The 52564-nt window shown below is 41.1% G+C and overlaps 1 protein-coding gene across 1 annotated transcript; it reads left to right on the top strand.

Moving 5' to 3' along the window:
* Positions 1-483: 483 nt before the first annotated feature.
* On the top strand, positions 484-42002 carry LGI1 (leucine rich glioma inactivated 1). The gene is made up of 8 exons (XM_059662878.1): positions 484-1058; positions 1447-1518; positions 21811-21882; positions 21983-22054; positions 32552-32623; positions 35133-35302; positions 35580-35744; positions 38346-42002. The coding sequence occupies exons 1-8, from the start codon at positions 592-594 to the stop codon at positions 39179-39181; spliced, it is 1926 nt and encodes a 641-aa protein (XP_059518861.1). The 5' UTR covers positions 484-591; the 3' UTR covers positions 39182-42002.
* Positions 42003-52564: the final 10562 nt, after the last annotated feature.

Consider the following 52564-nt stretch of genomic DNA (forward strand, 5'->3'; position numbering starts at 1 on the left):
TGCTACTGCTAAAGAAGAAGGAGTTCCAGAAGCAAGAAAGGTGGATTATGCACAGAGCCAGTCTCTGCTTCTATTTTCCTCCCTCATCATGGGAGGAGGGAATGGCTGGCACATTGGAGGTGGGGGTGGGGGACTATGAAAACCAATAATTCATGACAATTGATAAATGTCAGAAAAGTACTTACTCACATTCATTCCCTGAAAGTCTCATTCTCCGTGTGTTCTTATCTGTCTTTCAACGGTGGCATTAGTCAGGTGAATTCAGCAAGAAAGACCAACGTTTTAGCCAAATGCTGCGGAGAGAGGGAGTTTGATTTAACTTCATTTTTCCAGCCAGGGCTGGGTCCAAAGCCAGTTTTTCTGACTGGGTTGTTTGCCACACGAAAAGCAAATTCCCAGAGGTTTCTGAGCTCCGATGCAAGATGACTGCTGCCACCCACCCGCCCACCCACTCACTAATAAGACAGAACGCCGTCCTATTTTTGGTAACAATTACAGGGCCTCCCGGTGCAAGCAGAAAGCTGTTTATTTTCTGTTACATCACTTCACTTTGCCTTCGAAGGCTGGTCTGCGCTCAGTGTTTTCCTGGTGATGCAAGTCGGCTCTCTCCTCCGGCAGTTGGATCCCTCCCATCTCGCAGCACCTCACAGGTCTCTTCCCCGAGCAGTGCGTTGCTGGATCGAGGAGCAGCTCACGAATCAGCTGCAGGTCCCCGTTTTGAAAAGCAGAGATACAGAGGCAAAGGGAAAGGGTGGACTCCTATGTGACCTGATCTCAGAGCAAGACAATCACCAGCTGAATTCCAGAAGCCCTGTTCATGTTTGGGGAGATTTTTCCGACTGCGTGCAATCAGAGAGAAGCCAAAGGATGGGAAATGCCTGCATCCCCCTGAAAAGAATTGCTTATTTCCTATGTCTCTTATCTGCGCTCTTGCTGACTGAGGGGAAGAAACCAGCGAAGCCAAAATGCCCTGCCGTGTGTACTTGTACCAAAGATAATGCTTTATGTGAGAATGCCAGATCCATTCCACGCACCGTGCCTCCTGATGTTATCTCATTGTAAGGCCCGTAAGCATTTGCTATCTAATTTACGATTTAAAAATTCCAGCCAGTGTATTTGGGGCTTTGTATGTACTGGTAGAAGGGCATGGAGAGAGAGATTGCTCTCGCACACTTGGCCATTTGACAATGCTAACATTTTGCTGCATTTAGAGATTTTGATTTTGATTAGCTGCTACGGAACATGCTTAGATACCCCCCACCCTTGAACATTATTATGAGGAACCTGTAGCAGATTCGTTTCTCCTACTTCACCTGGGAAGGAACAGTATGGTACTTCATAAAATAGTGTCAAAATAGTGACTTGTTTTTGCTAAACTGGATTAACACAAGGTTTGTTCTGTGTGTGTGTCTCTTTGTGTGTGTCTGTCTGTTTGTTTTCTTTCAGATCCTTTGTGAGATCTGGTTTTACTGAAATCTCAGAAGGGAGTTTTTTATTCACACCATCGCTGCAGCTCTTGTGAGAAATATTTATATCATAACTATTTTTAATATAGCATATATTTGGATAAGCCCTCTAGTAAAACAATCTTGATATTAATTTTGTTGAATGTGATTATATTTCTGGAGAGAAAAAGATTATCAGTAAAGAGGTCCAGGGATTTGTTTGCAGCGTGACACCAACGGTGCAGGTTGATTCTTGCAATGGGAAATTTGCTAACCTGTAATGCTGTCTACTTTCATGGCTATGTATGAAGTTGTGGGAACGTTGCCACAATGATTCCAATTTCATTCCACTATTTTACTTTCATTTTTGACTTGGGAACTTTGGTTATTTTGCCCTGGAGTTTTTGAATTAGTCAATACAGAACCCAGCATAACATATGTGCTCAAGATGTTGTCTCCCAGGGATCTGGGGCAGGCTGCTACTCTGTGTGATTTACCATGGGGGTGGCGGGGGGCGGGGGGGGGAGGACTTGGTTCTTTCTAGGTAATTCTGTAAAAGATCCATTCTGGAAAGATTGTTTTCTAATCTTATCTAATTTATAATTAGTTCCCTTGCAAGAAGGGAAAGAAAATAATATAGGGTAGTGCAAAGGATTCATCTCTGCTGTTGTGTTTTGAGTTAGCCACGAGGGAACTACATATTCAGTCTATGTCTCAAAATAGTCAAAAAATAATATTTGACTCAGGTCTCCCCACAGGCATAATGTCACATGTACAATTTTTTTTCTAACGTGTAATGTTTGGCTATCGAAGTACTAGTTCTCAGAGTAGGACCATGTGGAAGTCAAAAGGTCCCCCGTGCTTAGATGTCAGGCAACAGATCGGGCTGTCATTAACATGCTTCAGGAGGGAATTGTCGATTAACTGAGTTTTGGTTATCTTAACTGCATGATTGAGGACCCAAGATTTTTTTTTTCTCTCACCTTAACTGGCCATTTTGGCTGTGTGAGGTTATACATAGAGAGGCAAACAGCATGGTTTTGAAATTAGAGAGATCTGTGTGTAAATTTTATCACCACTTACTAGAAACTAGATTTGTAATCTTGTGCAAATGACTAAATCTCTCTGAGCCTCAGTCTCCTCATCTGTAAAATGGAAGTGATAACACATTAAAATATTGTTATCAGAGATAAATAAGATTTTAGTAGATAAAATGTTTGGCATAGGGTCACATGGTTACACATTTTTAGAAAATCTTTATTGTTCAGATTATTTGGTTACACATTTTATAAATGGTAGGGTTTTAAATGTTTACAAAAAGCTAAAAAATCCCTTGATCTATTGTTTTGTCTATATGAAATGCCAAAACTGGTTTGATTACTTTATTAATTCACAGATATGATCAGGTGTTTTGATATTATGTAACCGTGTTGGTTAATGCCCTTCTACTAGCTAACGTCTTTAAATGATTAACAATTAGTAGAATATTCCTAAGGGATTTATGTGTTTGATTAATGGCTAGTGATATGATTAGGGGAAGTGTTAGCATATTGAACAAACCCCAAAAAGATAGTTTTTAGCACTTAAAGTATCAAAGTCTCCAATGCTGAGATCCTTCCATACAATAAGAATTGATTGTATCTGAGAAAGTGATAAATTGTGCTGTTGTTCATTTTTTAAATAAATAAATGGCTCATTTAAAAAGCATCCTTTTTGCCCAGCTGCGTGCGGCCCATTGGTTGAGTGTTGACCTTTGAACTAGGAGATCACAGTTCGATTCCAAGTCAGGGCACATGCCCAGATTGCAGGCTCAATCCCCAGTAGGGGATGTGCAGGAGGTAGCTGATCAATGATTCTCTCTCATTATTGATGTTTCCATCTCTCTCCCTTCCTCTCTGAAATCAATAAAAATATATTAAAATTAATAATTTTTTTAAGTAAAAAGCATCCTTTTGATGAGCTAGGGCACCTCTCCCCCCCATCCCTCCCACCTTCCTGGATAGTTAAATAGATAAGTCTTTAAAATTCAAGAGGTGTCAGTCAACACATACTCCTGATATTCCTACACTAGATGAACTTCAGCTCTGACACCGAAAGCCTGAATTCATCAACCTAATCAGTAAGCACATCTCCACTCTGCTTTTGCTGGGTGGACCAGCCTCGGCAAGCACAGATGCTGGACAATGTTATAGAAATAGTTCCCGGCTGCTGCAGGGTAATGTGATTACACGTATTTAGAATCGCAGAGGGAGGCCAAGGAACTGGTTTTTAAATAGCCCACACAGAGTGTGTGCCATGCCCCTGTGTCCCATGCTCCGAGTTCCTATGGAACATTCCAGCCCTTATTTCTGAAAGCAGTTCAGGTTTCAGACATAACAAAAGGGAGAGTAATTCCTACCCTGTAGGTCCTTACTTAACTCACATTGGCTAACTTCCACATGACAGATTTATGCTGGGGCTGATCTTATGCAGAATGGCCAGGGGTCAAAGTTTGTCTCTAATCGCCAGGACCCTTTTTTCTGAAAGATTTTGCTCCCATTCTTCCTGCCCGGCGTCCTCTGCTTCCTCTCATCTTTCCTGAGGAGATAGTAAGTTCATTTTCGCTGAAGAAATAAATGCTAAGGCTCCAAATGTGAACTGCGTCGTAATCATAGCAGTGGTGGATATGGATAGTTCACAGACAAAGAGCGTTCTTCTGTGACACAGAGCCATCTAGTGCTCTGAAAACCCGCTATGGGCTGCACCCCCCATTAGGACAAGATGACCAAGGGGCCCTAATTTGCCTTTGCATGACTTTTGCCATTGCTTGGAGTTTGCAATGAATTCTAATAGCATTTGTAACAGATTACCAAACTGGCTTGTCATATCCTGCAAAGTGATAAACCTCAGAATCAGTTGTGCTTGATTGACATACAAAGTCCATTGGTTTCTTGCCTGTTGTTGAGTAGGGAAATGGCCCATTCCCATCACCCACCCTAACAATCTGATAAATTCATTATGGCCCCAAATGCTTTTTCAGACCTTCTGTAGAGACATGATGAGAAGTACTTTTGGAAATGTCAGCCTTGGGTACTGAGGGAAACAGACATGGTTCCTCCTTAAATTACACACAGTGTCTGGGGAAAAGATCCTGATAGGCCGTGGCTGACAGTGTGTGTGGGAGAATAACAACAACAAAAAGCCAACACTTAGTAGAGAGAGGAGAGAAGGAATAAAATTATCCAATAAAAATTTATCAGATTAGTTGTATAAAACATATATTTTTTAAAATATCTAATTTATTATTTTAAACAACCTTTTCCAAGAAAATGCAATTTCATTGATGTTTTCCACAGGGCAGGTTGTGAAACATACCCAGTGAGAACAATTATTCATCCTAGTTTGCTTTTCATGATAGGGAGTGATGCTTGTAATGAATGCAATTTACAGAAATGAATGTGTTTTCACAATTACAGTCCTGTTCTTCTCAACTACAGACTGAAATCCCCAATGATACATACTCATTACAGAAGTAAAATTCAAATTTAAGAGTACAAAATGTGGCCAATTTGCCATTTGTTTATAACATTTTTAGTAACATAAATGCCTCCAACTCTTAAGAGAGTTCTAGCCCTAGCTGGTTTGGCTCAGTGGATAGAACATTGGTGTGTGGACTGAAGGGTTCTGGGTTCAATTCCAGTTAACCTGGGCATATGCGTGGGTTGCAGGCTCGATCCCCAGTAAGGGGCCTACAGGAGGCAGCCAATAAATGATTCTCTTTCATCATTGATATTTCTATCTCTCTCTCCCTCTCCCTTCTTCTCTGAAATCAATTAAAATACATACATACATATATATATATATATATATATATATATATATATATATATATATATATATAAATTTAATAAAAGAAACATTTTTTAAAAGAGAGTTCTATTTGCAGGAAGTAAATTACAGGGCTGGTGCTGGTAAGATGCTTAAAAAAAATCTGCACATAAAAATTTAGTGTGACCAGAAAAAAATTTCTATTTATTCTAATAAGATTTTATCTCATTTGAAACAATAGAACTGACCCCTCTGGGGATAAATTTTATTTATTTTCTTATTAATACACAATCAACGTAAGTTCATAGTCCATAAAATATCAAAACTGAAAATAAAAATGCTAACAACATGAACAAGATAAATAATAAATCCATCCTTACTAAAGTTTTATACTTTAGTCCTTCAAAATATAATTTGTCCAGGTAAAAATATCCATGGCCTATCTCACCTTTATAGGGATTAGCCTCTTTTTCTATTCATCTTTATATTACAAATATAAGAAAAATCTAGCACTCTTCAATGACTATTCAAGCCAGACCTATTGGCTAAGAGGGCTTCTAGAGGAATTATTAGCTTCTTATGGATGAGCATGCTTCAGTTTGTGCAGAGCTGATGCTCCCACAGACCAAAAAGTACAACGGACCAAGAAGTAAAAATTTTAATCATCTGGGCTGTTTTGTCTACAATCTTCCCAGTGACCCATAGCTTTGATTTTTAAATTTTTAAAAAATATATGTTTTACTGTTTTTTTAGAGGGGGAGAGAGAGAGAAACATCACTGTGAGAAAGAAACATTAATTGGTTGCCTCTCACATGTATCCTGACCAGGATCAAACCCACAACCTGGATATGTGCCCTGAACAAGAACTGAACTGGTGACCTTTCAGTGCATGAGACAACCCTCAACCAACTGAGCCATGCTGGCCAGGGCTGATTTTTAACTGTTTAATTAATTGTAACTGTGCAAACTAGCCCTGTACAACAGATGTTTTCTCTGAAAGTAATTCATTCTCTCAATTCTTCAGGCAAGAAACTTAGGAGTTACCTGTCCCTTCTCCCTAACTGCCCACTTCCAACTGGACAAGTCCCCTCTGGAACAGCAGGAGAATCTGTCACCTCCTCTGCACCTGAGGGCCATGGCCCTAACTGAGGCTGCACTCATTGTGTCACAGGCTGTTGTGGGAGCTTCTGCACTGGTCTTCCTACTTCCGGTTCCCATCCTACCCACTTCCTTAATGTTACCTTCCTGAAATACAGATCTCATCATGTCACCCCCATGCCTTGAAGCCTTTAATGGGTTCCTAGAAACAGAATGTCTGAACACCTGATTAGATATGAACAGAATTTGGCTTTGATATGAACAGAATTTGGCTATTTGTCCAGAATCCTCTCTGACAATATTGACACCACATACACACACACACACACACACACACACACACACACGCAGATCAAAACAGACTAAAGTACCTAATTCCCTGGCTTCAGTTTTCTCAAGTTCGATGGGCTTAGCTGATGTCTCTAGTACTTTCTAGGGCTTAGCTGATGTCTCTAGTACTTTCATTGTGGAGCTATTTGTGCCTTATCTGCCTGTGTCTCTCATGAAGGATTACCTAGAGCTAAGCTCCTAGACAAGAGCCTAGATATTGTAAGCCTAGACCTTGCTAACCACATACAAAATGTATAAACAGGTTAACAGCTGATAGCTCAATTTTGAAAATGAAATGTATTTTAATAAACATTGCCTTTGTAATTATTCAAAGTGGGGACATATTATACATTTTTGGGGACACATTGTATTTGTTGAATTCAATCCATGTTTCATAGATTTTATACTAAAGCTCCTGTTTTTCTATCAGTCGGTAGTCTTGGTTGTGTTCACACTCCTATGTTTGGTTTTTGCTCTTCTATTTCATAGAAACTATTAGTTTGGAGGTTGGACAGTGGTCTGAACCAAAAAAATGCGAGGAGATATTTGCTTATTACATTATGGCGTCAAACATCTTAGAGATTTCCAATGTGTCAGAACTTAGAAGGCAAGGTCCAGAGCCTGTCCTTAGACCCACTGGTGGAATCTTATTTTGTCCCACTCTGACTTCCTTTATGCTTGTGACATGTAAAAATATCATATTTAGGCTCTTAGGTTCTTTTTGTTAAAATTGAACTTACTGGCCAAAACCTGTTTGGCTCAGTGGATAGAGCGTCGGCCTGTGGACTGAAAGGTCCCAGGTTCGATTCCGGTCAAGGACATGTACCTGGGTTGTGGGCACATCCCCAGTGGGAGATGTGCAGGAGGCAGCTGATCGATGTTTCTAACTATCTCTCTCCCCTTCCTCTCTGTAAAAAATCAATAAAATATATTTTTAAAAAATTGAACTTACCGGGATAACTTTAGATAATACAATTATATAGGTTTCAAGTGTACAATTCTATAATACATCAGCTGTATATTGTATTGTGTGGTTAGCCTCTTATGTTCTTCATTTGATTTTGGAGGCTGACTAGTCTCTCCTATGAAGAGTAGAATTCCCCTCTCTCCAATCTGATAGGACATCCTACGGGAAATGCTGGTTAAGTAAGCATTATGAAGATGAAAAAAATTTCATTAACACAGGATAATTTCCTTTTTGACTTAATTATACTTGCTTAGATAAAACAAGTACTTATTCACTGTTTAGCTGCAAGCAGTAACAAAATGAAATCAAAAGCTTCTCATTTCATCAAACACATTTGGGGTTCCACTGTGCAACAAGTACAGCGCTGGGCTTTGTGAAGGACACAAAGATAAGTGGCATCTTTCCCTCCCACCTTGATATGACAGCTCTCAGCTGGCAGTGATCTCTAAAAGGCTAAATTATGTTCTGCCTGTATTGGAAAGTACTGTAAGGTAGTCTTGATAAGCTATCTTGTTTTGTTCAAAATGTTATTCAGTTGAATGGTGGTGATGGCAGTGCTTGCCAATTATTGATCCTGAGGCTGCAATAGGCTACAGAATGATTGCAAGGAAAGACAGCTGTGGTATCAAAATGACTAACCCTAGTGAGCCAGCAATGTGGCAAGTAGCAAAGAACACAGGTTTTTGTGGTCAGATAAACATGGGTTCAAATCCCCACTCTAGTTCTTGATTTTAGATGAGCTTAACCAAGTCCCATTATCTCTATCTACAATATGGGGAATAACCATAGTACCTACTACATAAGATTACGGTAAGAATTATATGAAAAAATACATGTAAAGTGCTTGGCACAGTTCCTATAACTTGATAAACATTCGCTTTCATTATAATATCTGAAGATCACTTTAATTTGAATGACCGTAACATCAAATTAGCACCTGATCATGTAGGCTGGGTTTGCTTACAATCCCAAATTGAAATTTTTGCTGTTCTACACGTAGGTATCCATCAGAACCTGCTAAGAAATCTTTCCTTCAACTACTTCTCATGGGAAAACATAAACTATTTACCTTTTGGGGGTAGAGGGAAAAGGGCTGAAATAAAACAACTGGCACCACATTTTGTAAAACAGATCAAATGTTGTTTACAAGATTAGCAATGGCCAGTCTTCAGATGAGTGGTTCTGTGGTAGGGTAGTAAAGGCCTGAACTAGAAATCATGAGAGATGGGTTTGAAATCCAGTCCAGCCACTAATGGGCTGTGTGACCATGGGTTGGTCACAAAATATTCCTGGGCCTCAGATGTTATATGTGTAAAATACCAGAGCTAGATTAAATTATGGTTCTCAAATACCAATGGGGATTGGGGTGATAAGGTAAATGAAGGAAACAGCTGGGTATAAGACAATAGAGAATGGTAGTGAATACAATAAGCCAGAGAAGACGTGTCTTATCTAAAAATGACATCTTAGCCCAGGCAAGTGGCTCAGTTGGTTGAGCATCATCCTGTGTACTACAAGGTTGCTTGTTCAATCCCCAGTAGGGGAAAGTACAGAAGGCAACCAATCAATTTTCTCTCTCTCTCTCTCTCTCTCTCTCTCTCTCTCTCTCTTTTTCTCTCCCTTCTTCTCTCTAAGCATGTCCTTAGTTGAGGATTAAATAAATAAATAATAATAATAAAAATGGCATCCTCAGGCCCCAAACGATTATTGCTGATGAGAATGTGGTACATGAACATGAAGCCATATTTTCCTAATTTTCAGGGGAAGGCAGAAATCTGGAAGCAGATTTTGAAACAGGATAAAGACAAAACAAAACATAAGTTGGCATCTGAGAGCTTCACATTTAATTAACTACGGTCTCTTCCTAGCTTAAAATTTTATTTCACAAACAATTACTATAATATAATATAGGAAAATGGTCTTGTTAAGGAAATGGACACAATTTATTGTATCAATTTTAACAAACCAGTAAATTAGATTGTTAATTGGAAATTTTTCATAATATGAAATTGGCTATTACGAAGTTATTATTATTTTTGAAATAGTTTTTATTGACTTCAGAGATAAAGGAAGAGGGAGAGAGAGATAGAAACATCAATGATGAGAGAGAATTACTGATCGGCTGCCTCCTACATGCCTCCCAATAGGGACCAAGCCCAAAACCTGGCATGTGCCCTCGACTGGAATCGAACCTGGGACCCTTCAGTCTGCAGGCTGATGCTCTACTACTGAGCCAAACTGGCTAGGGCACGAAGTTATTATTAAAATAATAATGTACTTCCCAATTTCCCAAGCATTGGGACTTTACCGGGACTTCTACATGGTGGTTGATGATAACACAATGTTTCAGTATCTCTCCCGCAGGGCAAGGGGTGGAAAGGAAATGTTGGGCCCATTTACATGGCAAGATGGTAGGTGTCTGCCTATGCACAATGTTATTAAAAAGCAATGAGACTTTAAAAAGCTAAACAGGTTAGAATTTATATGTACAAAGAACTCTTGACTTACAGAGAACTCCTTGTAGGAGGCCATAGATTCTTCCGTCTATACTTCTGTGGCTACCATTTCTAGATCCTTCCTTGAGAATTGTCTTCACTGCCAGTATACAAGCCATGTAATTTTTTAAAGCAGTGAAGTTTCATTAGAGGGCATTTCTCATTTTTATATTGCCTGATGCTAAGCACTTTATATATCTTGTCTTTTCTTTCTCCATCACAATAACCCTGTGACGGGGTTTGATTATCTCCATGTTGAAGGTAAAGTACTGAGTCCTAGACGAGTTAAGTAACCTCCTCAATGTTACACCCCTAATAACTGACAGAATGGGGCTTAAATCCACAACCTCAATTTAACCACTTCTATTTCCTCTTGAACATGAGTCACTGGGCTTGACTTTGCATAGTTTTGTCCCCAAAATCAATTTCCCTTTCAAAGGGTCAGCCTCTGCCACTAAGGAGGGTATTCAGGATAATGTGTCCTGATTCCTGCAGACAGTTACTGAAAAGGAGTTTCAAAAGCCCTTTCAAAGAGTTGGAGCGTTGCTGGCAAGAACATGTGGTTTCCCTAGGACTCAACTCTCATTTGTATGTGTAAGCTATGGTCCCAGGGGCGGGAGGTGGGAGGAAAGAGAGGTAGGGAGGGAGGGGGGATAGACAGAGAGAGAGGGAGAGACAGAGAGAGGGGAAGAGAGCAAAAGAAAAAGGACTCATTTACTTTAAAGTTACACCTTAGGCCAATGTTTTCTAACCTTGTGTCCCATCAAACAGGTGTCTTGAGAGAAAAGGGTTTTATGCTCACATAAATTTGGAAAACTGCACATTCTCTCCCTGCTTGGCTATGAACTTTGGCATGGAAAAGGATCTGGACTTATTTTATGTTGTTTCGCTTTTCTTAAAATCCCATATTGGTTCTGTGGACTACACTTAGGGAATCTATGCCTTTGGTAGTCATTTTATTTATTGGCTTAATGATTTATACTTCACCTGTTCTAGGAAGTCTTGCTAGCAGAGCTTAAGGCAGGTAGAAAGAAACCCATCCTAAAAGCTACCTTAAGCCATCTGTCTCCACACAAGGAGTAACTGGCACTTCGGTTAGTGCGGGTTCGTGAAGTGTGGTATCGGGAACTCAGGCCTCACCACCAGGCTGTCCACCTGGTTAAGCAGCTCGGCACACACCAATTCTTTGGGGACCTCCCAGTGGATGCTCCATCTTTAGATGGACGTAGACTCTCACTGGCAGCCTATTCATTAGGAAAAAGACCCCTGAGCTTAAATAGACAATCTCACTGTTTTTGTATAGGGTGGGTTCCATCACAGCTATTTCCCAGACAGCTAAACCAACATTTCCCTGGATGCATTCCATGGAATATTCGTTTTATGTAAAGCTCAAAGATAAAAGGGTCCCATTTTCCATAAGACTGGGAAACTGCATATTTAGTTTCCTTCTGAAGAGTCTCGTTTTACTTAAGGATAGAAAGATGCGAGTAAGTAAGAACCTCAATTAACTTCACTTTTCCCAAATTCATTCATTCATTCATTCATTCATGTCAAATCTTTCTACCCCAAAAGATCTTGCATTCCAGGGCATACACTCTGGGACTACTGGGCAAGGCTCTTCTAGGTTTGCAACGGGTGCGGGGCTGATCTGATGGGACTAAAAAGAGGAAGCACAGACTTGCCCAGGACTCTTACCAGCCACCCTGGGAAGAGCATGCCTGAGCATAGAGTCCCAGCTCAGCAGTAACAAGCTTCACACTCCCTTACCTCTCTCACCTCAGTGGAGAATATAAAACCTACAGTATAGGGTTCATTTGAGGCTTTGAATGAGAACTCAGATCCTCAGAGGTGGTAAGCTGCTAAGGATGAGGCATAGTACAGAACAGGTTCTAGATAAAATTGAAGTCCCTTCTTGGTGTTTCAGGACCAGGGTGATGCAGATTGAATTTTTACAACACTGGGAGATGGGCTGTTTGCTAGGAGTTATGCCAACTTCTAGAAAGGAAAAGTTTGACTGCCCTGGGATGAGAGGTAATAACTGAAAGCAAAGAGGTAGGGCCATACTCAGATCTTTACTGGTGGGCATGCCAAGAATAGTTGTAAGGGAATCTTTGCAAATCTAACACCTATATTCTCATCCTGGCCCTACTTCTGACATGGGTTAAGTCATTTAACTTCTTCAGGCCTCACTTTCCTCACCTAAAAAACGAGAAAATGAACTATATATCTCTCTGGGGTGCCCCCACCTCAGATTTATGTGGAGCTAAAAGTAAGATTATTTATTCCCCATCAACCCAGGTTGAAGAGGTGGTAGTAGACTTAAAGATCAGCTGAATTACACTGAAAATGTTTTTCAAGGATCAGAGTCAAAAAGAACTGTGAAGCAATGTGCTGCTGTGTGATGCTTTCCATTTTAATGCTTTCCTATCTTGAGAGCATATCTTTAAATATTTAAATGTAAATTATTCAAGTTATTCCCACAGTACCTGAACTTACTGTGCACATTTAACTAAAGTCATCAGCCTATTATTAATTACTAGAGGCTTGGTGCACAAAAATGTGTGCACTTGGGGGGGCCCTCAGCCCAGCCAGTGCCCTCTCGCAGTCTGGGACCCCTCGGGGGATGTCCACCTGCTGGCTTAGGCCTGCTCCCTGGGAGAATGGGCCTAAGCTGGCAGTCAGACATCCCTCTGGCAGCCCAGGAGCCCTCGGGGGATGTCCCCTTGCCAGCGGGGAGCAGGCCTAAGCTGCAGTCGGACATCCTTAGCGCTGCTGAGGAGGTGGGAGAGGCTCCCGCCACCACCACTGTGCTGGCAGCCGTCAGCCTGGCTTGTGGCTGACCAGAGCTCCCCCTGTGGATGCGCACTGACCAGGGGGCAGTTCCTGCAATGAGCGTCTGCCCCCTGGTGGTCAGTGTGTGTCATATTGACCAGTCATTTCCAGTTGTTCTGCTGTTAGGGTCAATTTGCATATTAGCCTTTTATTATATAGAATCATTCAACCATCCCTATTCTTTTGGAAAAAGGAGGATATTAGTAACAACCAAAGTGAATCATTCAGGCAGAGGCAACTCTAAACAAGTTGGCAAGCCCTCTAACTGTGCCCACAAATATTCCAACAGCTGTAACCTGTGCATCTTGCTCTTATCTACATATAGATGCACCTATAAACATACAGACACACATATGTACCTGGAAGTGTGCACACTCACGTTTATTCACACTGCCGATGGTTGCCAATTCCATGGTGGTGCCTATCATAGTCCCCTTGGGCAGGTGACAGTCTTACTGAACCATTTCCCTAGCAGTAAAACTAAAGTCCTTCACTGTATCTAGAGTTCATCCAGCCCTGACATTTCATGTCAATCTGCTTAGATATTCTTCAGCAGAAGCACTGGAGACAGGCTCATATACATCATCTCATGCAAGTCTTAAAAATCTTCCAGGAAGTCTTTTTGTTATTATAATACTTATTTTAACAGGTGATGAAATATATTCACCTACTTAATGCATCTTGTGCATAATAAGTGGCAGCTACAGGCTTAGAAACTAGATTCTTTATTCTATATCTAATCAATGCAGTCTTCAGTGACAGCCTAGTGCTCACTCTTCTCTTCTTCATCCAGAATGGTCCTCACTGAGGTGGGAGGGGAGAGGATATTGTATGGGACAGCCCCCTAGATTATCTCCCCTTCTTAGACAGGAGAATCTGCTTTGGATTGGAAGACAGGATATAGCCCACCCATGGGCCAATGACAATTCTGATGGTAATCAAGATGTCACAGATGACTAGACAGAATTTAAAGAAGTGGGTGTCGTTAGAGCCATTTGAGCAGTCTGATTTGAGACAAAGAGAAATTTTATCAGCAGGGTTACCATTCCCATGCAGCCATCTGTAGACTTACCACTCCCCATGCAAAGCCCATAGCTACTATTCCAGGAATGAAGCCCACAATGCTGCAAGTAACGAATTATGCATCTCTCAAGTTAGAAGTGACCTAAACGTTATCTAGTCTAGACCTTTGATTTGACGATATAGAGAGGAGGAGTGGCATGCTCAAGGCCACTCAGAGGATTCACGGCCATGTGGGAATTATAACCAAGGCTACCTGATTCCCTCTTCAGAGTGCTCCTTCCTAGTCCCTAGAAGAGGTGAGAAGCAGGGTAGGGAAGTGATTCAGTAACCAATCAGGACACGCATGTGCTTGTCCAGTACTTACACTTCTGTGGACCCCCATCTCTGGCCTCTCCGCTGGATAATGGGCAGCTTTAGCTTTGACCTCCTTCTGATGTAGCTGGATCCTCATTCTCTGTCCTCTGCTCCCCAGGCATAGAATATAACCAGAATCCCTAAGGTTGAGAACAGGTACCAGTATTTTTAAAGCTCACCAGGTCATTCCAAGTGTGACCAAGATTGAGAAGTACTAGAACACAGATCTAGAGGGCTCCCTGCTCCAGCCTTCACACACACTTCCCTTTTGCACACACATCTCCTCCACATTGTGCTCTCTCCTAAGTGTGTCTTGTACACACTTCTGCCTGACATGGATTTAACTCAACCCAATGGCATCCTTTCTACTCAGCCCTTCTGCCAGCTGGCTCTATCTCTGCTGATTCCTAAACCCCATGAAGGGACTCATCTTTAGTCCAACTCATCTTTTTGACCCAGGCTACTTGGGCTATGCCATGCTGACCAACCTCAGAATTAGCTACTCTGGGTAAGAAACTGAGTCCTTTTTGCCCTAATAATCTGAGGAGAGAGACAGAGGTTGTATGGTATAAAACACAGCTACATGGGCTGCCCCAAGTATATTGTTTGTGCAGATGGGATGGAGTGGGCACAGTTTTTCTTAATAGGGACTGTGGGATTCTTTAACATATCTGATACAAAAACAAGTCATAATATTGAAGTCAAACATATTCAGAAGAATCCATAAAATATTAAGGATCAGAGTTTCATCCACTTTATAGGACATGCGCTTGTTGAGTCTTTTTAGCTTTACAGGGGATAATAAAATGGATAGCCCACTCAACTGATTTAGAATGCATGTATAATTTTACACATCCTTATCCATGGAATCCTTGTCCACAGAAAACTGAATTTAGAATTGAAGGACTGATATTCATTATTATCTCAGACAAAGGGAAAATTTTTCACTTTTATAAGAAAACTTTTTATCAAAATATCATATACATAAAAGTGCAGGCCTGGTCTGTGTGGCTCAGTGGTTGAGTGTCAACCTAAGAGCCAGGAGGTCATGGTTCGAGTCCCAGTCAGGCTAGATGCCAGGGTTACAGACTCGATCCCCAGTGTGGGGTGTGCAGGAGGCAGCCAATCAATGATTCTCTCTCATCATTAATGTTTCTATCTCTCTCTCCCTCTCCCTTCCTCTCTGAAATCAATTTAAAAAAAATTAAAAATAAAGAAAAGTGCATATACCCTAAGTATACATCTCAACTTTTAAAAATTAAAACTTCATATTTTTAGAGCAGTGCTAGGTTCACAGAAAAATTGAGAAGGCTTAGAGATTTCCTATATACCACCTACCCTGACCCATGCATAGCCTCATCCATTACCAACTTCCCCCAGCAGAGTGATAGATTTGTTACCATTGGTGGACCTACATTATCGCCCAGAGTCCATAGTCTATATTGTGGTTCACTCTTGGTGTTGTACATTCTATGGGTTTGGACAAATGTATAATGACATGTATCCATCATTATGGTGTCATACAGAGTATTTTTACTGCCCTAAAGTCCTCTGTGCTCTGCCTATTTAATTCATCCCCTGCCATGATTTTTCAATAAAGTGAACATTCTTATACCCAGCACCCAGAAACCAAACATTACAACTATTGCCAAAGACTCCCTTAGTGTCTCCTTCTAGTTACTACTTGCCTCCTAGGGTAACCACTATCCTAAATCAGTTTTGCTGGGTTTTGTTGCTTATGTAAATACTAGAGGCCCGGTGCACAAAAATTTGTGCACTCGGGGTGGAGGGGGGTCCCTCAGCCCGGCCTGTGCCCTCTCGCAGTCTGGGACCCCTCGGGAGATAACGACCTGCTGGCTTAGGCCTGCTCCAGGGTGGCAGAGGGCAGGCCCAATCCCTAGGTGCAGCCCCTGGTTGGGCTCAGAGCAGGGCCGATTGGGGAGTTGGGGCACCGCCCCCTGTCACACACAGAGCAGGGCCAATCAGGGGGTTGGGGCGCCGCCACTCTCACACTCAGGGCAGGGCCGATGGGGAGGTTATGGCTCTACCCCATCACACACAGAGCAGGCCCGTGGGGGTTGGGGCTTCGCCCCCTGTCACACACAGAGCCGCAGGGTGATCAGGGGGTTGGGGAGCTCCCCCCTATCAGGCACAGAGCAGGGCTGATCAGGGGGTTGGGGCGCCTTCCCGTGTCACAAACAGAGCAGGGTGGATAGGGAGGTTGTGGCCCTGCCCCCTGTCACACACAGAGCCACAGGGCGATCAGGGGGTTTGGGCGCTGCCTCCGTCACACTGATCCCGGTGCCGGGAGGCATATTACCCTTTTACTATATAGGGTAGAGGCCTGGTGCAAGGGTGGGGGCCAGCTGGTTTGCCCTGAACGGTGTCCTGGATCAGGGTGGGGGTCCCCACTGGGGTGCCGGGACCGCCTGGGTGAGGGGATGACGGCTGTTTGCAGCTGGTCACACATCCTTCAGGGTGGGGGTCCCCACTGGGGTGCCTGGCCAGTCTGGGTGAGGGGCTGAGGGCTGTTTTTAGGCTGGGGGTGACTGAAGCTCCCAACTGCTCCTTTTTTTCTTTTCTTTTTTTTAATTCTGGGCCAGCTTTAGCTTTGAGGCTTGGCTCCAGCTCTTAGGCCTCTGCTGCTGAAAGTAGGTTTCTGGCCTTTGCTTACAATGTTGCGATCCTGCTGGCTGAAGCCCTGCGAACTAAAACAGGTTTCTGGGGTTTTGTTTAGCTTCTATATTTGTTACATAGTTGCTTAGAGTTGCAGCTCAGAGGCCTGCAGTGGCAGGCGGGGAACGTTGCAGTCCTCCGTCACTGAAGCAAGCAAGCCTCATGTTAGTTTCAAGCTGCCTGGCTGCCGGCCGCCATCTTGGCTGGCAGTTAATTTGCATATCGCCCTGATTAGCCAATGGGAAGGGTAGCGGTCGTACACCAATTACCATGTTTCTCTTTTATTAGATAGGATTATCTTATAGGTCCTATACTATTGGAGATACTTTATTGTGCTGTGTTTTCTTTCCCTGGACTTAAATTTGTAAAAGTCATTCATATTTTTGTATGTAGTTTAAGTTTTAACCAGAGGTTTAATCCTTGAAATCTAGTTCAACAAACATTATTCAGCCAGAAACTGTGCTCAGGGCTGGGGACACAAAAGCAAATAAGATAAGTCCTTGCTCTAAGGAAAATTCAACCTAGTAATGTGGTAATGCCCAGAATTTAATGTAGAGTAAATTCCTCTTTGTTCAACAAATATTTATTCAGTGTCCATTATGGCACATGTAGTATTATAGATGCTAGGGATAAGCAATGAACAAACAGATACAAATTCTAGTGGAAATACCTGTTTTATTTCCCTGACATGCGTGGGCAGGTTCTGCCCACTGATATACATTTCCCACTCTGTTTTACATCTGAATCAACATAAGGGGAACTAGTGAGAGAAGCTATTTCTTCCGGTGACTTGAAGTGCATGATTATGAAGTTGCTGGTCCACCCACGGGACAGTTGGCAAACCAGTGAGCATGGGAAGTATTTCTCTGTATCTATTTCTGCCTTATTCCATTCTCTCCATCCCTGATGCTGTCTGTACAGAATGAAATGAAAATCTGGAGCCTCAGGAAGTCTTTGGATGTTAGCTTATCTTGGAGTAAGGGCATGTAATCTTCTTGTTTTACAGAACCATGAAGTAAGAGGAGGCAATTGCCAAAGTTGTGACTAAAATCATACACACTTGAATTTGTTTTAATAACTAAAGGCATCTAATGTATGACTGTTCATCAGTGTTGACTTTTCAGTGGTGACTTACTTGAGTATAAAGCTATGACACCGGAGAGAGGAAAGTAAAAGAGAATACAACATCACTCCAGGATTGATAATTTAGGAAGAAGTGCAAGAGATCATCTAGTTTCGTTTGCTTGGTTCATGTTTCCCCCCATTTTTATGAAAAATTTCAAGCATATAAGCATATAAAAAGTAGAGACAGTAAAGTTCACTTCCGTGTACCCATTTTTCAGCTTCAAAAATTATCACCTCATGCTCAATTCACCTCTAAGCCACTGCTGTCTCCTCCCCTGATCATTTTGAAGCAATTCCAGATATCAAATAAGCTATTCATAAATGTTCAGAAAGTGAGGTCTCCTCCTTTTAATCTCATTAGTTAACAGGCTCAGAGAGATGAAGTCACTAAACTAGCTAGTGTGTGTTATTTTTAATCGCTAGACTACAAAAGTAAAGGTCAAAAATATAACAACAGAGAATATTGAACTTTTAATAGTACAATTAAACAGTATATATTAGGTGTGAATTGTGAAATCATGTCTAACATCTGGTCTGTCCATGATCATGGTCACATTTTGGACAATAGTTACAGGTGGAATATGAGATTCCCCTGCACAAGAAACTTCACATGTAGACTGAATGCCATTTCAACCCGTTATAAATTTATCATCAGTACATTTAAAAACTTATTTTTCATTTGTATCAATACTTTAATGATTTCCAGAAATTAATGCTCACTCTAAAAATCAAAAACCCAGGGCTCTTTATTGGGGGAGAACCAAGATGGCGGCATAGGTTAACGCCAGAGTTTGCTGCTTTGAACAACTACTTCAAAAGTGAAACTAAAAGACAGAAGGGACATCACCCAGAACCATAGGAACGCTGGCTGAGTGGAAGTCCTACAACTAGGAGGAAAGAGAAACGCATACGGACACTCAGAGGAGGCGCAGTGCTGAAGTCAAATTCTGAGGTGTGGGGTGCGCGGAGCGGGCTGGCGGTGGAGGGCGCGGTTGGCGTTTTCAATCGGGAGGGAGACGCAGACTCTGAGCTCCAGATACAGGCGAGTCTTTAGGGACCCAGACTCAAACGGGAGAAGCGGGACTGTCTGGCTTCGGTCAGAGCGAGTGCAGCTTTCTCTCCGAGCTTTGCAGCGGGTGCTGGGACTCAGAGAGGCAGAGCCCCTGGGGACAGGACTGAGAGCCACCATAACTGCTCTCTCCGGCCCACCCTGTTGATCCTGTGCGACCCGCCCTGCCCAAGCCCTGCACAGAGGCATTTGCCGGATAGCCTCAGGCAAAGGCTAGATTAGCACCTCCCTAGAGGACAGAAGTTCCCTCATTGCTGACACAGCTGATTCTCATAGCCACTTGGCCTGGAGGTCAAACCCTCCTTGGGATTAGCTACAACAATCAAGATTTAACTATAAGACTGCGAACAAAGACCACTAGGGGGTGCACCAAGGAAGCATAACAAAATGCGGAGACAAAGAAACAGGACAAAATTGTCAATGGAAGATATAGAGTTCAGAACCACACTTTTAAGGTCTCTCAAGAACTGTTTAGAAGCCGCCGATAAACTTAATGAGATCTACAAGAAAACTAATGAGACCCTCGATGTTATGTTGGGGAACCAACTAGAAATTAAGCATACACGGACTGAAATAACGAATATTATACAGACTCCCGACAGCAGACCAGAGGAGCGCAAGAATCAAGTCAATGATTTGAAATGCGAGGAAGCAAAAAACACCCAATGGGAAAAGCAAAATGAAAAAAGAATCCAAAAATGCAAGGATAGTGTAAGGAGCCTCTGGGACAGCTTCAAGCGTACCAACATCCGAATTATAGGGGTGCCAGAAGATGAGAGAGACCAAGATATTGAAAACCTATTTGAAGAAATAATGACAGAAAACTTCCCCCACCTGGTGAAAGAAATGGACTTACAGGTCCAAGAAGCGCGGAGAACCCCAAACAAAAGGAATCCAAAGAGGACCACACCAAGACACATCATAATTAAAATGGCAAGAGCAAAAGACAAAGAGAGACTCTTAAAAGCAGCAAGAGAAAGAAACCCAATTACCTACAAGGGAATACCCATACAACTATGAGCTGATTTCTCAACAGAAACTTTGCAGGCCAGAAGGGAATGGCAAGAAATATTCAAAGTGATGAATACCAAGAACCTACAACCAAGATTACTTTATCCAGCAAAGCTATCATTCAGAATTGAAGGTCAGATAAAGAGCTTCACAGATAAGGAAAAGCTAAAGGAGTTCATCACCACCAAACCAGGATTATATGAAATGCTGAAAGGTATCCTTTAAGAAGAGGAAGAGGAAGAAAAAGGTAAAGATACAAATTATGAACAACAAATATGCATCTATCAACAAGTGAATCTAAGAATCAAATGAATAAATAATCTGATGAACAGAATGAACTGGTGATTATAATAGAATCAGGGACATAGAAAGGGAATGGACTGACTATTCTTGAGGGGGAAAAGGGTGTGGGAGATTCGGGAAGAGACTGGACAAAAATCGTGCACCTATGGATGAGGACAGTGGGTGGGGAGTGAGGGCGGAGGGTGGGACGGGAACTGGGAGGAGGGGAGTTATGGGGGGGGAAAAAGAGGAACAAATGTAATAATCTGAACAATAAAGATTTAATTAAAAAATAAATAAATAAAATAAAAATAAAAATAAAAAACCCGTTTTGTGTTGTTTAGCCTATGATCACCTCTTTTAAGCCTCCCATTCAGAAAATCGGCAAGTTTTCCAAAGAGTTCAGCAGGGTGTGAGGACTGCTGGTTCATGTTCCCTTTCATTGGTAATTTTGAAACCAAATCCTTGTGGATTTTGAAATTGCAAATAAATTTGTTCAAGTTAGTGTTCTTTTCAGCTATTTAGTAATAAACTGGATCTAAGACTCTTCCTACACCTCATTATTTCACACCTTCAGCCTGTTCTATTTTTTAAGTTTATTTATTAATTTTTTAAATTTATCTTTATGTTGAAAGTATTACAGATGTCCCCTTTGGGGTTTTTTTGTTTCTTCTTCCCTATTGATCCCCTCTCCCCTGCATCCACTTTTCCCAAGCCTTTACCACACTATTGTCTGTGTCCATGGGCTATGCATATATGCATATACATTCCCCAGTTAATCTCCCACCCCCACCCGCACCTTCCCTCTGAAATTCCTGTTCTATTTTCATAGAAGGAGGTTAGTTGATGTTCATTGATCCAGTGTCAATGGCTTATCTAAGAGATATCATAGCAGCTTAAAACCCAGAAGCACCATTGTTTGGGCTGGTCAGAATGTTCAGAAGTTTTTAGGGCAAAGGAAAAATTCCTAGTGTTTTTATTTATGAAAATGCATAAAATGTTGGCTTGGCTGTCATAGTGCCCAAATTGTCTCTCAAAAAGTCACCGAGTGCATGTGGCATCCATCGCTGTGAGGACTGGGCCACAAGGCCCGCCTTCCTGGATGAGCATTTGTTGAGGAGATAACTGGGGATTTTTTAAAAAGCTACAAAAAATACCTAAATAAATAACACTTTAGAAGGCAGACATAAGACATTTTTCTGTACACAACTCCCACTCGTTTCTTTGAGAGATAAAGCAGCATAAATTGACAATCTGTCAGTTTAACCATTTTCATTGTGTACTTTTTCTGGGCAGGTTATTCACATCGAACTCCTTTGATGTGATCAGTGATGATGCTTTTATTGGTCTTCCACATTTAGAGTATTTGTAAGTAAAAACAACAAAAACATTTTTTAACATAATGATTCAGGACAAGTGCTCTCAGATTTTTACAGCTGTCTGACAAAAATGTTATAACCTGTTGCAGATTCATAGAAAACAACAACATCAAGTCCATTTCAAGACATACTTTCCGGGGACTAAAGTCATTAATTCACCTGTAAGTATGAAAGTTGCTATTACTTCTTAAGTTTGCTAATAACCTGTGGTTAAAGTGAGCACTTTGTGGGTATCCACGAACATTTAAGAAAACCAAACAATTTCTTGCCATGCACATTTGTATCTCTTCATGCACACTTGTATTAGCCAGTGTGTGTCCAGGAAATTGACTGCTATTAATATGATGAGTCTAAACCAACCATATTTAGGAAAACAATCTAATGCAGGGCAATTGTGTGACTAAAATAACTTTCTTATTATCTAAATCATTATTCACTTCATGGATAATTATGGGTTGATTGTATAGCTTAATCTGATATTTTGCTGATTTCTTTTTCTGTATATGCCCTGACTTTATATATATTTAAACATATATTATAACCACAGGCAAAGTGTACACAGTACCTGACAACATGTTTATAAATTGAAATATTTAATTATTCAATGGGTGATTAGAGGCTGTTGTTCTTAACAGGAGGCGATTTTGCTTCCTAGGGAACATTCAGCAATATCTAGAGACATGTTTGGACATGTTTGGTTGTCAAGCCTGGAGGGTATAACTGCATCTAGTAGATGGAGGCAGCGATACTTCTAAATATCCTACAGTGCACAGAACAGCCCCCACAACAAAAGATTCTACAGCCTAAAATGGCATTGTGCTGAGCTGAGATGGAGAAATCCTGGCCAACATGAACCAAATAACTTGTTTCTGCTGGCCTCCCTGCCCCCTCACACACACACACACACACACACACACACACACACACACACACACAGATGTAATCTTCAGAAAACTAGAAGGGCATGGGAAGAAAAGACATTAACATTTATAAGTGACTACTATTATAATGGCCATTATGCTTTATATCCTAGTGGACACACTAGGATGTAGGCTCAAAGGGCAGGCATTGTGTCTGCTTTGTTCCCTGCTGCACCTGGGCCTAGAGCAGAGCTGGGAATAAAGAAAGAAGGGAGGGAAAGGAAGAAAAAGAGGGAGGGGGGGGGGATAAAGAAGGGAGGGAATAAGAGGGAGGAAAGGAGGAAAGAAAAAAATCTGTACAGACCATAGTGAAGAACATCTATTTGTTTGACTAGAGCCTATTATATCTATCAACTGAAATGGAAATTTAAATTTGGCTCATAATGATGCCTCTTCTGTAGAGGTATGAAGACCATAAGAAAGGGACATTAGTACAGCATGTACTTAATATTTAGACATTGTTAAGTTCGAGAGAACACCAAAGGCAGCCTTAAAAGAGAGGCATGAATCTTAAGGGTCAAACAGACAGTTCAAGGGAAATCCCACCTCTCTGGCCAGGTCCTAGATATGGGAAAGAGTCATTTATGGGAACAGGTTAAAACTGGCTGAGTGAATATAACCCTTAGATCTCTTGTATCTTTATCTAACATTGGGGGTTGACTCATATGGCACTGCCAATATTAGACTGTTTTTGTCTATAAAAATGGCAATGCCATATGATTCATCCTAAATAGTCTCTAGGATGTGCCACACAAAGATGAATAAGATCCAGTTCCAACCTGGAGGAGCTCAGTCTAACAAGAGGAACTGGACAAACAAATATGTGCTCTCTGGTGCCTTTGGCCCCGAGCTATGTATTTCTGCTCTTTTCTTATTCTCTCCTTCCTCCCTTCTCTCCTTCCTCCCCCTCTTCCTTCTTTTCTTTTCTTCCATTTTTTCCTTTCAAGGAGAGATGATGAGTAGAGAGGATTTGAAACCCAAATGTTCCTCTGACTGCTCAGTACATCAAGTTCATTTTCCATTAATTACCACTTATAAATAAATCTGACATTTGTTTGAGCCATTAACTTCCTTTTTTAAGATTTTAGGTTTCAGAGTGCACTTTTCTCCACCTAAGACTAATTCTTCCCAAAGGCAAATACTCAAGCAGTGAGGAACAATCGCCTCGCCCTCTAACCTGCACATGCTGCAGGAAGAGTTTACAAAGCTTTTTCATATTCTTGACCTCATATAGTTTCCTGATGGCCTTAAGAGACGGAACAGTAGCACTGCCCCTGTTGACAAATAAGAGCATGATGACACACTCTGAGTTTAAGGAGCTCCCACTTTAGTAAGCAGTAAAGCCAAAGTTTCCCAAGGTCTTCACTGAGCCACCCGTGCCCTCTTCGCCATGTCAGTTGTAGCAGGACCAGAAAGCTCTCGAGCTAGTGGGATCCTTCCATGGCACATGATTTGAGGAGCAACCATGGCTATGGAAGAAAGATAAGATCCTGAAAACAGAGGCCTACCCTCACTCTTAATTTTCAAAAGCAAATAGTTGGGTTTACACGTATATTTTAGATCCAAGTAGTTCCCATTCTAGCCTAACATTAAAGATGCTCTGAGGGACCTATCTAAGCATTTATATAAGTTCAGTTAGCTCCTAAAAAAGCAATGAACTAAAAAAAAAAAAAAAAAAAAAAAGCAATGAACTTATCTCACCTTCTTATACATGTCTCAATAGACTTATCTTCTAAAGAGACATTTATAGAAAACTTAAAAATTACTCTATGAACCCCTGCCTCCCAAGCTAGCCCTTAAAAAAGGGAGAGGTTTTTTTTTTTTTTTATATTTAAGTCCTTACAAAGCAAGTCAAATCCTGGGACCCTCTCTCAATTATTTTATTTTAGATACTGTCCTAATGTTATATATGATTAACTTAAATGTTTGAATAGTTTATATGTTTCAGTAAGGTTTGGATTTTTCTGATGACTGTGTATTACTTTTGAAATCAGGAAAAAAATAATTAAAAAATAGTTGATGGCCAATGATGACAAAATCTCTCAACATTAACTGGTTTCTGTTTATACCCATGAGTCTTTTAGTAAAAATTCCCCTGGGCATCCCATAAGTGTCACCGTGACTAAGGCTCAATGGAGGCGGGATACTTGCATACATTTGGGAAAAATTGTCATCAATCTATACATGCTGTGAAGCACCTCCTGGTTGCTCAGCACTGTGGGAGTACAAAACCCATTAACAGAAGCCCCCAAACTAAGGTGCCTGTGTGTTCCCAGTCAGGCAGCATGTCTTCATTTCAGTTTCACAAGGACATGCATGTAGAGAGGCAGTGAGATGTCGTGGCTAAGAGGGTGATCTGTGCACCAGACTGCCTGCGTGCAAAACCTGGTGTTACCCCTTACCAGCTGGAGGACATCAGAGGTCACTTAGCCTCATTGTGCCTCACATTTCTTATGTGTGAAATGAGGGTGATAATAATCATCTGTAAGAATGGGGGCTGGGATAACAATGTACTTAGGAGTACCTAGATCCTACGATTGTTATGAGAGTGAGTTAATTTTTGCAAAGTGCTTAGAGCAGAGCCTGGTATGCAGTAAACTCACTGCCTAACCCAGCCTTGGGCAAACTACGGCCTGCGGGCCGGATCCGGCCCGTTTGAAATGAATAAAACTAAAAAAAAAAAAAAAAAGACCGTACCCTTTTATGTAATGATGTTTACTTTGAATTTATATTAGTTCACACAAACACTCCATCCATGCTTTTTTCCCGGCCCTCCGGTCCAGTTTAAGAACCCATTGTGGCCCTCGAGTCAAAAAGTTTGCCCACCCCTGGAACCTCTCTATTGGTCCTTGATCAGGATTCCAAATGCTGCAGTATATTTATGCCCTTTAAACATTTTGTATGCAATTAAAATAGCTGCACTTTTGAAGCACCACAAATTCAGTGAGACACCAACTCAAATGGAGGATCTGCACTGTGAGGAGTCTGGGAGCACCCAGATGGCCGTGGGCGATGCTTTCTTAGCAGCAGAGCCCAGTGGAACTGAAACAAACGTGCTGTCTGAGCCAGTCTGGTCTGCTTTAGAGAAAAGACTTCCCAGTAGTTTCCACAGTCATTATCAGAGGTTTTCTCAGGTTAACCATGAAAACACCGAAGTGGAGGAATGGTCATTATCTCTGCTGGGAAGGAAAGGCTGCCATTGAGAATGCTTGAATCTTCTCGGCTGGCTCAAAGCAACTAGAGGTTCATTTGGGCAGTTTTCTGGGTGTTTTGAAAAATGTTTCTTAAGTAGACTCTGAATCAGGACCTAGAGCAAGGTGCTTACTTGAAGACACACTTTCAAGAGCTTCCCCATTGCTTTGGAATTATTACCAAGGTGAGGCTAAGAGGAGGGAGGGCACTTTGGGGTCCATATGACATGAGGGTGGGTGACCATGGTAATTCACAGGGCTCTGCACTTTCTCCTTAGCTCAGTGCCTTGGTACAAGGGGCCTCTGCTCTTTTCTTTGTCTGGATTGGGGCCCTTCCTTTCCTCCTCTCCAACCTGCCCATTCATTCATTTATTTCAGTATCTATTGAGGGCTTACTTTGTGCCAGGCACTGGGGAGACAGTGGTAAGAGTCCTTCCAGTAACACTACATAATCATCCTTAAAAAATTAACATTGATGAAATGTTTCTCAAACTTCTCATTGCTTTATCTTCACTCCTCTCCCAATCAGTCCTACTCATCCACCCCCTTCAGATATTCCAATGCACTCCTGCCCTCTATAAAAACCCGTGGTCAGACTCTCTGACTCTTATCTATGGAGCTTAAAGTATTAACTCTCTGAGTATCATTTTATTATTATTAAAGATGAAGCCATATGCCTCCCACAGTGAAAAGTACTATAAAGATGTGATTTTAGAACTAAAATAGAGCCTGGAGATCATTCTGACCAAGTGATCATTCCCTTTGTAGAAAGGGAAACAGCCAGAGCTCAAACCCAGATATGTGATTCCGGGCCCCATACAGTTTGCACCATACTCTGCTGCTGAGTCCAGGGAACCCTGAAGTCAGGCTGACAGGCAGTGGGTCAGCTTGGGCAGTAGCATAGTTTCCTTCCATCATACCATGTAGAAACTCTTTTTCCCATCAACTCTAGTAGCTACCTCTATGTCCTTGCCTCTCTCTCCCTCGGTATTTTAAGTTTTCTTCCTCTTATTGCTGACAGAACTCATATTCAGTTTTAATATCCAGCACTGACGTGAACCTTGCCCAGCAAAAAGACTTGCAGAGGAAGGAGCTTTTCCACACCAATCCAGGATTCCACTAGAGGAGACAGAAGAAGATCTTAAGACTTGGGGAGTACTAGACTGGCTCTCTGGACACACTTGTTTTCCACATTAATGCCCCCATGAGATGGGCTTTGTATTAATGATTAAAACAAAATATGACAAAATCTTAACAGGGGTTCCCTTTGCCAGAATAATTATTTTTTTCTCCTTTAAAAATTTTTTTCTTGTACTTTCCAAATTTTATTGAAGTGAAGAATAATAATAGCGATTACATGTTTGTGTTTATAGGTATGTATATATGTGTGTACATGTGGTATGTTACACATGGATATAACAGATATCAGTAAGAGATGGGACATTTAAGAATACAAGGCATAGAGTTCTTTCTACTCAAAAAAGACAGAAAGGTGATCTCATCCTCCTGAGTTGAGCATTTAGAAGTACTTAGATATTAAATATTACTGGTTTTGACATCAACCACAATGAAAAAGATTGATTTTGTGGTCTTGACATCTGACATAGGCATAAAAATTCAGCTGAAGACCCCTAGCCGTTTTGGCTCAGAGGATAGAGCATCAACCTGCAGACTGAAGGGTCTTGATTCTGGTCAAGGGCATGTATCTCTTTTGCAGGCTCAACAACCGGCCCCCAGTTGGGGTGCCTGTGGGAGGCAAGCAATTGATGCATCTCTCTCACATCGATGTTTCTCTCTCCCTGTCTCTCCCCTTCCCTCGACTCTCTCTAAAAATCAATAGAAAATTATCCTCGGATGAGGATTAACAAAACAAAAAAATATTTATCTGCAGATACAAAATTTTTCTGGAAACCATTTCAAAGTATGTGTATAAAAATATTTGTAGCTACAGGTGTTAATTTTCACAATAAATGAAATAGGTTTTCTTTGCTCAGTTTTGCAGATGTCAAGACAGAAACCCAGAAAAGTTAAATTAAGTTGTCTAAAGACACACTCCTGAAAGTGATGAAGCTAAAATTTAATCCCTTGTCTACTTGAGACCCAACTACTACACTGCTCTAAATGATGCAAATAAAATAAAATAATAGCTACAACCAGTTTTACAAAAGATACAGAACATATTTCAACCAGAGCTTCCACTGAGGAAAAGGGAATAATAATAATATTAAATTGTTACTCTGTGAAAAGGAGGGCAGATGAAGGGACAGAGGAAACTGGGGAATTTTAATGAATTTGATTTTCCATTTTGCTTTCCAGTGGCAAAACTCAATGTAGAGATGGGATCTGAATAATCAAATAATCAACCCCCAAAATAACACTATTGCTAACCCCAGAAATGCTATCTCAGTATCTCCAGTTGTTGATATAACCAAATAGGCATCAGATCTCATTCTATTCCCCGCCCCCCCCCCTTCTTTTTTTTTTTTTTTTTTTTTTTGCATAAGTTAGCATCACAGGATTTACCTCTTTTTCTTCCTGGTAGCCCTGGCCCGGAGTCCTCAGCAGCTCTCCCTGCAAAGAATCTCTCTTAAACCCCCACATGCCTTTGATGTTTTTCTGTGGCTCCAGACCCTTCTGAAGGCTGACTTTGAACTGGCACAAGGAACCCACAGGAATGGTTCCAAGCCTGGCCTGACTGTAGTCCTAAACTTCCCCAGATATGAGGGCCTTTAAGCCATGTGGGAATCATGGTAAAGAAGGCAGCTCCAATTATGATAAGCAAAATAAGCCGTCAGAGAAAGATAAATATTACATGATCTCACTCATTTGTGGAATATAATGAACAACATAAACTGATGAACAAAAACAGATCCAGAGACAGAGAAGCATTGATCAGACCATCAAACCTCAGAGGGAAGGTAGGAGAGGGTGGGGGTAAGGGGACTTGTACGCATGCATATAAGCCTAACCAATGGACAAAGACACCAGGGGGGTGAGGACATGAGTGGGGGGATAAGGGGGTAATGGGGGGATAAGGACACATATGTAATACCTTAATCAATAAAGAAAAAAAAAAGAGCCCTGACCGGTTTGGCTCAGTGGACAGAGCGTTGGCCTGTGGACTCAAGGGTCCCAGGTTCAATTCTGGTCAAGGGCATGTACCTTGGTTGCGGACACATACCCAGTAGGGGGTGTGCAGGAGGCAGCTGATTGATGTTTCTCTCTCATCGATGTTTCTAACTCTCTATCCCTCTCCCTTCCTCTCTGTAAAAAAAATCAATAAAATATATATTTTTTTAAAAAAAGAAGAAGAAGGCAGCTCCATCCTGAAGCCCATCCCATGAAAGAAGTTGCCATCTCAGGCCACCTAGGCACCCAAGTACTGACTGTGATAGTCATTCACATTCCAGCCTAGAACTTTGGGCCTTTAGGAATGCAGTCAAACAATTGGTTTAGATTGACTGAGTCCTCACTGGACGGAACCATTACATATACAGAGGGGTCCATTTAAAAATTCAATGTTATTCTTTGTTTCTTCTGAATTTAAAATAAAAATACATGCTCGATTATTTAAAACCCTCACAATCCAGGCATCTATATCACAAAAGTGAAAGATTCCAGCTACCCCAAGATGTAAACTCCATCAAAAGTTTTTATATCTCCTTCCAGACCTTCCTTTATGCATCTATAGACATATATCCTCCCTCCCTGGTGGGATTACAACTATTCTCCAACTCTTTTTTTTTTTTTTCCATTTAGGCATTGTTTCATGTCTAATCATAGAAGTCTACCTCATTAAAAAAAAATCTCCTGCAAAATATTTCATATTAAGCATGAACTATCATTTATTTACAAGATCCCTTATTAATGGACAAGTAGGTTGTTTCTAGTTTTTGCTGCTATACACAATGCTTGATTAAATATCTTTTCCCAATTATGCAGAAGGCCTCCAATATTTCCAAATTCTCTTTCCTTGGGAATTGGTAAAAAAAATCCTAACTGGCCACAGCAAATAATTGTGCAGTGGCATTTCATATTTCCTTTCTTAACTTTTCAGGCTCTGATGATCCCCTTCTATGTGTCCTTTGCACCCTTCACCACCTACCTATCAACCTGAGCTAGAAGGTTGCTTTATATCAGTGCCCTGTTATAGCTTTTAAAGAATAATTCCCAGGCTCTGTCAGCATTCTTTCCCTAAGATATTCTCCGCCCAAGTCCTGCTGTCTGCTTTCTTCTTTTCCAAATGTAACCCAATGTCGCTGAGGCCTTCAAGAAACACAGGGTAGTATCTAAACTCCAATTCACTGGGCATCCAGAAGTTTCCCTCTCATTTCTGAGTCTTACTCTTATTTCTGCTTCTTTTGTGAGTTCAGGCAGCCTTCCCATGCGTACCCCTTACCAAACCTAATCATGATGCTCTATCCTATCTCCTTGAGGAGTCAGTGTTTAATTGCATTTTGGTGATGGAACAGGGGAGGGGTCTGATTGAGTGTAGTAAATCCATCCACCATTCTTCCCTCTGGCACCCCTCATACTGCACTGCCTCCCTCACCCTTTGGTTCCTTTGGTGAGAGCTTCCCTATCACAAGACATCCTCAAGAAGCATAATGCCTCATTTTACAGTCCATCAGGCCAGTTTGCTTCATCAGCCCATCTCCCAGATCTGTTGATTATAAGTCCATCTTGCCATGAAAAATTACCAACTCTCTATTCCAGAAGCCCCAGAGCTCCAAGTCTCTATCTCTGACCATCTCACCAGCTGCTTCTGTAATTAGCATGTGAGGCCTACAGCTGTACTCCTTTGGGCAGGAAGTAAAACTGCTAGATTCCTCCACTGTTCAAAGAACCACCTTGGGCAGCAATGCAAACAAAGTGCTTCTTCCTATGCAGCCCTAGTGGCAGCAGTAATTCGGGACTTGCTGTTTCATGCCCACTGTCCCCTGAACAGCCTCCTCCAAACTCCCGCCCTGAAGCCAATGACAGTGTGCTGGTTTCTGGGGGAAGTATGTCCCCTGAGAAGTTAGCATGAGAACTTAAGGCACGTGGTGCCAGAAAGTAAACTGAGACACATAACTTGGGAGTGACTCTGAACTGGTCGAAATCTCTTCATTCAACCACCAGGCAGTAAGGTGAGTTATGGAAACATTCTCTTGAATAATCTTCTTTAGCATTTTATTATTACTATGCAGCAGTTCATTCAGATGGTCAGTTTTCTCAATGCTGTGCCTTGGGCAATGGACAGGCAGAAGGCCTTTTCCTTCTATTCCCCGCTCCCTCCTCCAAACTGCCCTTTGAGAGTAGTCCAAAAGCCAGATACCATCCTGAGTTATCTCATTTACTACTTCTGACAATCTTATGACATGAGTATCATTCATCCACTTAAAAATGAAAAAAAAAAAAAAACTGAGTCTCAGAGAAGATGCACAACTAAAATCACACAACCAGTAGATAGTGGACCCAGAGTTCAAACCGAGCTCAGAATGACTCCACATCCGAGTCCTTCTTCACAAAACAGACGGTCAGTGAGGTGGGAACAGTCTGACTCAGTTCTCATGCTTATGTGCCAAGGTTCATTGAAAAAGGTCTTCCAATCTAGTTGTAATTTCCAAAACTCAGAAAAGCAACATAATTAACTTAAAAATATGTTTTAAAAGTCCTGAATGTTTACACCGGAAAATCCCATATTACTTAGTTAGGAGGTGGAAGACACAGAAGACTTTTAAGAGTGTTTTAAAGGGAATTTTCATTCTCAAGGGTTTTGGAGGCTGAAAGCATAGGCTTTCTTTGTTTTACTTTTTGATTTTTATTGTGAAAAAAGACCACTTCTAAGAAAAGTTTATGAAATGTGAATATGTACAATGCTGGTTAAAAAATAGAAATTTACGAGTAACTAGAACCCTTCCCCATCAGACAGCATCTGCTCTTTGCTTGTTCACATTTCTGCAATATAGACACATTTCTCTTTCCTTGATGCTGTCAGGACTCTTTGACTTTGGTTAAAATCAAAGTTGGAATCATATGTGGAAATTTAAACTATCTAGATGTGTAGTTTATTATGAACATGAACAAATAGAAGGAGAAAGAGAAAGAGTCAAGTGTTTTCTCCTAAGCCTAGTATTTAAGTTCAAATCAGTAAACTACTGAAAAACTGTGACTTTGATTAAAATCATTCTAGTGATTCATGAAAGAACAAATAGAAGGAGAAAGAGAAAACAATTCCTGTGGTAATAGGGCATTTGGGGATAGACCCTGTCACCCATTTAGTCATCCTTTGGGAGACATCCCTTAGACAATGTCTGAGAGTGTGAATCTCTTATCTGTTCTAAACAGAAAGATCAGTTCCCAGGCATCATTTTGTTACTGGTATTTGGGGGTGGGGAGGGCATGATAAACATGATACATGAAATACCATTGAGTGTTGAAACAAGGAGGCAAGGACTGAAAATACAATTGCAGGAACAAAAGGGACTCATAACAAAGCTTTATCATAAAATACATTTATTTAGTTTATGACTACAGTTACTTCACTCTTTTTCTTTCCCCCCAGGAGCCTTGCAAACAACAATCTCCAGACGCTCCCAAAAGATATTTTCAAAGGCCTGGATTCTTTAACAAATGTGTAAGAGGACCTGATTAATTAATTAATTAATTAATTAATTTGTAATAGTTACAAAGAAGACTGGTATTGATTATTAAAATTTTTAATTGGCTTTAAAATTAAATTAGAATTTTAGAATTTAAGTTGATTTGAATTTTAAATTTACTTAGACTAATGTGTTTTTTTTTCTATGATTTTTACCACTAGACATTCTGAAAATATAGTGCCCAGACATTCCTTTGACAAAGTGTGTGTCCATATGGAAGGGAGTGATGATAAAGAAGTTTGAGGGAGAGGGACCAGGAGGCCCAGATAGAAATCTCAAGATGCCTTTTTTCCCATGAGGTCCAGGAAATGGGGCTACAAAGGAAAATATAAAGGAGTCTGGGAAACAGAGTAAAGATGAAAGGTTACACCCATGGGTTGGTCAGTCTACAGAGAAATGGAGCAGGAAATGGGGGAAGGGAGGAAAGTTTGACTTTTTTCTCATTAGACTGAACAACTCTAGGCTTAATCCCCAGGAATTTGGCTTAAGCCCCGGGAAGGGAATGAACTTAATTATTTTTGACCCCTTTTCAAACAAAAGAGCTTTCAAACTTTGACTTTTAAGCCTCAGAGTGAAAGATCTTTGTAAGGAATTTGTATATTTTGCTGTAAGCAAAGCAAGTAATATATGCCTAAAGCTCTCAAAAGCAATTTAGCTTCATTAAGTGCCTTCCAGAATATTTGAAAGGTATTTAAATTCCATAAGGTAGAATTCAGGAACAAATGAAAGGACATATGAAAACAAAAGATTTCTTATTATTCAGGTACTTTGCTATAGACTATTCAGAACAACTTTTCTCCAATAACAAAAAGTCTGAGTCAAGTGTTTTCTCCTAAGCCTAGTATTTAAGTTCAAATCAGTAAACTACTGAAAAACTTCCTTTGTTCCTTGTAGTATTCCCCCAGCCCCTCCTCCATGCCTATTAGCCCAATTCCTGGTTTATTTCCAAGAGAGTGCAGGGATCAGGACATTTCCAAGAAAGTCTCTAACAGACCACAGTTATCTGCTCTGATTAACAATAGCCCAGAAAAGTTGACACATTCTTCTGGGTCAGAATATGCTTGGGAGATGAGGTCAGTACTGACAATGTCTTAGAAGTTAGATGACACCTCAGGGCTGACTTGGGGATACAGCTTATTTGGAGACCCTTTGTCTTATCCTTATGTCACCCTGTACCTCACACTAACAAAAAATAAAAAAATAAAAGCCATTTGAAATTGTCTCAGTCTCTCCAGGGAATTCTATAATGGGTTTGGCTTCTTGGGCCTACTTTGATATTCCCAAATCAAGAATTATCTAAGAAGTACAGGATTATGCCAACTTGACGTTTAGTGAATTTCTTGGTTTTCTTGACTACGTCTCCGGAGAAAAATTTTAAATGTTCAACATTTAAAAAATGTTTATGTGCTGTGTGAAGAGTAGGCAACACTTACTGTACAAATTCTGTGTGATGAAGAAGGGTTTTAGGAAGGAGATGGACTTTATGAACAACAGCAGTGCAAGTAAATAGAAGTTGGTAAGTTGGAATCATATGTGGAAATTTAAACTATCTAGATGTGTAGTTTATTATGAACATGAGCTATTGCATGTCTGCGTTAACTCTGCTGTGTCAAAGTCATTTCCTATTAAAATTGAATTTGTAGACCATGAAATAAGGTCAGGATTAATTATGTCTGTGAGGAAGAAGAAAAGCAAATAACTCACTCCATTTAATTAAATATGATACAATAATCACTATATACTTTCCTCTAGACCTGTGCTGTCCAGTATGGTAGCCACACATGCGGTCACTTGAAATGTGTTCCTAGTGTGATTGAGAAGCTGACTTGTAAATTTTACTTAATTTTTTTAAAATTTAAATTTAAAAATTGATTCTCAGCTCAATTATTAGAAAACTTTTAAGTCTCTTTGCAACAACTTGGGCGTGTGAGTTTATTTTTTTTAACTGGAAATTTTATTAAATCTAAGGACACATCAGGTATTTCTGATGAAAATTTAGCATCCAAATTGAGATATGCTATAAAATGAGTATAAAATATACATTAGACTTCAAAGACTTAATATAAAAAAGAATGTAAAGTATTTTATTAATATTTTTATAATGACTACATATCAAAATGATAATATTTTTTATATATTGGGCTAAATAAGATATATTATTAAAATTAACTTCACCTGTCTCTTTTTACTTTTTTAATGTGCCTATAGAAAATTTTAAATTACATATGTCGTTCACATCATATTTCTATGGACAGCACAGCTCTAAACCCAGCTACCTTCGAATCCAAGAGGGAGTAAGTTAGCAGGTTCCTTTGACTGGGGTGGCCTGTAAGGGTACACTGTGGTAATTCTGAGCTCAGAGTGAATTAGTCAGGTTCAAGGTGGATTCTGGGGCATTCTGGCACATGCTAATGGCTGAAATAGAAGTCATACTGTGAAGGTAGGACCCTCATAGAGCAAAAGCAGCTGAAGTTTGTCTTTCAGGGACCTCAGAGGAAATTCATTTAATTGTGACTGTAAACTGAAGTGGCTGGTGGAATGGCTAGGCCACACCAATGCAACTGTCGAAGACATCTACTGCGAAAGCCCTCCAGAATACAAGAAGCGCAAAATCAATAGCCTCTCCTCCAAGGATTTTGATTGTATCATTACAGGTAATGTATTCCAAGTTATTCCACCTCATAAAATTAAAAGAAGGGCTACACTTTTTGGCATGTGCAGGAACTGATATTTTTATATCTCAAAAACCAACTAAGCAATTTAATTTTTAAAATATTATGAACCATTAAAATGTCATGCATTTAAAAGCAAAGTAAAATTGTCATTTTACTACTTTTCTAAAATAAATGCATTTGTTATGGACATTTGAGATCTAGCCAAGGAGCTAGACTTTAGCACACAGTTACTCATTGTCACTTCCTATTTTTGCAGAATTTGCAAAGTCTCAAGAGCTGCCTTATCAATCACTGTCCATAGACACTTTTTCTTATATGAACGATGAGTATGTAGTCATTGCTCAGCCTTTTAACGGAAAATGCATTTTCCTTGAGTGGGACCATGTAGAAAAGACCTTCCGGAATTATGACAACATTACAGGTATGAGAAGCCTAATCATATTTTGAGTGAAAAGTTAAGCTGCTTGGACCAAGGGCAACAGGGAAAGATGAGCGATATTGGGAAGGCTTTGAGACATCTGAATCCCAACTCTGCCATTTATTAAGTGATCTGGAATTGTTCCCTAAACTTTAATTTTCTCACTTGTAAATCTGAAATATTTACAAGGTTATCAAAGATAATGCAAGCATATATTCAAGAAACTTACCATAGTACCTAGCCTAGCAATAAAAGGTGGATAATTTTTCCTGGACGAGAAAGTATTGGACAAGGAATCATGAGTTCTAACCCAGGTTCTGCCACAAAATGGGGATGCTACTGACTCTCACTGGGCTCTCTTTTTCTTAACTTTAAAATAAGGTTATTTTAGACCAATGAGTCTCAAACTTTGTTGTACAAACATTACTTCTGTAAAATATTAATGTATGCTTGTGGCAAAAAGGGTTTTGTGGTCAAATACATCTATGAACCATATCTCCCTCTTGGAAATTCAGAATAATACTCATTAGAGGCTCTGAGAAGTTCTAACAGTGAAAAAACAAGCCTCTTTCCAGAATTTTTTGCATTTAGTTTGACCATGGAAACCAACTTTTTTTTTTTTTTTTTTTTTTTTTTGCCATGCAAACTTTTACTCAGGTGATCTCTTAGGTTCCTTTCTCATTCAACAACTTGAAATTTTTTAAGTCATAAATTAAACATGGGACACTCTGTGAAATATTTACATCAGCTTTAGTTCCTAATACTTTTAAATCTACTCCTAAAAGCTCCTAGACAAAACTGAGAGGGTCATAATTAGATTTTGTTGGTGGTCCTCGGCCCATTGCTCAAAGGATCAATACAGGTCTGAGCTTGCTTGAGACAGAGGTACCCAGATGAAGGAATCCCCTCCTAACTGATACCCTTCTAGAATCCTCCTTCTTTCTCAAGGAGAAAGGCTATGCTTCCCTTTCTCCCTAAGCCTTCCTTGTTTTCCAGTGGATTACAGTAGGCATTCATGTAATCTAAACCAGTTCTTTTTACCTATGTGCAGTTCATCAATTGCTTTGTTGTTGTTGTTAATCCTCACCCAAGGATATTTTTTCCATTGATTTTTAGAGATAGTGGAGGGGAAGGGGAAAGACAGAAGGAGACCAACATCGATGTGAGAGAGACACATAAATTGGTTGCCTCCCACATGTGCCCTCATGAGACCGGGGATGGAGCCTGCATTGGAGGTTCATGCCCTTGACCAGAATCTAACCCCAGACCCTTCAGTCCATGGGCCAACACTCTAACCACTGAGCAAAACTGGCTAGGGCTTGAATGAATCTTTAGATGAGCACTTGAGAGAAATGAATCATGTACTTGCAACTTCAGAATGCATCATCTAGTATAAAATGACAAACAGATGTCATGTATATGGTCAACATCATGTCCCTCACCCCCAGACAGACATTGCTAATCCACTGTGGTGCTCTTTCTTGCAGAGTGCAGCAGTGGCCACAGAATCCTTCTCAACACAGTTCTCCAGGCAGTCGCTCTTATCATCATCAGTCAGTCATTATGGGCACATAGGTAAAATCTAGTGACCAGCCCTGATCTAGTTTCAACCCTCTCTGTACAAAAGAGAAAACTAAATCCCACAGAAGTTAAGTAACTTTTCCAAGGTCACACAATCAGTTGAGTCCTGAAAAGGGTCACAAGTAGAATAATTCTGTCTCTGGATGGAGTCAATTAGTAGAAAGAGTTGATGCAGAACTTAGTGCCTCAGAGCCCCCTTAGGCTGCAGGCAGAAAAGACCAGGGTCCTACATTCGCCCCGCTTCTCTTTGGATTTCCTAGAATCAAGCTCCCTTGAGGAATTCAGAATATATTCATAAATATTAAACTCTTACCAAAAGGATGCTGAGCTAGGCCACTGATAGACCTCATGTTGGTCTCTAATATTTCCCAAGGTAACATTCATGAGCATCATCTATGTACTCCTCCCTCTTCCTTCTCTTCTCTCCTGCCACCAGTGACCTGAAGATGCAGAAAAATGCCAAGTGGCATCACTTTCCTTTCTCAGGGGAAAGTCAGGTTATTCAAAAAGTAGTTCACACTTAGAAGAAACCAATTACAGACAGAGCTGTGGGCTTCCCAAACCACCATTCAAACCTCCTAAAACCTTGTGGAATCTAAGCCCAAGATGGAAATCCTGGAATACCTAGCCGTCCACCCCATAGCGATGCTGGTAGACCTGGGTTTGAATCCCAACTCTGTCTTCTCCTAGCAGCATTGAACCTCTCTGAGCTTCAGCCTGCTCATCAACAAAAGGGGGGATAATAATATTTATTATTTAACCTTTTGGAAATTTTTAATGAGATGATTTGGCAAAGCACATAGTAGGTGCTCAATAAATGGCTGTTTTCACTACAATTACAAAGATTAACTCATGATGTATTAGGGAGAGCAATGCTTTCTTTCTGCAAGAAATGAGAGAAGGAAACTCAGGCTATAGCCATGTATCCTAAATATCTAGTGCAGGTTGGATGTAACATGACAATGTCTGCATGCTCCAAAAGAGGATGACCATCCAGCTAATCTCTCATTTGTCTTTTCCCAGGCACGTCCACTGTAGTATGCAAGCCTATAGTCATTGAAACCCAGCTCTATGTTATTGTGGCCCAGCTATTTGGCGGCTCTCACATCTATAAGCGAGACGGTTTTGCAAATAAATTCATAAAAATCCAGGATATTGAAATTCTCAAAATCCGAAAACCCAATGATATTGAAACATTCAAGATTGAAAACAACTGGTACTTTGTTGTTGCTGACAGTTCAAAAGCTGGTTTTACTACCATTTACAAATGGAATGGAAATGGATTCTACTCCCATCAATCCTTACATGCGTGGTACAGGGACACTGATGTGGAATACCTAGAAATAGCCAGAACACCTCAGGCACTGAGAATGCCTCATTTAATCCTGTCCAGTAGTTCCCAGCGTCCTGTAATTTATCAGTGGAACAAAGCAACACAATTATTCACTAACCAAACTGACATCCCTAACATGGAGGATGTATATGCCGTAAAGCACTTCTCAGTGAAAGGTGACGTGTACATTTGCTTGACAAGATTCATTGGTGATTCCAAAGTAATGAAATGGGGAGGCTCCTCATTTCAGGATATTCAGAGGATGCCATCACGAGGATCTATGGTGTTCCAGCCTCTTCAGATAAATAACTATCAATATGCAATTCTTGGAAGTGATTATTCTTTTACTCAAGTGTATAACTGGGATGCAGAGAAAGCCAAATTTGTGAAATTTCAGGAATTAAATGTTCAGGCACCAAGATCATTCACACATGTGTCCATTAATAAACGCAATTTTCTTTTTGCTTCCAGTTTTAAGGGAAATACACAGATTTACAAACATGTCATAGTTGACTTAAGCGCATGACACACAAATTCTGTGGCTGCCATCAGAAACTTTCTACAGTACATGGTCCGGATGAACTCAATGCATGATGACTCTTCTTATCCCACTTGCAAATGAATGCCTTTCAAACACTGAGACTGCTAGAACCAAGCACTACCATATCCCCATCTTTAACTGTCCAGTCCAGTGGTATGGGAAGTTACCTTTTATAAGAGAAAATTGAATTGTGTAACTGTTCTTTGCAGTGAAGGTGTGTAAATAAGCATTTAATGATATCTGTTACTCCAAAAAGAAATATTAATATGTACTTTTCCATTTATTTATTCATGTGTTCAGAACTGCCAAATAAAATGTTTACATTTTCTTTCATATCCCAAGGTAAGTACTTAAGGGAGTTTAGTTTTTTTCTTGGTGATGGTGTATTTAGGAAATAGTTTTATACCATAAGGTTATATTTGAATCAAGAGTTTATGTTGTGACTAATGAGTGAAGGTGAAACACTGATATTGATTATCCATAATTTATGAACAGGTTCATCAGATGATTTTGAACATTCAAAGGTGTTTCCAAAAGTCGTGACTTTTAGGAACACTTTGAGGTAAAGTGGTGACAAATTCAAAGAAGGGTAGAGAAATTTGCTTATTACAAGAAGACTAATTTGAAATAAAAACTCTAAGATCCATCCTTTCCTGTCCAATAGCTCCAGCTACAGCAATCCTTCAAACAACTTACAGGATAAGTTGAAGCCAAGATTTGGGATTTTCAAAAAACGTATTTAGGGACTTTCTAAATGTCTGACTCTAGAATCATCTGACAGCTAATTGAGATTGTAACCTTATCGCACTTGCCTCAAATGAAGGCCTCTTGATCTGACCAAGGACTTCTAGAGACCAAGTCTGATATGTTATTGACATGCTGCAGAGTGCCCAGGAGGATCATATTTGATTTTCTAAAACCCTGCCTCCGGATCACAAGGGTCGTAGCAAGTAGCACAATGCCTGCGCACTCTGTGGGCTCTCAGAGGTGCACATGTGTCCTCCTGTTATAATAATAAACTTTATGAGGCCCTTTGATCTCATCGGTCAGTATGTATGGAGTACCTAATAACGTATCATTCCTGTGGTGTTGAGGGGAGAACTGAAGGAGAGAAAGGCACCATCCTTGCCCTCTGAGTCGTTAGAAGGCTCACTGGGGGTTTAGGACACAACAGAGCAAGCAGTAAGTGCCAGTTATCATCTGAACATTCAATTGTAAGTTTCAGGAGAGCATCAAAGATGTCTTCCTGAAAGAAGTGGGCCTTGTTTGAACTTAAGGGAAGATAGGAGTTTAAATGGGGATCATGACAGAGAAAGTATTCCTGGCACTTGGTTCTGCATGCTGATTTTATGGAAGGGAACAGAACTTCCTCCAGCCCACTGTTCCCCAGAGTCTTTGACCAAACGATTGTGGGAAGGTGTGGGTAGGGGGACATCAACCCCTCTGCCAGCCCTTATCTGGCAAACTTGAGGCATCAAAGGTACACACATCGTTATAGAGTCTCCCAGAAGCAATACCTTAGGGCAGGGGTCCTCAAACTACGGCCCCCGGGCCACATGCGGCCCGCCTAAAACATTTATCCCGCCCGCTGGGTTTTTTTGCTGCTGCTGCCTGTTGCTTAGCAGCCGACTAGTTTTTTTTTAAACTATAGTCCGGCCCTCCAACGGTCTGAGGGACAGTGAACTGGCCCCTGTTTAAAAAGTTTGAGGACCCCTGCCTTAGGGAGTTATGCACAGGAACCTGACTCCTTTATAACATGGTAAAGATATTAACTCTGACATCAGGGTTATGGGGGAGGAGGAGAAGGCTTACCCACTCCCGATCCCGCACAGAGGGAGAACTGGCCTTTGAACGCATTCCTTTCCTCAGTTCCTATTTTCTGTAAGCAGCCTATATGCTGTTGGAGAACACCTGCTTTGTAGAGACAGGGATCAAATCCAGCCTTGCCACGTACTGGCTTTGTCCAGACAAGTTACTTAACCTCTCTGAGCCTCAGTTTCTTCATCTGTAAAGGGACAATAATGCCTACTCCAAGGACATGGAAGAATTAAGGAGCACATGGCAGACTGAACTTTTCTAACATGTGCTATGAGAACCTTGCCCTCATCCTATCAAGAGGTGGTGCCTAATTCCTCTGTTCTTAAATCTGGACGGGCAACCAATAGAATGTGGAGGAAATTATGCAGTTTGACTTTGGAGCTGGGGTTACAAAATGATGATGCTTTTGCCTTGAACCTGAACTGACATGTCAAAAGTCCTAGCAGCTTGAAGCCACCATTCTGTGAGGAAGCCCAGGGTTTGGTCGGCAACCTCAGCTGAGGTCTCAGCATCAACCACCAGTCATCTGAGTGAGGGCTCCAGGGGATTCCAGCTCCAGGCTGTCAAGTCACCACCAGCCATCAAATCTTCCCAACTGAGGCCCTGGATGTTACGGAGCAGAGACAAGCCATCCCACAATCACCTACTCAAATTCCTGACTCATAGAATATATACACATAATAAAATGGTTGTTTTAAACAGCTAAGTTTTGGGGTGCTTTGTCACACTGTAGCAGTACTGGGAATAGCACTTGAAGTGCTTAACCCAGAACAAGCACGAATTAGCACTCACCAAGTGCTAATCGTTCCACACCCATAGCATGAGTTTGGGTCACACTCTTTACTGTCTTAATGTAACTCACTGTCATTTTATTTTTAAATGCTCTCTCCTGTTTTCAATATGTTATCGTGTTCTTGCTCTGTGCCAGGCACTGTGCTGAGTTGAGGGATGCGGACATTAAAGACTTGCCCTGCTTGTTTTCATAGGAGCACTGACTATTCAACTTGGCAAACCAAGTCTCTACTTTACCTTAAATCTGAGACCCAGAGATGTGAAGCAAGTGGGGTGAAGTAGGCTACAACCCAGGTCTCCTGACACGTGGTCTAATCCTTGGTCCATAACATGGTGCCACCTTTCAAAACTGCCCCCTTCATTTCAGACCTGGGATGTGGATGGGGACAGAGGTGAGGAAGCTGACAGAGAAAATAAATGTTAAAAAGACTGAGGAGAAGGATAGATGGTAGGGTCCACTTTTTGTAGGAATTGACCAGTCTTTTCTATGAGTTGCCCTCTCTGCCTGTGTCCCTCATCTCCTCTACACTGTACCACTCTCCAGCCATAGACGATTGGGCCTGGAGTGAACTCCTGATCCAGGTGTTCAACCCAGAAGCTGGGTGGGCTCATATCTAGTTATCCCTTCTGGATATTTGGCATTATGTCTTTAGCCATGGCACCAGATTTGAAGGTGATGATCTTATATCAGGTTCCCTCAAAGCAGTGGGATTTACTGAGTAAGTGCTTTCTCTACATCTGAAAGATAGTGAGAGGGGCACAGGGCAGGGAAAGATGCCATTTCAAAACTCTGGCTTCAGTCCGACCCCATGGGGAACTCTAGAGCATGAATTGTACCGCAGAGCATATCCTGCCTTGAGGCAAGAAGGATGGACTTTTATAGCCACTCATCTGATAGATAATGTCCAAAAAGTGTGGGGCATAATCTCTTAGGCATCTCTAGCAGAGAAGGTTGGCTAAGGGCAATGCTCCACAGAAGGGTACAACTGTGAGCTGTTAAGTAGAACCCACGTCAGCTGCAGGATGGGTGCATCAGCCTAGTAAAGGGCATGTGGGTGGGATACCAATAGCATCAGCCACAGGGACACTGCCTGGGGAGCTGAAGACACCATTTTGGAGCAGCCATGATTGTCCATGTACCAGAGGAGCAGAGAAGGTTGGTCCCAAAAGTGAGTAGGGAATGATGTAGAAGCTCAGAAAGAAGCAGAAGTGAGAAACTACATAGTCTGAGGGATGGAGGAAGGGAAAGGGGTAAGAAAAGGGAGAGGAAGAGAGGGAAAATGGGAGTATAAAAAGGAAGTGGGGGAGAGAGTGGGGGAAGATTGGGAAGTATGGTGTCCCAAGTTGGGTCACCTGAGAAGTTAATGCACAGATCTTTATTAGGTAGTACCCTTGAAAGCAACATCTGGAAGGGAGGGGAAAGAAGAATTTGGCAGAGAGAAGCTGAGCTGTGATGCAGGTCCCATCAAGGTAACCCTGTAGGGAGCTCTAGAGCTGAGACGTCTCTTCCCAGTTGTCCCAAGAGGACCAGAGCTTTATACCTTTGTGTTGATTACTCATTAGATGTGGCCATCCTTGGGAGAAAGTATGGCTTTAGATGGGGCTGTTTTCTTAGCCAAGGCAATCCCAAAAGACGACAGACAGCAGAGGCTCATCTTACAGCCACAACTGGAAAACAAACCCTTTATTCTTGAATGAGGATGGGTGGTGCAACACAGTCTCCATTGCAGAGGAAAGAGACAGAAAGAAGGGTGAGTGAGAGAAAAGGGAGGAGTGGCAGCCTGGATTCCATTTCTTGCTTCATCCCTCATTAGAATCAGTGGCACCCCCTGCCCTTGAATTCCTTTAGGTACTTCTGTAGTCTTCTAATAACAACCACCCCGCCCCCGCCCACACACACACATATACACACTTTATTTTATTTTATGTTAGTTTGAGTGGATTTCTGTACTTACCACAAAGTTATCTTCAACTAAGTCAGAATGTTTAGGCACAATGGACTATAATATGATGTGTATAGATGTAATGGCGAGTACTAGATATTTCAATCTCTGCTATTCACACTGTAAAACTTCTATTAATCTATCCTCAAGTTCATCAATTCTTTCCTCTATTACCTCCAACCTCAACTTTCTTGAACAAGTAATATTATTTCAATTAGATCAGTGCTTCTCCATGTTAAATTTTTTTCCAATGTTTAAAAAGGTTTGGATCATAGAGATTTAAAAATCTCCAATGCATTTTAGACCAATGTAATCTGTTTGTATTGTGAACCAATATTTTTGGAAGTTAGAATAAAAGTGAATTACTAGGAAAATGATCACTTGCTTGGTTATTGTGGCCATGTCAAACGGCCTATAAAAGTTTCTAAGTGTTTCCTCTCAAGTTCTGTGCTTATCTCATCCCACACTGATTCTAAACTTTTCCTAGACTGGCACTGGTCCTAGGACCACATCTATAGGTACACTAAACTAGTCAACTAGAGCTCAACGCATTCATCTCAGCCTTACAGTTATATATCAGTTTTAAAGTGGGATATACATGCATTTTAATATGGTTGCTATCAAGGCTATGAGGCATCAAGGGATACCACAAGCCAAGAAGACCTACAAGGCCTTAGAAAGTCCTGAAGGTGGAATTTAAAATCCAGCCCAGCTTCTCCTCCCACCCTCCTTCCTATTCACCCACAAGTTGCAGTTACCCATGCAACTTCACAAGCCCTGTTTATCTAAGTGTGTGCTTCTGTGCCCAGGCTGCTCCCGCCACCTACAATGTTCTTTCCCCACTCTTCTATTTTTTAAAAAAATATGTATGTTTTTATTAATTTTAGAGAGAGAGGAAGGGAGATAGAAACATCAATGAAAGAGAAACATCAACATCGATTGGTTGCCTCCTGTATGCCCCCTCCCCCCACTGGGGATGGAGCCCACAACCCATGCATGTGCCCTGACTGGAAATCAAACCGATGACCTCCTGGTGCATGGGTCGACCAGCCGGGCTACTTTTTTAAATCTTAGTCCTACTCCAAACAGTTAGATGGGATTTCTCCTTTCTCTAGTTTTCTCAGCCCATTGCTTTAACCATGAGCAAGGCTCATAATTCATTTTGCCTTGCATGATGGTTAGTTGTTATATCCATCTCTCCACCAGGTTACACATCCCTGAGATCAGGACCCTGTCTTAGGCATATGGCATTCTTTCTTCTATCTCACCCCACCCTCCATCCCCTAGAACAGTCCTACTTTGCAGAAAGTCCATAAAGTTGGTGGAAATGAAATAGCTTTAAGCACCTTCAGCCTTCCTGTTTGCATATCTGAGAAGCAGCCACATCCCCTACTGTGAATTCCCAGCCCTAAGAAGAATCTTGGCTACAGATTACCCCAAAAGAATAGGCCTGCCCATGCCTACCTGCTTCCCAAGAGTAATCGATTGAGCTGGAAGATGAAAGAGACAATATTTCTGGAGTAAACCCTTATTGAAACAGATTGTAGGTCTATCTAAAACCTGGCCCACAGAACTAAAGAACGGGAACTGATTTAATTAATCTATGGAGACCCAAAGAGCAAAAAGCTTCATACTAACACTTTCAGAAAGCCTATGCTCTTTGAAATTTGTATCCCTAGAGAGGGATCCACATCCTTGGTCTACACCACTCAGAGATCCCCAGAGGGAGCATCTTGCCTGGCTGAAGTTTTTAACAATTGTTCCCAGCAAAACTGTGTCCCAGAAATCAGTCCTCTGGACAGGGCCTGATCCCAGGACAGCTGTCCTCTGTACTTCAGGCTCTTCATCCTATCTATCCTCACATACTTAAAAATTCTAAAACAAACAAACAAAACAACTTTAATATGGAAATATACTTTAATATTTTCATGTAATTATAATAATAAATGGCATTTATTACGCACTTACTCTGAGCCAGGCACTATATTACGTGCTTTATCTACAGTATTGTTCCATCCTCTGTAATATTACAATAATAGTATTATTTGACAAATGAGAAAGTTGAATCTTAGAAAAGCTAAATAACTTGTGTATAGTCATATAGTTAGTTAAGAAGTAGAGCCAAGATTCATTCAGATAGTGTCCAGCAGTGGCACCATGCTATGAAGTGCTTAAAGAAAAAATATATATTAATAATTCAGAACTCTGTGAACTGCCAGATGGATACCCCCCTCAGGAGTCTGGAGTGCCTCCAGTACCCTAAGGCTATTGATTGGTATATTTACACCTATGGACACAATGAGCTCAATTTCATTCAAGACACTTATTGAATACCTACTACGTGCAAAGCATTATGGTAGGTGATACAAAGAAAGCAAAATGAGCAAGAAGTTGTCCCTACCCTTAAATGATTTACACACCACTAAGGTTTATTTCTAAATTTCTTATTTGCAGCATCCAAAAAAATAAAAGAGGCAAAGTAAGTTCTATAGGGATCTAAAGGAGAAATGAAACATGATCCTTGTTTTCCTGCTTTTTGCCTATAGGTCTATCCAGCTGGTGCCTACAATATTTCTCTCTTTGGAACAGTGGACATAGTGGTCAATAGCTTGTGTTTTAGACTCAGGCAGACCTGGATTTGCATCTCAATGTGGCCACCTACTAGTTCTATGACCTTGGGCAAGTTAATAAATTTCAGCTGTAAAATGTGAATAATGATCATCATTGAGTAGGATAATAGATTTAATATAAGCCTTCCAACTATCCCAGGAGGAGGTTACTATTAATACCTACATTTTACTGATGAGGTTAGTAACTTGATGACGTACACACAGCCAGCAAGCCTGACCTGGGAGCCTGTACCTCACCACTCTATTCTGCTAACTTGGGGAATATTGCAAAAGTGGTGTATTGCTGTATAGGAACTGTAATCATTGTCAGGTTAGGCAGAGGACTCCTGTGTACCATCACATCCTTCTCTGTGAGGGCTGAGGTTGTCTGAAGACTTCTAGAAGATGTGAGACAAAAATTCAGGTGATCCTGTCATCAGAGGCAGCTGAGCCCTCTAAGAAAGGGGCAGACAGATAGCTCGAGTGAAGTGAGCAGGTCACCCCAGCAGCATCCCCGGCTCCAGCATGGAAGACAGCAGGAGTCAGGCATTCCTACTGAGGAACACTGAGGAACTTGGGCCCCTAGGAAATTACCTATGCTTTCATAAAACTTTCTCTTATTAAAATGTGCTCAATGTTTTTATCAGTAGAGGGAACACTGTGTGAAAAATGTTCAAAATAGCACTCCAATTTTACTTTCAGAAATCACCCTTACCTCACTCTCATTCCACCTTGGTTCTCATCCAGGGGTTCCAGGGTGGGCACATGACCCAAGTGCTAATATTCTGTCTGGCTTTTGGATATAAAAAGCCAGCATATTATCCCTGAATGATAAAATGAAGCAATTTCAGCAAAGTCATATTAAATGAGGAGACATTTGGGTGTAAGTTGCTGAAATCCAACTAAGCTAGTTAAAACATGAATATCAGCCAAGCTTCAGAAATACTTGGACCAGATACTCAGGTGATACTTTCTGAATCTGTCTTTCTCTTGGCTCTATTTTCCTCTACATTGACTTCTTTGTAAGTCAGTCTCTCCTTTCACAGTGCAGAGATGCCCACCAGCAGCTCCAACATTACATCTTGCCAGTTTAGAAACACAGTGCCTCTTTCCCCGTAGTCCTCGCAAAAGTTCAGGGCTGGTGCTCATGGCCCAGTGCCTGTCCCTGAGGCAATTGCTTTGGCAAAGGATAGAAGGCTCTGATTGGCCAAGCTTGGGTCATGTGCCCACCCTAGAACCCCTGGATGAGTACCAAGGTAGAATGAGAGTGAGGTAAGGGTGATTCCCTAAAGTAAAATTGGAGTGCTATTTAAAAGAAGAAAAGACTGCTGGACAGGAAAAACAGCAGTCATCAGCAACCTCTACATGAGAACCTCTACTTAGAAAGTCAGTTACCAAGGAAGAGGCCACACCCTCAGATGTGTCACTAAAAGGTTTTGAAAAGCCCTTCCAGCTCTTATTTTGCAAAACTTGACAAAATATAATCTCCCATCTTTGTCTGTTATTCATGATGATTCATTCTTACAATTTCTATATACTGTACATTTTTTAATGGTGTTCTCTCAAATATTCTGTTTTAAAATACTTAAATTGATATCCTTTGTTTCAAAATGATGTTCTGCCAAGTGAAGTCTAGCTGCGAATTCAGAGTGAGTGTCCCTGTGCTGGGAGATGAGGCAAAGAGTTCCTAGATCACTGCCTGTTCCCCTAGATGTGTTGCCCTTTCTGATCAATCTCCATCTGGCCAGGGCAGCTCTCTCCTTGCTTTTACCACCTTGAGCTTGGCTTTGCAGATTAAAATCTTAGAAGCTCCTTAGTGGCCCAGGACTTTTCCTGACTTAGCTTTCCAGCAGGTATCTAGCCATTAACTGAAAATCATCATAGATCAATCTCAGCAAAGTAGCACATGAAACACTGACTTCTGTTAATAATGGTTCTCCAATCTGGGTGTTCCCCAGAATCAACTAGAAAGCAATCCACAGATTCTGGAGACCCCATCTGAGACCTACTAAAACTGAATCTTCAAAGAATGGGACCCGGGCCCTGCCAGTGTGGTTCAGTGGTTGAGTGTCGACCCATGAACCAGGAGGTCACCATTTGATTCCCAGTCAGGGCACATGCCTGGGTTTCAGGCTCAGTCCCCAGTAAGAGGTAGCAGGAGGCAGCCCATCAATGATTTTCTCTCATCGTTGATGTTTCTATCCTTCTCTCCCTCTCCCTCTCCCTTTCTCTGAAATCAATAAAAACGTATTTTTTTTAAAAAAAGAATGGGACCTGGGAAGTTTTGTTTTTAACATCCCTTAGGTAATTCTGGTATTGACAGCCCATCACCAGTCCACTGACAGGGATTTAGGGGCCCCTGCTCTAAATAACCGCAGTGGACAGACCAGCAGAATGTCAAGAGCACCAAGCCTTTGGGAACAAAAGTTAGCCAAGAACTCTGAAATATGCAAGCTTTAAGTATTACCCTGGACAAGACATTTGAGGTGGGTATTTTGGGCCTCAGTTTTCCCTGTAAGGTATTGGGACTGGGTCAGGTCATCCTAAAGGTCCTTTCAGCTCTGAAAATTCTGTAACTCTCTGTTATAAAAGGAACAAAACATTAGCTTGGGAGTTTGGAGATCTTGGGCCAGTAAAACCACCTTTATAGTTGTGTGACCTTGAAAAGGCACTCTCAGTGCCTGGGCCACACTTTCCTTTCTTTAAAAATGAGTTTGTTGCAGTACATGAGTTCTTTATTTTTATAATTCTAAAGTATTTCTGTGATAACAATTAAGCCTAGATAATCCTTCAGAATAAATTGCTGAGATGTTAAATATGAACAAGCCGAGAACTATCACAATTCCTTGTTGACTTGGGTTTGCTGCGTTGAGGATCTGCCAGCAGCATTTGGTATGTTGGTGTTTAATGGATATGACATTTCACTATACCAAATGGGAATGGAATATTTTTAGCACAGAATCCACCAAGGTTCAGTAAAGAGGGCTTATTCACTGAATGGAGTGTGAACAGCCGAGATACTATTTTAAAAGACCAGCTATAAAAACCCCTTCACCTCCACTATCACAAAATAGTCATATGTGCACTTATTTTCATCACAAAGCTTGAAGAACTTAACTCCTTTCTACATCTTCTAAAAGACAGTATTCTGGGAGAAACCAAGATGGTGGCATAGGTAAACACCGGAGATTGCTGCCTCGCACAACCACTTCAAAAATACAACTAAAAGACGGAACGGACATCACCCAGAACCACAGGAAGGCTGGCTGAGGGAAAATTCTGCAACTAGAAGGAAAGAGAAAAACATACCAAGACTCAGAGGAGGCGCAGTGCGGAAAATACAAAGGTGCGGAGGTGCGTGCAGAGCGGGCTGGCGGCTGAGGGCGCAGTTGTCTGTTTCAATCGGGAGGGAGTCTCAGGCTCTGAGCTCCAGTTCCAGGCGAGTCTCTGGGGACCCAGACTCAAACAGGAGAAGCGGGACTGTCTGGCATCGGTCGGAACTCGAGGGAAGCTTTCTCTCCGAGGTTTGCAGCGGTTGCTGGGACTCTGAGAGGCAGAGCCTCTGGGGACGGGACTGGGAGCAGCCATAACTGCTCGCTCCACCAGCTCTGTTGATCCCCTGGGACCCGCCCTGCCCAAGCCTTGCACAGAGGCATTTGCGGGATTTGCCTTAGGCAAAGGCCAGATTAGCACCTCCCTAGAGGACAGAAGTTCTCCCACTGCAGACACAGCTGATTCTCATAGCCAGTTGGCCTGGAGGGCAAATCACCCCCAGTATTACCTACAACAATCAAGGCTTAACTACAACAAGACTGCGCACAAAGACCACAAGGGGGTGCACCAAGAAAGCATAAAAAATGCGGAGACAAAGAAACAGGACAGAAATGACAGAAATGGAGGATATAGAGTTCAAAACCACACTTTTAAGGTCTCTCAAGAACTGTCTAGAAGCCGCTGATAAATTTAGTAAGGCCCTCGAAAAGACTGGTGAGACCGCCGATAAATATAGTGAGATCCTCAAGAAATCTAATGAGACCCTCGATGTTGTGATAAAGAACCAACTAGAAATTAAGCATACACTGACTGAAATAAAGAATATTATACAGACTCCCAACAGCAGACCAGAGGAGCGCAAGAATCAAGTCAAAGATTTGAAATGCGAAGAAGCAAAAAACACCCAACCGGAAAAGCAAAATGAAAAAATAATCCGAAAATGCTAAGATATTGTAAGGAGCCTCTGGGACAGCTTCAAGAGTACCAACATCCGAATTATAGGGGTGCCAGAAGATGAGAGAGAGCAAGATATTGAAAACCTATTTGAAGAAATCATGACAGAAAACTTCCCCTACCTGGTGAAAGAAATAGACTTACAAGTCCAGGAAGCGCAGAGAACCCCAAACAAAAGGAATCCAAAGAGGACCACACCAAGACACATCATAATTAAAATGCCAAGAGCAAAAGACAAAGAGAGAATCTCAAAAGCAGCAAGAGAAAAAAAATCAGTTACCTACAAGGGAGTACCCATACGACTGTCAGCTGATTTCTCAACAGAAACTATGCAGGCCAGAAGGGAGTGGCAAGAAATATTCAAAGTGATGAATGCCAAGAACCTACAACCAAGATTACTTTACCCAGCAAAGCTATCATTCAGAATTGAAGGTCAGATAAAGAGCTTCACAGATAAGGAAAAGCTAAAGGAGTTCATCACCACCAAACCAGTATTATATGAAATGCTGAAAGGTATCCTTTAAGAAGAGGAAGAAGAAGAAAGGTAAAGATACAAATTATGAACAACAAATACGCATCTATCAACAAGTGAATCTAAGAATCAAGTGAATAAATAATCTGATGAACAGAAAGAACTGGTGATTATAATAGAATCAGGGACATAGAAAGGGAATGGACTGACTATTCTTGGGGGGGAAAGGGGTGTGGGAGATGAGGGAAGAGACTGGACAAAAATCGTGCACCTATGGATGAGGACAGTGGGTGGGGAGTGAGGGCAGAGGGTGGGGTGGGAACTGGGAGGAGGGGAGTTATGGGGGGGAAAAAGAGGAACAAATGTAATAATCTGAACAATAAAGATTTAATTTAAAAAAAATGAGAAAAAAAATAAAAGACAGTATTCCATCTATTTTAATAACTCTACTGGCTCACACACATCCCCTGTCTTTATATGGCCTGCATACTTACATTTAATAGGCCAAAGACACTGTTAGTGATTGAAGGCAATAGTAATAGCTATGATTTATTGAGGACTTACTATGTGCAGGACATGTGCTGAATATTTTACATGTATTTAGTCATTCAACCCTTGCAATGATGTTATTATTACCGCTATACTCTAGAGAAGGAACTGAAGTTCAGAGAGGTTCTGAAGTCTACTCATGGCATGTTGCTAATCAATAGCAGAGCCAGGATTCAAACCCTCGTCTATCTGAAATCAGTGCCCTAGGAATTGACCACTATATTTACATTGATTGTGTCAGTCAAGATAGGCTGGGTTATTTGGTAACCCTTTGGTAGTGCTCCAGTATGAATGGTTTAAAATAACAAAGACATTTCTATGCTATTGAAAGCACTGTTTCAAAGCATTACCATCTTTATACACTGATGTACGCAATGATGGACTAGCCACTATATGGTACATTACTAAGTAACTACATCAAAGGGAAAGAGAGCCATGGCAAAGCCTATACTGGATGCTACTATTTTTAATGGAATTCCTTTACTTGATTTAAAAATATTTTTTCATATAATGCTTGGATACTTTTTATCTATTTTTTAAAATATGTTTTTATTGATTTGAGTGAGAAAAGGAGAGAGAGAGAGAAACATTGAGAGAGATCCATCGATCAGCTGCCTCTTGAACACCCCCTACTGGAGATTGAGTCCACAACCCCGGGCATGTACCCTCACCAGGAATAGAATCAATGATCTCAGTGCATGGGACAACACTCAACCAACTGAGCCACAATGGTCAGGGCTGGATAACTTTTTAAAGGGACTTTTTCCCCAAATAGAGATTAAAAGGGATTAAGCTCCCTCTCCACCTCATGCTAGTCATCTTAAAGATGCCACTGTTGGTTTGATAAGAATTTTGCTGTCTCATCCTCCTAATCTGAGGCCAATAAGCCTTGCAGTCATCAATGATATGGGCAGATGTTTATAATATTTAGACTGGTGTGAGAGCAAAGTGTAGACCA

Source organism: Myotis daubentonii, chromosome 13 (genome assembly GCF_963259705.1).
Source record: "Myotis daubentonii chromosome 13, mMyoDau2.1, whole genome shotgun sequence".
In the NCBI taxonomy this organism is placed as follows: Eukaryota; Metazoa; Chordata; class Mammalia; order Chiroptera; family Vespertilionidae; genus Myotis; species Myotis daubentonii.

What these genes read in the sequence shown, in the direction of transcription:
- LGI1 (XM_059662878.1), top strand. Translation starts at nt 592, where the DNA reads ATGCAAGTCGGCTCTCTCCTCCGGCAGTTGGATCCCTCCCATCTCGCA. An exon ending in ACACCATCGCTGCAGCTCTT is followed by an intron (nt 1,519 to 21,810) that starts GTGAGAAATATT and finishes TTTTCTGGGCAG; the next exon opens with GTTATTCACATCGAACTCCT. An exon ending in CTTCCACATTTAGAGTATTT is followed by an intron (nt 21,883 to 21,982) that starts GTAAGTAAAAAC and finishes AACCTGTTGCAG; the next exon opens with ATTCATAGAAAACAACAACA.